We start from the raw sequence: 63064 nt of genomic DNA, 5'->3' as shown, positions 1-63064 counted from the left end.
ATTCCGCTGTGACTTTCATCTCCCTCCGGCTTAGCTCGTGGGGCAATTTTGCGGCCCTCCAAGACCAGGCTGTCTGCACTATCACTTCGCCCCCTCCATGGGTCAGTATAGGGAATTTTTAGACAGGAGGAGGGAGTTACCTCCCTTCCTCTACAAGTGGAGAGGCTTCTTCCTGTCTTCTCGTCCGACATTTGACCGGCCCAAGGGAGAATAAAGTGAAAACCTCCCTCCTGAGAGCCCTAGACGTCGAGTGAGACCCCACTGGTCGCTCCTGGAAGGACCATGCGGCGAATAGTGCGACCCGCGCCTTCGAACTCCGGGAATCGGTTCGGCGACGTGCTCGAGACGGACCTCGTCCAGATTATGCCCATCCCCCACCACCGTGGCGATCTCTCTGCGCCAACTTCCAACTTTTCCACTTCAATGGAAGGAAAGTTGACTACGACCCGGCACATTTGCGACCCATGGTCCTTGAGGCCATAAGGTCTATCACCCTCCCCCAACCCTCCATGAGCTTGTCCTATACGGACGACTCTATGCAACCCTTACGGGAAGAAGGTGAGGCGCGCCTTTCACAACCGCCGATGGGGTGACTGCGCTATGGAGAGTGAGTGACGGAAGCTCGACTCTTCAGACGGAGCTTGCTGCCATCTCCAAGGCCCTGGACCACGCTCTCTCTGCTGGGCAGTGGGGCAGTCGTGATCCACACAGACTCGAGAGGTGCTCTTGACATCACCCGGTCCGGGAAGACAACAGATGACGTCTACTTAACGACATCAATCCAGCAATAGTCCTACCTTTTGGACCAGAATAGGAGGTCTGCAAAACTTCACTGGATCCCCAGTCACATCGGGATTCCAGGGAACACCGTTGCGGATTATGTTGCCAAGGCAGCGACGAGGTTCAGCAGGATCACACTGCAGCTCCTGACACCCACGACCAGGGCCAACCACAGCATCGAACTTCATACTTCGGAATCAGCGCTGCAGTACTACCTAGTCACTAGGTACGAGGCAGTCCACCTGCCTCCGGCTAGAAGGGTGGAATCTACCGTCCACAGGATCCACCTTGGATATCGCTGTGGGTGGCAAGTGCTACGCGAGGGAAGAAACAATCACGTGCGTTGGAAACTCTGCGGGGTCGAGGTGCAACAGCCTCTCCGCCACTACCTGCTAGAGCAGCGTTTCTCAACCAGGGTTCCGGAACCCTAAGGTTCCGCAAAAGGTCCCTAAGGGTTCCACAAGAACAAGTGAGATAAGCTAATGCACTTTTGATTTTTATTCAATTTCATATACGTAATATAAACACGCACGACATATTCTTGGTTCTTGTAATAATGTAATATAAACATCATCCTATCCAACCTATTATTACGATTAAAATAAAATGAGAGAAATATATAAATATATACAGTATATATATATATATATATTTTTTTTTTTTTTTTTTTTTTTTGCGCAGGGGTTCCTTGACACATGCAATTTATTTCAAAGGTTTCGCAAGGGTAAAAAGGTTGAGAAACGCTGTGGTAGAGTGTAGAGCCACGGCCATCCTTCACCTGGGACTCAACCTGCCACTCACCGCGGCAGTGATGGCGCGGCACCTCACCCTCTCCTCTTCTGAGGCAAACCTCAGCTTCTTCGGGGGCACACTCTAGCCCTGGCGCCACCTACGGTTCAGAGGTACCTCCCCCCCCCCCTCCTCCCTGAGCTCAAGATCGACACAAATAGCAGTGGCATCGCGTGGACAACAGTGTATATGAACCGTTCCAGACCATCTGCAAGATTAAGGTCCGAGCGGGTATTAGCCCCGCATAATATATATATATATACAGTATATATACATATATATATATATATGTGTGTGTGTGTGTGTGTGTGTGTGTGTGTGTGTGTGTGTGTGTGTGTGTGTGTGTGTGTGTGTGTGTGTGTGTGTGTGCGTGTGTGTGTATTCACCTTGGTCTTTGGATCACGTGCTGGGCTCGTGATCGACAGCTATTTCCCTCCCGGAAGAGAGCTCAGAGCTCATATGACCGATCTATGGGTAATGCTGTGACCTTACACGCACACACTCACCCAACTCCCCGCCCACGAGAGTTGGAGTAACGACTCGAAGCGCAGCGATACTGAAATTATTTCAGCCCTGGGCAGGATTCGAACCCGGACCGCCGTAGTGACAGTCGAGGGACTCTACCAACCGTGCGTATTCACCTTGGTCTTTGGATCGCGTGTTGGACTCGTGATCGACAGCTATTTCCCTCCCGGAAGAGAGCTCAGAGCTCGTATAACCGATCTATGGGTAATGCTATGACCTTACACACACACACACACACACACACACACACACACGGTCACACACACACACACACCCAACTCCCCGCCCACGAGAGTCGGAGTAACGACCCGAAGCGCAGCGATACCGAAATAATTTCGACCCTGAGCAGGATTCGAACCAGGTACTGCCGCACCTCCGTACTGGCAGTCCAGTACTCTATCAACCGCACCAGTGTGAGCTATGCGTAATTGTGTGTGTGTGTGTGTGTGTGTGTGTGTGTGTGTGTGTGTGTGTGTGTGTGTGTATTTACCTAGTTGTATTTACCTAGTTGTATTTTACGGGAAGGGGAGCTATGCTCGTGAGGTCCCGTCTTCATATCTCATTTTATCTAAACTATTTTTAAATTCATGTATTGTTTTTGCACACACCACTTTCTCATCTAACTTGTTCCAACTGTCTATTGCTCTGTGAGGAAAGCTGTTCTTTTTCAAATCTCTTCTATAGTTGTCTTTTTTTATTTTCTTTCCGTGTCCTCTTGTATTTCTGTCATCCCATTTTATCAGATTCTCTCTATCAGTAATTTCTATGCCTTTCATGATTCTGTAAATAGCTATCAAATCTCCTCTCTCTCTTCTTTGCTCTAGTGTCTGTAGTTTAAGTTTTTGTAGTCTCTCTTCATATGATAGTTTTGAGAGTGTTGGTGCCAGTTTAGTAATTGCTCTTTGTATTCTTTCAAGTTTTTTTATACATTTTTTGTACTTGGTGACCCATATCGTTGCTGCATATTCCAATCTTGGTCTTATCAGGGTGACTAGGATTTTCCTCACCATTTCTTCATCCAGGTATGTAAATGCCACTTTGATTGTTCTTATTAAATTATAAGTTTCTCCAAAAATCTTATTTATATGTTTCTCAGGTGACATATTATTCATAACAATGACTCCCAGGTCCCTCTCATTTCTACTCTTTTTATTCCTTCTTCTCCCAAATTATATGATCCTGTTATTCTGTTTTTGCTTTTTCCAAATTCCATTATACTACACTTTTTTGTATTGAACTCCATCTCCCACTTCCTACTCCATTCTTGTACTTTATTTAGATCTCTCTGTAGTGATTCACAATCTTCTTCAGTTTTCACTCTTTTCAGTAATTTTGCATCATCTGCAAAGAAGCTCATATAGCTTTCAATTCCTTCATCCATATCATTAATATATATAGCAAACATTATTGGGGCCAGAACTGTTCCCTGCGGGACACCGCTTATTACTTCATTCCATTTTGAGTGCTGATCTCTTATCACTACTCGCATTTTTCTTTCTTGCAAAAAGTCTTCCATCCAATTTAGCAATTTACCTTGTATTCCTCCTTCATATTCTAATTTCTTAAGCAACTTCTTATGTGGTACTTTGTCAAAAGCTTTTTTTAGGTCTAGAAATGCACAATCAGCCCATCCATCTCTTTCTTGTATTATATCTATTAGCCTTGAATAGAAACATATTAAATTGGTGACGCATGATCGTCCTTGTCTGAATCCAAATTGCCTTGGATTTAGTACGTTGTTTTTTTCCAAGTATTTTACCCATCTACTTTTGATAATTCTTTCACATATTTTTGCTATTGTACTTGGTAGAGAGACTGGTCTATAGTTGGTAGGTTCTTCTTTATTTCCTCCTTTATATATAGGTACTATATTTGCTTTTTTCCAATCTTCTGGAACTTTTCCTTCTTTTAAGGAACTGCTTATTATGCTATGTATTTTGTCTGCCAGTTCATTCCTACATTCTTTCAGAATCCAGTTTGCTATTTCATCTGGCCCATGCGATTTTCTGACATCAAAATTACCCAAGTGTGTCAATATTTCATTCTTTGTTACTTCTATTTCTTCCATAGGGGGACTTTTTCCTTCCACTCAATCTCTTCAGGTTGTATATTTTCCCTTGTAAACACTGATTTAAAATGTTTGTTCATAATTTCTGCCATTTCCATTTCCTCAGTGTATTCAACTCCCCCTTGTCTTAATTTCTCCAAGTCTTGTTTGTTTTTCAGTTTATTGTTTACAAATCTGTAGAATAGTTTTGGTTGATCTTTACACTTTTCTATAACATCTTTTTCATATTTTCTTTTTTCCTCTCTGCACTTTTGTACATATTCATTTCTATAACCAGTATATATTTTCCATTTTTCAGGTCTTCTGTCTTTTTTCCATCCGGTCCAGGCTTTGTCTCTTTTTGTCTTTTAACTCCCTACAACTTTTGTTGTACCAGCATTTTACATATTCTTTTTTCTTGTTTTTGTCTTGGGACATACTTTTCCACTCCTTCTTTGTAAATTTTTGTCAAAATATTCCATTTCTCTTCCACTGATGTTTCTTCTTTGTATATTTCTTCCCAGTTTTCTTGTTGGAAGAATTCTCTTATTTTATCAAAGTTTGTTTTTTCATACATCATTCTTCCTTTTCTATATTGTTCATTTCTTTTCATATATTTTTCTTCATTAAGTTCCAGTTCAATCAATATGTGGTCACTTTTACCTATTGGTGTTTTATATTCAATCTTGTCCACTATTCTAGGTTCAGATGTAATTATTAAGTCTAGCCTCGATGGTTCTTCTTCATTTCTATACCTAGTGTTCTCTTGTATCCATTGTGTCATTGAATGGTCAGTAATCATCTCAAGTAGAGCATTTCCCCATGAGTCATCACCACTCTTTACTGTCATTTCTTCCCAGCAGATTTCTTTGCAATTAAAGTCGCCCATCATAACTATTCTTCCTCCGTCTTCCATTATTTTAGTTAATGCTATCTTTGTGTCCTCTAACATACTTTTATGTTCATTCTCCTCCCATGAGGCTGTTTTCGGAGGCACATAGTTGATCACAAATTTTCTGCTCTTCTTATCTCGGTCTTCCACTTCTATCATAATCATCTCTACTGTATTCTTTCCATATATGACACCTTTCACGTTTATATCCTTCTTTGTCAGGAACATAACTCCACCCCCTTGTTTTTTCTCTCTGTTTCTAATCCAATAATTGTATGTATCATATCCTACACTGTTGGGTGGTAGTGGGCCTTTTAATTTTGTTTCTACAATTCCCATTATGTCCGGTTCTTTTTCTTTCAAATAATCATTCTTTTCATTCAATCCTGTTATCAATCCATCTATATTTGTGTAAGACACTCTTAGTTTTCTGCCACTTCCATTGTGTTCTCTGTTTCCCTTATGTTTTTCTTTAGTATGTCGAACTGCTTTATTTTCATGTTCACTACTCTCCAATAGAATCTCTCTTTCTCTGACTCCGTTCTTTCCTCGTTTTTTTGCCTTAGCTTCAATTCTTTTCTGCTTTTCTGCCTCTCTTTCCTCCTTATTCATTTCTCTTTTTATCCATACCTTTTTATATTGATCATTTGTTGCTAGTTTCCCTGTCTTGGATAGAATTTTCTCTGCCGTTGTTTGTGACCTGAATTTAATCTTAATTGGTCTGGTCTTATCTGTACTATATTTTCCGAGTCTGAATTTTTCCTCAATTTCCTTTATAATTTCTGGTTCATCTTCCTGGACTAATTTTAATAAACTGCTTACCCTTTCATTTTCCTCCTTGATTCTTGCGGTTCTATCTGGGTTATGTTTCTCTTCCATTCCTAATATAATTATACATTTCTTTTTGTCAGCTAATTCTCTTACTATATTCTCCTTCTGTCTCATCACTTTAATAACTGAATCTTCATTATGTTCTTTCAATTGCTGTTTGACTATGTCAGTGAATGAAACCTTATTCCCTTCTTGAGTTATTCTCCAATTTTTAGCTTTTGTAGCTATTTTCTCACTGTTTTCATTACTATTCTTCTTCAATTTCTCATTCTCCTCCTTTACATTTCCTAACTGTCTTTTTAGGTCCTCTACTTCTTCAGTTAAGTTTCTGTTAGCCTTCTCTAGTTGTTCCAATCTTTCAATTCTTTGGAGAATGGAGCCTACATTACCTAACTTACGTTCCAAGTCCTCGATCACCTTATCAACTCTCTCCTCTAGTCTTATCAGTCTGGGGGGGGTTGTGTCCCCCCCACCCTCTTTAAATCCCTGGAACATATTCTCGTCACTTTCTACTGTATTTCTCCTCTCTATACTTCTAATCTTTACATTTTTATTTGCCATTTCGTCATCCGGTGGTCGTTTCATGTTGACCTTCCGCCCGTCTGCCTGGGCCAAGTCCTCCACATCCTCATTACCTTCCATTTCCCCAGTAATCCCTCCCCCTCTCCTCTTTTCTTACTTTCTCACTACCTCACGAGCAATTCCCCCCCCCCCTGCAAATACAAAAAGGCACTTCTCTTTGCGTTGGTATCCTCAATCTGCACTTTTCTTCAGAGCGTTCGTCAAGCCGTCCGTTCGTTGAAAGTGTGTGTGTGTGTGTGTGTGTGTGCGTGAGTGAGTGAGTGAAAGAAAACGTTACAGTTGCCGGGGAGACTTATCTATTTTCAAATTTTCTCATAGGGTAATTTACCATCCTCGTAACCTTACCTTCCGTTCTTTTGTTTTCAAAATATGGTTGAGTACTTTTATTTGTCCATAATGCTTAACATAATTAGTAAAAAAGATATTTACCTACTAAAATAAGGCAGCTTATCTCCCACAAACCTAAATCTAGAGAGGGCAAAGATACCTTAATCTGGTGTAAAGTTCCACCTTCAGCGAGTCCAGTAGAATCCTACAAAAGAAAAAAGAATGTGGGAGTTCTGTGCACATTCTTTGTTAAATCTTCAGGAGCCTTATCAAGAATCAGTCAAGTACTAACTTTAAATTGTAGTTACAGCCTGGGTTCTGCCCCTGGCTGAGGTCCTGAGGCAAGGGAGAAGGGTTCCTATAGGACCCTACTCCCCTCTGCTGAAAAGTGAGTTGATTTATGAGACACTATTGATTTATTTTTTATTGTTATATATTCATGTTCCTTAGCTTATTACGTTGCACCCCTTCTGTAGGAAAAAAACGAATATCCTTCCCCACTCTTGCGAAATCGATTTTTACAGATAATCACATATACTTGTTCATGTTTTTCAAAGCTATATTAGACATGCTGGTATAAAGTACATAACAGCAAATGCCTTTTTTTCAAATGCAAGTGTTTTTCGTTTATATTTCTTCCCGTCTTATCTTCTTGGGCTGGTTTGTTTACATTAGACATGTTAGGAAACTGCAAATACGAAAACAATATTTCATAAAAAAAATTAACTGGCTTGGGCACATACGTGGGATTACTATTTCATTAAACTATGGAGAAAATTAAATTTCAGGATGGTGATAAACGTTTTGTACGTTATTACTCATTTTAGATGAATTCCAAAATTTAGTATATGTTGGTAAGCCTGATGCCTACGCTGGAAGTTGTCATTAGTTTTACTAGAGGTAGAAGGTAAACAGTGTGAGCTATGCGTAATTGACTATAATTCTTGGATAAATTATTGAGAATGTAAATTTGTTAAGTCAGGTTTGTACCTAACTCACTGATAATAGAATAGGCTCCCCCATGTGATAAAATCGCCTGTCGGCACCAAAATAAGTACACGAGCCGTTTTATATATGTATTATTATAAGTCAAATATTTACAAGATTATAAGATAGTCACAGACACAGTGGTGTTTGATTTCAAGTACTCAGCCAAGATCTTATCTATGTATGATTAATAGTTTAAGTAAAACTCCAGAATCATGAAATTTACGTTCAATAGGTCCCAACCAAACCTAACTTTAATTTAACCTAACATAAACATTCCATAGGAAAAAATAGATCTATCGAATGTAAAAAAGAAAGAAGTGAAACTGAAAACTGTTTGTGTGGTACTTACTAGAATCTTAGCTTAAATAGCCTAGACGTGGCTGCACCTCAGTCTCAGAGCACCTCTGTGGACCCTAGCTTGGGTGCTTGACAAAAAAAAGTGCCCCCCCCCCCCACCCAGACAGAAAAAAAATTAAATAATCAAACAAAAGTAATTCATAACATTTTGTACATCTAATAGGTAGGGAGGCCTTCTTTTGGACCTCTTCTTCACCATCTGGAAATGTGTTAGTAAAATAGAAGGTATTATTTTAGTGGTGCACACCTGTGTGACATACTACATAGCAATAGAAAATTAAATATTAATTTTGTAAATTACAATATATGAATATAATATGCAATTTTCTTGGCAGATATAAAAAACATAAAACCTTGCTATAAGCAAATTTACTAACTAACAAAGCCAATAGGATACAGCCTGGACGCCAATAGCTTTCACATTATGGACTGGGTGTTCTCCAACTCCAGGTGATGTTAATAAGTTCTGTTACAAAGACAATAGGGCTTCCTTGGACTTTATGAGAGAACACGGGCTTCTACCGTCGTCTGTTAATTGCCTGAGGTAAAATAATAATCAGGTCATCAACATCCGTGACGACAATGACCAGGATGATCTTTAGAATTTGAGCTACCGAATTACTAAATATAGGTTAGGTTACGTCGGTTAGGTAGGCTTGGTTAGAATAGACTAATTTATCATCCTTTCATTTCTTTGACCTCGGCACCTATGAAAACAAACATGGCATATTCAGCCACTGCAACTTTGTTTGTTAGTAAATAGGTTTTAGCAACTTTTTTGTTATAGACTTCTGCCAAGAAAATTACTTATTACATTGATCTATTATAATTTACAAAATTAATATTTAATTTTCTATTGCTACATCATGTAGGTTTGCACAACTACTAAAATTTTACCAAATAGGGTAAGGTTTTCAAGGTGCTGGGAGTTCAGATTGTCCTGGATACTTGGACATTGGCCCTTGGATGGCTGCCTGTAGCTGACGTCCTTCTCCAGAGGATTGCTCTTGATGAGGTACCAAAAATTTTCTGTCAGATGTAAATTAGAACTGTTGCCTGGAAGGTCCATAATTAAAAGGTACCTGGCGGTTATTAAGCCACCGACATACAGATTTTGCAGTGTGAACCCTCCTCTTGGACCACCTTGGCCACTGTGTGATTGAAAAACCCGGGTCAGGGGTCACACAGTAGCTCCAGATAACTGTATTGATTAACTTTCTCGATGGGCACTTCTCTTGTCGAACACTATATAATACATTAGACTAGTGACATGTTTGCATTTTCATATTTTTTATCATTCTGTAATGCATACATGTAAGAATTTTGGTAAAATTCCAGAGTCACACAAACACAGATAAAATTTACATTGCTGAATAACTCCTAACCTATTACAACCTAACCTAACTTGATTTAAAAATTCCATAGAAAAAATATATCTTTCAAATGCAGAAAAGTAAAAAAATGAAAAATATGTTTGCATGGTAATGGAATAGAACCAGAATTATTGGGCTCTTTGGCTGGATACTTCCATACATACATATACCAAGGCTTTTTCCCCCTTACAAGGGAGGTAGCCAAAAAAATTCCACCTCATGCACAGTGAAAAAAATACACGGGAGCGACGAGCGATTTCACTCGGGAAAGTTCCAATGTCGCTCTCGCAAATCCAATAGCGGGAGCGATCCCCCACAAAAAAATCGCCCCCTGTGGCAAGATTCAACGTTTTTCATGCATTATCCATCATTTGGCAATCCCTGAATCCCATCACCATTGATGAAAGGATCAGAGCAAACACAACTTACCCATGATCAATCATTGCATTATCAATCGATATCATAAATGCAACGCATCAATCAACTTTAATGTGTTGATGTACATACATATATGTACGCGGTATAGCTGCTAGAGTTCAATGGCTTACCTAGCCTAGCTTTGTATCAGCTGCATGCATGCGTATACTAGTACATGTTGACTAGACTCTACACGACTATCGTGCTACATAATGTCACTAGTTGCGAATTGCATGGTACCTGTATGCAGGGAAGTTCATTGGTTGCATGCAGCTAGCTGCCCAATCAACGCGCTGACTACATGTACAATGCACCATACCCAATACCACATCACCGCATGCATACGTACACTGTACACATGCAAACTCGCTCCGACATGAGTAATGAGTTAGCCTTCCAATAGTTTGAAGGAAATCGAACCTGCAAAAAAAATGGCTCTGGAAGTATAAAAAAATGGCTCTGGTAGTTAAAAAAAATGGCTCTGGTGAAATTTAAAAAAAATATATGTTTACATGGTATTGGCTCTGGAAAAAAAAAAAATTCCCTGCTCATGCATCACAATATCATCCATATACAACCATTCTCCAATCACCCCTGTCTTCTGTCCTCTTCCGTCCTTCCTCAACAGACATTCCCCTCTTCCCCAAAGTCCCTTTTACCACATCCATCCATCTCATCTTAGATCGCCCCCTCATGTTCACACCCTCCACATCTGCCTTCCATACCTCTTTTACTAGTCTTTCTTCACTCATTCTTTCCATGTTTCCAAACCACCCCAATACTCTTTCATCTACCCTATCTTCCTCACCTCCTCATTTCTCACTCTATCCAGCCTAGTAACCCCTATCATACTTCTCAGACACCTCATCTCAAACACATTCAAACTCCTTCTCTCATCCTGTCTTGTTCCATGTTTCTGCCCCATACAGTGCTGTCGGCACAATCACTCCTTCATACAACCTCCTCTTAGCATCCATTCCCAAATGTCTATTTCTCATTACACTTTTTAATCCACCAAGGCATTGACTTGCTTCTCTAAATCTACATTCTACCTCCACCTCCACTCCTCCCTTTCCTGCCACATTTGCACCCAAGTAAACACACTCCACTTCCTCCAGTCTCTCTCCCTTAATGCTCACTTGCAGTCTGCTGCCGCTTTCACCTCTTGTACATCTCATCACCTTACTTTTACCCACATTTATCTTGAACTTCCTTCTTTCACACACCTTCCCAAACTCTGTCACTAACTTCCTCAATCCCTCCACTGAACTCCACATTTCCCAACCACTCCATCTATTGGTTTATTTCCTACCCTAGCATTAAGGTCTCCCAATACTACTACATTGACGTATCTCCCTAATCCCTCTATGCACTCACTAAGATCTATCCAAAAAGCCTCCCTTTCTTCTACACTCTTCTCACTACCAGGCCAATATGCACTTACAAAAACCTACATCTCCTTTACCAGTTTCACCTTCATCCACATTAACCTTGAAGAAACCTCCTTCCACTCCACTACACATTTACCTATCTCTTCACTTACTAGTATAACGAGTTAAACACCATATGAGGACGGAGCCTTTATTTGTAATCCCCCTGCTCCTCCTCCTCCTCCTCCTCTTCCTCCTCCTCTTCCTCCTCTTCCTTCCCCCCTACTTCTTTTCTCTCCCCGTTCCCTCCTTTCCCCTTATTTAATTTCAAGCATTTATATCTCAACTTGTACTTGAAAAAGCTGTAATAAGCGAAATGTCATACAAATAAAGGCTCCGTCCTCAAAAAAAAAAAGTACCAATAAAGGCTCCGTCCTCATCTGGTGTTTAACTCGTCAGTCTTGTCGGCAACTGCTACTTTCATGAAAACTTACTAGTATAGCCACCCCTTCTCTCCCTTGCCCTCTCTTCACTCCTGAGAACCTCCCAACTACACTCCCAAACTCACACTCGCCCTTCCCTCTCAACTTAGTTTCACTCAAAGCCAACACATCCATCTTTCTTCTCACAAACATACTACCTATCTCTTCCCTTTTACTCTCATCTGTACCACATCCACACACATTAAAAGACCCAAACCTTAGGGTACTGGTTGGAAAACTCCTAGACCCTCTTATGCCTTTACTTTTTTTAGGAATGTCCCCTGTGGGGCTACAGGGAGAAGGATGCCTAGTCCCAATCCCCGTCCCGTTTTTCTCGCCTCTTACGATCCAAGTGGGAATACTTGGTGGTAGCATTCTATCCCCCACCACAGGGTAGGCGAAACAAGGAAATGAATATTCAGAGAAATGGTACAGGACAGCAACAAGGGGTTGGGGGACAGCATAACGGAGGGACAGTAGCAGTATAATAAAAGTGTCATCATTTCTCTGTGAGCAGAGTCCTCCTCTATCACAGACAAAATGATGTGTGGCTCTGGTCCATAGGGGTGCCCCATATAGACCCTAAAGTATCAACTGCATGCTACTTTGCCACAACAACTGGCTGGATACTTACAAAAAAAATATGGTTGATATCAATGTGAACATGTAGTATAAGGTGAGGAGCTGCGACCTAAGTCATCATCATTGCCTTTGCGCTTAAACGGTTGAGGCAGTTAATAGTTACTGCTGGGAAACAGAGGGAAGTGTATAAGTTTGATGAAATACTTGTCCCAATAAGTTTTGAAAAAAGTGCCTAAATAAGGAATGTAATACCATTAATCTGCACCAGATTTATGAGATCAAGACTGTTGATTCAATGCCATAGGAAATTAGACTCTTTCAAGTGTATACTTTCTTCTACATTTCAATATATAATAGTAAATATGGTAACATACAATGTTTAATGTTTATTCAAGTCTTTGAGCTTCATCTTGCCAAGTATTGGTGTATCTATCACAAATGAATATTTCCTTTGCTTTCAGATCAACCATGGCTTCTCTAATGGAAAGCCTATGTCCAGGTTTTTATGAGATGCTTCTGGACAAGCCCATCACACAGGAAGATTTTATTTGCATTAAGAAATGTGAAAAGAGATGTAAGTTTTATAATGTTTCACAATTTTAATGTAAGGTGATGAGATTTACAAAGAGTGATGGGGATGGTAGTTTTGATGTAATTTTGAAGGGTGAGAGGCTGGAGGTATTTGGGGGTCACATGAGATACTGAATGGAGGAATGGAAGTGCATTGTAAAGAAATCAAGTAAATGTTTAGTGTTATCAGAAATAAGTATCTAGGGGTGAATCCAAAAAGAGACTTGGATAAAATGTGCCCATTGTACTACAGGAAGCAGACACTTGGAATTCAGAGAAGGCAGAAAAGAAGAGCCTGAGGATGTTTCAGAAGTATGGTAGGTGTTATGGGTTGTGAGAAAGATGGAGGTCAGGCAGAGAGCTGTTGGATAGGATAGGTCTGAGTACTCTGATGGTTTTGGCAAATGGGAAGAATGAGTGAGGAATGACGAGCAAAATGAGTGTGGAAAGTAGAAGTGGATGGAGTGAACTTGAGAGGTAGACCAAGAATGAGCTGGATAAATAGGGTGAAGGGCACATTGGGTGCAAGAGGAATGTCTGTCAAGTAAGGAAGAGTGCAAAATATAGGAATGAATGGAAATTGGTTGTAAATTAGGAAAGAAATTGTGTGACACAAAGGAATATTATTCTTCTCTGCTCTGTAATTTTTTTCAAGTGGATGAAAGGTCAGGGGAAGAATTTTCATATAATGAAGTAATGAGGGTAAGCTAGTTATAGCTGTCAGGCCCTGTTGTGGAAGCACTGTGTCTAGCTGCATTGTCTTTGATCTGAGCAGTGTAGCAAGGGACCGAGATGAACCTTCATTGATGAGGTGCTAAGATGGGAAAGGTGAATGTGGATGGGTATGTGGTAGGTGTATATTTTGACTCAGCTACCCCTTTATAAGGGGGAAAAAGCATTTTGGTATTTATATACGTATATGTTTAGAATATGGAAAGTGAATGTCAGTGGAGGAGACTTCAGAAGAAGAACAAGATTGAGGTAGATGGATAGGGTAAAGACAACCTTGGGTGTACAAGAAAAGTCTGAGCAGCAGAATAGAGAGTGGGAAAAATGAAGATTAATTGATGAAAGGGTGACACAGCCATGTAAATTTTTTTGATTGGATGAGGCAAGAGATTGCTACAAAATGAAGCTGCGTGAATAAACCAACTTCAGTTGTTTGGCCCAGATGTAGAAGCACTGTGAGTTGTTGTATATACATACACCAAAAGGCCTCTTCTCTCTTATAAGGCAAGTGGCTAACCAAGGTATGCACTCATCCTTCACCCATTTCTGCATTCATCCAGTACCCATTTGTTTCCTCTTTTCTCCTAGTTCCATGTGCACGAGGGGTCATCAGGGGCAGACTGGCCATTAGGGGATTTAGGCAATGCCCAGTGGGACGGTTCTTTTGTGCCTAAGTGGTCTAGTACAGGGGCCAGCTCCACTTAGGTAAAAGCTTTATATATCTATTTTTCAACAGTTTGATTACACTGGCCTGCTTTTAATTTTTTTTCAAAGGTTGAAGGTTTTTCAAGTGATTTATATGTTTTTTGGTGCGCTGAATCCAAAAATGCCATCCGTTTCCTTGGATCAGGTCTAGTTTTTGAGATATGAGAAGTGCGACTTTTGGGCCTTGTATAGTACTAAGTATAAGGAAAACGAGGCTGCAGGTATAGCCTATTCTTATTTTTTTTTTGCATAAAAATTATACTGTAGCACCCCGAAACTGATACTGAAACCTAATGATGTTTTTGTTTACTTTCAGGAAACTGAAACCGAAACTGAAACTGAAACTGCATTGACTACATTGACAAACTGCATTGACAACACTGAAACTGAAAATGGTTTAGAAAAGTGTGATCTCCAATCAATGTGACTGATTTTATAAGAATCTGTGCTTCTTGTGTTTCTATTTTGGACACGTATCTTAGATTGACAGAAAATGGAACGCAAATGCACAAATCATCCTGATAGGTTCTGCTACATATGTGGTAATGTGATTCTTCCTCGTCGACTAGCAAATATAACTGATTTTGTGAAGAAGGCATATCATGCTTACTTTGGAGTTAAGCTTGGGGACCAGGACAAACCATTTGCACCCCATGTTAGCTGCAAAACATGTGTCGAGAACTTGCGTGATTGGAGAAATAAAAAAAAGGAAGAGTATGCCATTCGCTGTTCCAATGGTTTGGAGAGAGGGTAAAGATCATGTGTCAGACTGCTATTTCTGCATGACTAATCTTAAAGGAGTCAACCGCAAGAACAAGCATTGTATTCAGTATCCTAATGTTCCGTCTGCCATACGACCAGTCCCTCATGGTCCAGGCCTGCCCATTCCCGAGCCAGATGTTGCAATGGAATCTAGCTCTGAATTGGAATCTCATAACGCACTAGACAGGGCAGAGGGTGGAGAATACATGCCAGGAGAGAATGACCGGCCAGTGCCTCTAACACAAGCAGATCTCAATGACCTGACACGGGATCTAAACCTATCAAAGGAATCAGCACAGCTTCTGGGTTCTCATCTTCATGAGAAAAATTTGCTAGCACCTGAGACAACATTCTTTTGGTACCAAGAGCGTGAAAGAGAATTTAGACAGTTCTTCACAACCCAGAAGGACTCGTCATTAGTTTACTGCAACAACATTGCTGGTTTGATTCAATCAATGGGGCTGGACTATGTTGCTACTGAATGGAGACTGTTCATCGACTCTTCCAGCAGAAGTCTCAAGGCAGTCCTCCTTCACAACGGTAACTCGAGCGCGCAATTTTTGGTAGTAGGGGACTGCGTTCGCGCTGTCCCCTTACACAGAATAATCGTATAAAATAATACCAAGCTTAGACGACTTCTGAGAGCATACATCGGAGTTCATCGATAACCTACTTCCTCGAGCGAGTCAAGCATACTAAGCACCATTCCAAAATAGTAAAAGTCTGCTGACCCTTGCTATTGCCCCAAATGTGGGTAACTCGAGCGCGCAATTTTTTGTAGAAGGGGACTGCGTTCGCGCTATCCCCTTAACTAATACATCGCCAAAGGAAGTGACAAAGCAAACTATCCGGTAATAGATTCAATTTGGAAGTAGGTAGAAACAACTTTGCCAACCGTGTAGTTAATGAATGGAATAAACTTCCTGCACAGGTAGTGCAATGTAGTTCAGTTCGAAGCTTTAAGACTCATTTAGATAAACACCTAAGCAAGATGCTGTAATGATTATAATCTATTTTATATTATTTGTTTTTGCTTTGTTATCATTTGTCGTTTGATTTTCATTTATTATTAGTTATGTGCCAATTTATTATTATTTACTGTTTACCTGTTTGTTTGCTTTTCAACTATACCTATGCATTTATTTATGTATTTTTGTTTGTTGCATACATTATAGTTTTTTTTATCATTATTCTATTATTATTGTGATTTTTTTTCGCATCTGACCTAGATATGGACCAAAAGGTCTCCTGTTGGCATGCTCCACCTTTGTAATCCTTTGTAATTCCAATCGGTCATTCGGTGCAAATGAAAGAAACTCATGACAACATGGATCAGCTACTGTCTGCTCTGAACTACAATGACCATGGTTGGTTGATCTGTGGAGATCTTAAGGTAGTTGGATTGGTTTTGGGACTACAGGGTGGGTACACAAAGTATCCATACTTTTTGTGTTTGTGGGATAGTCGGGCTGATGATCAACATTTTGTCAGACAAGAATGGCCACCACGACAACGTTTGGAACCTGGTTCACACAATGTTCAGGCTCGTTCTCTTGTTGAACCAAACAAGGTCTTACTCCCACCTTTACATATCAAACTGGGTCTGATGAAGAACTTTGTGAAGGCAATGGACAAGGACGGCATGGGATTTACTTTTCTTCAGCAGAAGTTTCCTCGGATCAGTCTGGAAAAGCTTAAGGCTGGCATCTTTGATGGGCCTCAGATAAGGGAACTTATGAAGGACTCAATGTTTGACGATGCACTGAATGCAGCTGAGCTGTCTGTTTGGTGGTCGCTTAAGTCAGTGATAAGAAACTTTCTAGGAAATAACCGAAGTGCAGAATATGAGAAAGAAGTCGATGAGCTCTTGAACAGCTATAAAAAATTAGGGGCTCGCATGTCAGTCAAAATGCACTTTCTACGGTCCCACTTAGACTATTTCCCTCAGAACTGTGGTGACTTCAGTGAGGAACAGGGAGAACGTTTCCACCAGGATATTCGTGTCATGGAAGAATGCTACCAAGGCCGGTGGGATGTGAACTTTCTTGCGGACTACTGTTGGTGTTTGAAACGAGACGTGGTGGCTGCCCAACACAGGAGAAAGTCACTGAAAAGGCCCTTCATCCATGATTAGATTTTCTGTAATATATCCTCTTTATCTTCTGAACTATGCAAGAAAAAATTATTTCTTTTGTCAAGAATTTTTTTCCAAAATTAAAGGGAATAAATAGCACTAAATGGCGTTTTTAATTATTTTTACCGCCTCGTATCTCAAAAATGTGACCTGATTGAACAAAATGAGTGTGATTTTTAGATTCTGCATAGCAAATTACCCTAGAATCAGTTATCAGATGCTTTACCTTTGAAACTTCGCAGGCCAGTGTTATTATAGATATTATCTAAGATAGTCAATTATGTCCCTACATAGGCCTCAAAATACCCCTAAAATTGCTTAACTCACTTTGCTTGCCACTCACCCCCTCTCACGGAACTACTCTGAGTGAAAAATGCCCGGGCCGCTTTAGTATCCCAGTCCACCCCTGGGGGTCATCCCTGCCTCCTGCCTGCTGCTTGGTCAGAAGCACTGCAACAAGACTGCATATTACAATAATGATAATTGTTGCCTCAAGTTTTCCTGACTAAACAACCAAAACATCTAACAATAGTCCTTGGGCCTTCACACAGATCTCTCTGGGAAGGAACTTGGGGTTGTTTTCTGTGTTGCACATTGGTGTAGGGCTGTTTCTATGCCACTAGCTGAAAGTAGTATGTATGTGTGAGGCATCCAGAACCAGAGGGGCATCCCCACCAATTTTACTGGTTTGGACTTAAGCAGGGATAGTATGATAGAATTAAAAAGTGATTTCTCTCCCTCTCTCTTTCTCTCTCTCTCTCTCTCTCTCTCTCTCTCTCTCTCTCTCTCTCTCTCTCTCTCTGTCTCTCTTTCTCTATCTCTCTCTCTCTCAATCTCTCTCTCTTTCTCTCTCTCTCCTTCTCCCTCCCTCCCCCCCTCCAAAATTATACTTTGGCTGGTTTGGTTTTCAAGAAAAATGCTCTTAAAGTTTTGTATTTTGCATTTTATCATATTACCTGTGCTTAACTCAAAACCAATAAAAGTGGCAGGGAAACCCCTCTAGTACTGGATGCTTCAAATGTATGTGGCTATGTTGGTGTTTGTTATATTTGTATTTACTTTCAACAAGGTGCCAAGATAAGAGGGTGGAGAGGAGTGGAGTGTGTTAGGGCTGGAATGGGTGGGAGTGGTGTTTATGCCTTTGTTTTTTGGTTACCTCCCTTGTAATGGGGAAAAAGCCGTTGGTATATGTATGTATGTATTTACTTTCAATGATCTCTTACAGGTGACCACGTGCACCAAGGCAAAGGTGATGTCACGGTTGCCTTGACTCCACTGGAAAGGAACTTGGTTGCTGAAGAAGGCACACTTCTCGCCAGGCTTATTCACAGCCCAGGAGAGACTAGTGTTGAGGTTTGTAATGTTGCTAATTCTTTATGATAATGATTGAACTCCACAGTCAATTTTGTCCTGGTTCATGGACACCTATGTGGGATCAACATTTGTTTTAGTGTTGGTTAATGAACAGCTTTGTTCATTGGTGCAGTCCTATGACATCAGAATTATACTTCAGGCTGGTATCAATAAGATTACACTCATGTATTCCCTGTATTTACCTCATTGTAGTATACAGGAAAGGAGCAATGCTCATTGGGTTTTGTCTCCTGGTCTCTGATTTTCTGTAGATTGTGAAAGGTGACTAAAGGGACAGAGATCAAGAGTCAGGCAACCTCAAAACCTTAACTCCCAAAAGGGACATTGCTAAAGAAATGGCATTGAAAAAAAAAGGATTGGAAGTGTAATGCCATGACAGCTTGGCCACCTTCCAAAGGTCCTGAGAATTTAAAGAAGAAAGAAAAAAGAAAGGTGGGGGATGGGGGAACACACACACACACACACACACTGGCACCAATAATGTTTGCTATCTATATGAATGACATGGACGAAGACGTGAACTGTTACATGAGCTTCTTTACTGACGACGCCAAACTGATAAGGAAAGTAGAAACTGATAAGGACTGTGAAGCACAAGAAGACCTGAATAGGGTATGGAACTGGAGTCAGAAATGGGAAGTGGACTTCAATACTAAGAAGTGTAGCATAATGGAGTTTGGAAAAAGCAAAAACAATATCAGGAAAATATACAATTGGAACCAAGGAAGTAAAGAAAGTAGGATCCGAAAAAGACTTGGGAGTAATTATCACAAACGACTTGTCCTATGATAAACAGATTAACAAAATTGTTGGGGAGACTTACAACTTGCTAAGATCAATAAAAGTGGCATTTGCATACTTGGACGAAGACATGATAAAAAAAATATTGGTTACATTGATAAGGCCTAGACTAGAGTATGCGGCGACATTGTGGTCCCCCAGTACCAAAAAGAATATAAAGAAAATAGAAAGAATCCAAAGAGCAGCTACAAAAATGGCACCTGCACTTGCAAACCTATCATATGAGGAGAGATTGGCTAAACTGGAGTTACCGACACTGGAGCAAAGAAGAGAGAGAGGTGACCTATTGACCATCTACAGAATCATGAAAGGCACAGAGATACTTGATAGAGAGGACTTACTTTACTGGGACAAGAGAAACACAAGAGGACATGGAAAGAAAATAAAAAAACATAGCTATAGAAGAGAACTGAAGAAAAACAGTTTTCCACATATAGTTTTGGACACTTGGAACAAACTGGATAATGAAATAATATGCACAAAAACCATTCATGAGTTTAAAAGCAAACTAGACACTGCGAGATACAATTGCGGGACACCATGAGCATAGCTCCCCTTCCCGCAAAATACAACTAGGTAAATACACACACACACACACACACACAAAAAAAAAACCCTCTCCCTCATATAATTAAACTTATTCAACCACATCTTCCATCTCAGTATCAAAGAGATGAAGACATCTCTTCCCCATCATACTGTTTGGGTCAAAAGCAGTGCAGTGAGGCACAGCTCCTCCACAGGCGGGCCCAAATAGCTGGAGCTGGTTTAATCCCACATATTTATTGACAAGGCAACCTTCTTCATCCATTCCCAATGATTTACAAAGTAGAGTGGAGACTTAGAATTTGAAGAATCAGAAGTGAAGAGCTGAAACATTTTTAAGGTGGAGTATTAAAGAAGTGTGGTAGGTGTTATGAGAATGGATAGGATGAGATATATGGAGGTGAGACAGAGAGCGGGGTTGGAAATAGCTGTTGGATTGGGTAGCTCAGTAGTGCTCAGAGAATTTGGGCATATAGATAGAATGAGCAAAGGAAGATCAGAAAAAATAATGTGTAAAGCCGAAGTGGATGGAGTGAAGTAGAGAGGTAGACCAAGAGTGATTGGGAATGGATAGGGTAAAGGGGCCATTATACGCAAAAAGAACTTCTGTCAAACAAGGAAGAGGTTGTCCAAAAGACAAGGGTGAATGGAGAGTGGTTGTAAATAGACAAATTGATGACAGCCCAAAAGGAATGTTCATCTTGTTTTTGTAAATTATTTTGAGTGAATGAGTAAGGATATCACCATATAAAGATCTGAGAGGGCTAAACCAACTCCTGCTGTAGAAGTGGTCTGCCTCGCTACATGGACTGAGATCCAAACAATGTGGCAAGGGACAGGGATGACCCTTCATTTACTAAGCAGTTAAGACTCGAGGGGTATTGAATGGTTGCAGGGTAGGTGTATGTTTTTTCTCTCCCACTTCCTTATATGATTTTATGTCTATTTCAGGATGCTAGGCAGAAGGCATGCACACCTCTAAGCCAGATACGTACTTTCGCTGTGGAAAGGAATCTTCTGAAGGTCTTCCTTGACCATAAAGCTGTGTCCTCCATGGTTTTGAAGTCCATAATTACAGCCGGGAACTGCTATGGAAAGTCTGATAGATATAAGAATAAGGTAGTTATTACAATTATGTATTCCAGCCTATCCATATTCTCATGTTTTGTGACACCAATTTCATCTCATAATGCCTGCTCAAAAAGAGGTTAAAAAAATTGACACAATTTTGAAACTGTTATACCTACAACCACAAATCATCCATGAAAGGAGAGGTCATAGAGTTTTAGAATAATTAATAAATCTTGATAACCCACTAGACCACTTGTAACCTTTTGCATAATTGTCCCATGTTGTTCTCAAGAAATATCTATATGCCAAGGGCTTTTTCCCCCTTACAAGGGAGGTAGCCAAGTCAAATGGTGTGCACCCACTCCCACCCATTCCACTCCCATCCACCACCCTTTCCTCCCTCTCATCTTAGTTAGTCATGGATGACAGATCATCCCTGTATCCTGCCCTCTGCCTTGGGTCAAAAGCAATGTAGCAAGACACAGTACATCCACAGCAAGGCAACTTCACTTAATCAGTGGCCCCCTCCCTCTTCAGCCCTTCATGCAGAAAAAGAAAAGACGGAGAAATGCCCTCAGGCTGCACCAAAATATCATCCACACATAACCATTCCCCACATCCCCTACCCCTCCCTTCCTTGCATCACAGTATTATCTATATACAGCCATTCTCCAGTCACCCCTATCCCCTGCCTTCTCCCTTCCCTGCTCAACACCCCTTTCACCCCATCCATCCACCTCATCCTCAGTCATCCCCTCAAGTTCACTCCATCCACCTCTGCTTTTAACACCTTTTTTACAAATCTTTCTTCAGTGATTCTTTCCATATGTCCAAACCATCCCAATACTTTTTCATCCACCCTATCTGCCATCTCCTTTTTTACCCCCACTCTCCTCCTCACCTCCTCACTTATCACTCTATCCAACCTTGTAACTCCACCATACCTCTCAAATATTTCTTCTCAAACACATCTAAACTTTTCCTCTGCCTCTATTAAATTCCAAGTCTCTACCCCATGCAGTGTTGTCAGCACAAGTGTTGGATTAAGAGGCGTAGGTCTATAATGCTCCCTTATCCCATGTTATCTTGGATGATCCCTATTTACATGTCGTAATCTAACAACTTGTACTTATCTGTATACTGAAACTGCAGTCCCCTTTATAAGGCGGATGGCAGAATATGCACCCACATCTCAAAAATCTGATTCACTAACCCTCCCATCTTGGCACCTTGGGGATGAATCCAAAACCCACCCCCACCTCCAATACTCGTCATATTGTGTGGGTCAAAAGCAATTCAGCAAGGCACAATTTATCTCGTGTAGGCTTTGTTAGCTAAAGCTGGATTACCCCAATGACTCTACCAAATGTCAGCTCTCCACATAGCTGCTCTTCCACAACAGCATGAAGGAGATGTGGGAACCTACTTTTTGGGCTATGTCATCTAGCTTTTCCTTCATAATCTCTCCTCATATTCCTACCCATTTTGTGCACACTCTGTTCTTTGCTCTATTCACATGCCATATGCATCCAAAGCCCTTTACACCCTTTTCATCCTTCTCATTTCAGGTTGTCCTCTCATGCCTATTCTATTTCCACACACTCTTCTAGTAATTATTCATTCATTCATTTCATAAGACCAGTGACAAGTACCTGCATGAAATGGTCCTATAAGATGGACGAAGAAGCTGTCTATTTTTAAAACCTGTCATAACCCTGTGTGAAGGCCCAAGGACCTCTGCCAGCCACTTTGGAGCTGTGGGTTTTCCACACAATGAAACTCAAGGCAATAGTTACTTGATTAATATTTCATATGCTATGGGGCCATAGGTGTCTGATCAGGTAAACTTGGTAATAGTTACTTGTTTTCTTTTCCTCCAGTGTTCAATATCTGTTGATATTTGTGTAAGAATTTGCTTCCACCTTCTCACAAATTTTCTTGTATTTCTTTAGGTTGTCATTATGACGTGTGAGAATTTGGAGAATACAAATGGAAATATCACCAGTTACCGTGCTCAGTGCCTGTTGCATCACCTAAGTAGACTGTTGGAATTATGTGGAGCTGAAGTACTTGTAAGGAGCTTATCAGAAAATAATGGTGACCGTAGGACAGAAATGTATCGCTCTAACCTAACAAGTAACGAAAGAAGTGAATCCAAAACTGAAGGGAGAAGTACTCCAGATGGTAATGAAAGACTGAGTGAACCAATCGGAATTGAGACTGATGCTGAAAGTCATCTTAAGTTTGAATGTAATTTGGAAAGTAGAATAGACTGCGGTGATGCAAATGTTCTGGCTATGGACGTTAGCTTGAGTTCAGTATACGACTCTGATAGCAAGAGCTTAAAAATTCTGTGTGGACCTGTAACCTGCCAGCAGACTGGAAGCAAATTAACCAATTATACGACTCAACAGTGTTGTCAGTAAGTTTAAAGAAATATTTTGCCAATGTTTTATCCCATATGTAGCTACATCTAATTTTGGGAAATGGTGTTTGGTTGTTAAAATTAGTATTATCACATAAACACTTTATTCATTTTATCCATTGCCATATATTAACACTCCATATTATTCATGTGTTGTTTGGATCAGCAAGTCAATCCATTTCCCCAGGTCTCTCCTGCAGGAGACTTACAGTTACCAAGTAGCTGGGATGTTAAGATGTTTACATAAAATGGAGGACTAGATTTCCAGTATTCTGATCTTTTCAAATTTCCATAGTTCATATGACACGCTGGCCAAGTGAATTAGGGCATTGTTACTAGCAGCAAAGGTCAAGGGGTTGGCAGTTTGAACCCTGCTACTGGCAAAATTGAACCAGAGACTTGGTTCATGAAATTCCATACTACAAAGTCCTCTGTAAGGGGCACCATCCAAACCTTCTAATAGGGAATGTGTGACATGAAACTGTATCATCATCATAAGCTCATCCTGTACTACCTTGCTTTGCTGGTAATGGTTAATTGGTATGTATATATCAAAGGCCCCATTCTCCTGATAACAAACAGGGTGGCTGAGTCAAAGCACAGACCCACATCATACACAAATAAAAGTTCATTAAACTACCCTTCCCATCTCTGCACCTTGGTGATGAAAAGTTGGCAGGGAACAAGACATACATTCCAAAGGATGTTCTCCCCCCATGTATGACTGGCAGGCAGCAGTCATAGCATACACGCACCCTACAACCATCCCATACAAAACCCATTCATTGCTACTTCCATACTATCACCTTATGGATGAAAGGTTATTCCTATTCTCCACCACACTGCTTGCATCACAGGCACTGCAGCAAGACACAGCACCTCCACCACAGGGTATGACAGCTGAAGCTAGTTTACCCCAACAATTTTACTATCTGGCAGGTTCCCTCCTCATCTACTCCAAAAAAATTATGGAGGAAGCAAGAAAAGTATCAGTTATGCAATTTTTTTTTTTTTTTTTTTTTTGTCTTCTTTCTTTCTTTCTTTCTTTTTTAAGTTATCAGTACAGAAGGTTCTCCAAGCTGCTTTAGTGTTTTACTCTTGCATATTTTCTTCCATATATTCCATTATTTTGTAATTCATATCCATGATTCAATTTGTTGGAAAAAATAGCATGTCTAGTTCAGTGGCCAATGTACAAAATCAGACAGCTATGGTAAGGATTGCCAGTGATCAACGTTTTGTCTATTATTTGACAGAAACATAGAAAGAGAATTGGAAAGAGCATCAGAGGACAAGATCAGCAATGAAAACGAAACTCACCAGACTGCATATATGCACACTCTTGCGAGATCATGTGTGTCCCTCATATTGCTAGGTGTCAATCACCTCTCCCCAGTCAAACTAAGCACAACCCAAGACTCCTATGACAGCAGAGGTATGTAGTTTGAATGTTTGAACTGTATTTACAGTGGTGGTGTGATACCAATTGTGATTCAGTTTGGTCAGAAAGATTGTAATTATGTTTATGTCAATATAGAAACTGCACTGTTTACGTCACTGTAACTTTGTTACGGGTTAGCTGGGTTCAAATCCTCAGCTCGTCCACGTTTCAATTTCCAATGGATGCCTCCATCGAGCGATTCTCAGTCTTGACTGCGATGGCATGGAAGTAAAAGTGATTTGTGGTTGAAAAAAGATATTAATTGATCACTGAGAACCATTCAGTGTATATGTATGTATATATATATATATATATATATATATATATATATATATATATATATATATATATATATATATATATATATATATATATATATATATATGCGCACACACACATATCCCAAGGGCTTCTTCCCCTTTACAAGGGAGGTAGCCAAAGTCAAAGGCATAAATCCACTCCCATCCATTTCATCCCCACATACTCCACTCCCATTCACTGCCCCTTCCTCCTGGATGATGGGTCATCCCTGCATCTCACCCACTGCCCTGGATCAGAAGCAATGCAGCAAGACACAGCACATCCACAGCAAGGCTACTTCATTTAATCAGCGACCTCCCCCTCTCTGCATCAAAATATCATTCACACATACTCCATCACCCCCATCCCCCACCCACCTCCTTCCATGCATCACAGCATCATCCATACACAACCTTTCTCCAGTCAGCCCTATCTTCTGTCTTCTTCCTTCCTTCCTCAAAAGACATTCCCCTCTTTCCCACTGCCCCTTTTTAATTTTCTTCCCAAACATCTTTTTACTTTCAATTTTTGTCATAATTTTACCCCATTTCACATCTGCTCTCCTCTTTGCCTCATTAATCTTATGCTTTACTTCTCTTCACTTTTCTTTGTACCTCTCATATGATTCCCTCATCCTGTTTTGTAACCAATCTGTGAATGCTCATTTCTTCTCTTCTACAACCTTCTTTACTTCATCATCCCACCACTCACTACCATTCCAACACTCATCCCACTTTTTTTAATGCTATTAGTAAATTGATGCAGTCCAAAGGGATTTTTCCCCGTCTTCTCCTTTTCTGCATGAGAGGATGGAGAGGGCAGGTCAACAATTTGATCAAGTGGCCTTGCTGTGAATGTGCTGTGTTTTGCGACACTGCCTCTGACCCAGGGTAGCGGACAAGATACAGGGATGACCCATCATCCAGGAGGTGCCAAGATAAGAGGGAGGGGATGGAATGAGTGGGAGTGGTTTCTGTGCCTTTGTTTTTTTTTTTTTTGTTACCTCCTGTGTAAGGGGGAAAAAGCCTTTGGTATATGTATGTAGTAATTGTAGTAATTCCTGAATTCAATTTTTAATTCCAGAGTCTTCCTTTGTCATGTACAACTATGCAAGAATTTGTGCAATACTTGAAAGATATACGGAGAGTACAAATCAGAAGCTCATACCCATCCTTCCACCCATTGATGAGGTCAATTTTATCAACTTGAAACACGAGGTAAGAATAGACTTTGTTTATCTCACTGATAACCTAATTCTGTCATTGGACTTTTATTAGATATGGTTCATTATAACAGGTAAGTCTTGTTGACAGTTGACTGGATTTCTCCCATTTGTTACCATGATTTTAGTTTTGTTTTTGTTTAAACTTTTGGACAGAGACTTTTAATCCAAGACATATATATTTTAGTAGGGTTTAATGGAAGTTTTTTTAGATTATTAACCTCTTGCAACTCTGTTTCTGACCCAGGGCAGTGGGTGATATGCAGGGATGACCTGTAATCCAGGAGGAGCCAAGATAAGAGGGAAGGAGGGGGATGGATGGGAATGGAGTATGAGGGGATGGGATGGGTGGGAGTGGTTTTTATTCCTTTGGTTTTTGGCTACTTTCCTTGTAAGGGGGAAAAAGCCTTTAGTATATGTATTAACCTCTTGAATAGGATGACGCCTGTGTATGCATCATGAGTCGTGAGTGGAGTATACAAGGATACTGGCGTTGACTTCCTGATTATATCTATTTTGCAGTTGTTGCTGACCTCAGTATTCTGTGAACAGGTTTGATCATGTTTTCGGTGACATTTTATTTATTCAGGCTGAAAGAGAACAAGTGTAACAGCAATAACTTTATATTTTGTAATGCATGTATTGTGATGCATCATCATACATCTGGCAACCTGATGTGTGTGCGAATATTTGACTCATACTGAAGGGCCTGGCACTGGGCCCTTAAGGCAGCACCCCTTAAATGTGGGTGGGTAGGTGGCATCCACCTGGGTGATGCTTTGAAAAGATGTAAACAAACATCAAAACACGTGATTTGATTTAATGGTTCAACATCGCAAACTCCCCCTATCAGGAGGCTAGGATGGTGTCCCTTATAGAGGACTTTGTACATATATACATACATATACCAAAGGCTTTTTCCCCCTACACAGGGGGTAGCCAAAAAGAAAGAGGACTTTTTACATGTAATATATATAGGATTCATTAACAAGTGAGATGATGAGAGGGCGAGACTAAGATGGTTTGGGTGTAGAGAAAATGGGGAGGAAAACCAGGTGTGTAAGGAAGGATTTCTTTCTCCATTAACTAACTAGTATCCTTCTGCAAAGGTAGATTAATAGAGATGGTAATGTAAAGATTTTAGGATGGTAGTTGAAAGGAGAGATAAAAGTGGAAAATTATCAGTGTTTCATTGCATTTTTGAATGGAGATAAGTCTCCAGTCTTAAAAGAATACTACATGACTAGTCCATAGGGATGTCACATATTCCCTAGAATATATATTGCATAAAGATTTGGTAATCAGTACTGTAGTTGAGGAGAAAATGAGGAAGCTAACTTAATGAATAAAGAGGGTAGAGTTGCAGGAGGCAAACCAAAAGAGACATGGGATGAGGTTATAGGATGATCTTTCGGCCTGGGGACTGAATTAAAGAAGTCACTCGGGATAGCAGTATGTAAAGGTACTACCTGGTACACAAGGTTACTACATGCAAATGTGCATGGATTCTTCAAAAATAAAAGAAGACTGTCTTTCAGTTGATCACATCAATTGTGTTTCATAATTGTTGGGTATTGTAAATAATCTATTTTTTAGGGTACATAATGGAAACCACATAAGAGAACATGTTATGAAAGTTGCATTTTAAATGCAGATTTCCTCCAAAGTGTGTTACATAGATATACCTATTTTGCAAGCCAATTGGAAAAGTTGACTTATCATAAGCTTGATTATCTTGAGATCAATCAATGAATCACTCCATTGCCCCCATTCTCTCTTGCCAAAGACATGCAGCTTTCAGGTAATCAGCCATGGCCTCTGAGCATGTCCACTGGTCACTCAGGGAAGATATGTTGAATTGTCAAGGGATTGTTAGTGCAGAAAATTGTAGTATGAGGTAATCTGTGTCCTCTGTATGGTTGCTGCATCTGGTACATAATAATTATATGGTAATGTGTATAGTAAGCTGATGAAGAGTATACAAAACAGGAAATTCACCATATTTAACCACTTCAGTACAATGAAGTCTACATAGGCATCATGAGGCATGAGTGGGTACATAAGGATGCCAGCATCATCATCTTGATTATATATATTTATTTGTAGTTGTACATGAGTTACCCCAGGATTCTGTGAACTGGTTTGATCATGTTTTCTGTGTTTATTATTACTCAGAGTAAAAGAGAACAAGTAATACAGCACTGACTTTATATTTCTACCCCCGTTCTTCTCCTCACCTCCTCATTTCTCACTCTATCTAGCCTAGTAACCCCTATCATACTTCTCAGACACCTCATCTCAAACACATTCAAATTCCTTCTCTCTTCCTCTCTTATGTTCCATGTTTCTGCCCCATACAGTGCTGTTGGCACAATCACTCCTTCATACAGTCTCCTCTTAGCATCCATTCCCAAATGTCTATTCCTCATTACACTCTTCAGTCCACCAAATCATTTACTCGCTTCTCTCAATCTACATTCTACCTCCACCTTCACTCCACCTTTTCCTGCCACATTTGCACCCAAGTATCTGAAACTATCCACTTCCCCATCTGGGGTATTGGCTGCATGTTATTGTGGCAAAGTAGCATGCAGTTGATACTTTAGGGTCTATATGGGGAGGCCCTATGGACCAGAGCCACATATCATTTTGTCTGTAATAGAGGAAAACTCTGTACATAGAGAAATGATGACACTTTTATACTACGACTGTCCCTCCGTTATGCTGTCCCCCAACCCCTTGTTACTGTCCTGTAGCATTTCTCTGAATATTCATTTCCTTTTTTCGCCTACCTACCTACCCTGTGGTGTCGGAAAAAGAATACTGCCACCAAGTATTTCCACTTGAGTCGTAAAAGGCGACAAAAAAGGGATGGGGGATGGGATTAGGAGTCCTACTACCTGTAGCCCCAAAAGGGGACATTCTTAAAAAAGAAAGAAAAGTTCATAAGAGGGTCTGGGAGTTTTCCAACCAGTACCCTAAGGTTTGGGTCTCTTAATGTACACTGATGTTGAATCAACAAAATACTGACAAACTAGAATTTAGGTTTTCTAATAAGGGTGCCGGGGACTTCTGAAAGGCTTGGCAAGGGTGCCTCAAGCCAGAAAAGGTTGGGAACCACTGATTTAAAGGCAAGATTCCTTTTCGGAAATTGACAGACGCACTATCCGTACTCAAGCAGAGAACAAACAAGAATCTACTGCATTGTCCCAGAGGAGAAGAGTAGAAAAGATATTAAGGAAGATGATTAAGGATAGTTGAATAAACTAGCAGTAAGAAGTAACACAATATCAGATAGGAAATTAAGATTTAAAATAGACAAGCTGCATATCTCCCTGTTCCTTAGCTTCTACAACAGTCACAAATGTGGAACGAGTGAAAACATTAAGAAGACAAGGTGAACCTGAATTTTGAAAAGGTATCATCTTAAGATATTTTGTAATGTGTAGCGTAGAAGTTCACTTCACTTGTAGATTAACATTATTAGGCTAATTTAGGCCTGTGCTGCTCATTTCATAGGTAATTTAGTATTAGAGAGTTCCTTTGTACATTCCAAAGGGCTTTTTCTCCAATATAAAGTGAGTGGCCAAGTCAAAGTACACGTACACACTAATCCCATGCCTGTCCAAGATCTATTCATTGCCCCTTTCCCATCTTAGCACCTCATAGGTGAAGGATCATCCCTGGCCCCTGCTACACTGCTCAGGTCAAAAACAATGCAGTCAGGCACAGTTCCTCCACAACAGAGTCCAGAGCCCGAGATGGTTAACCCCCTCTGCTTCATTATGTAGTGACCTCCCCCTCCTCTCCATCATCCTCATGAAAAATGTATAAACCAGAGAAGAACATATTTTTGAACCACATCAATTCTTCATTCATTTGCAACCGCTCTCCATTCATTCCTGCCTGTTCCAATCTTCAAATCTTGACAAACATTCCTCTTGCATGAAATGCCCTCTTTACCTCCTCTGTCCACCATCATTTTGGTCTTCCTTTGAAGTTCACATCATTCACTTCTGCTCTCCACACTCTTCTCTGCCAAGTCTTTCTTCATTCATACTTTTCATATGCATAACCAGCTTTGCATTCTTTTTCATTTATCCTGACACTCGCTGGCCGAGGTGGTTAGAGCACCACTACTTGCGGCGGAGGTCAGGATGACAGCAATTTGAACCCTGCCACCAGTGAAATTGACCTAGGGCATGGTTCATTAAATTCCAGGCTACAAAGTCCTCTGTAAGGATCACTGTCTTAGCTTCACAACATTAAACCAAATCATCTTCATCATCATCCTGTGTAACAACTCTTTCCACCCCATATTTCTCACCTTATCCACCCTCATAATGCCCACCATACTTCTCAAACACATTTAAACTCTTCCTCTCTGACTCACTCAAAGTCCAAGTGTCTGCACCGTACAGTACCATGGGCACAATCACTCCCTCATACAACCTTCTCTTTGTATTCTTCCCTAGATGCCTATTTTTCTAACACTTGTCATTACTATCCAAAGAAATACTATGAGAGGACAGAGAATTTACTAGTACAATGTCTTGCTTGTTACAGCTTTATCAAGTATGTACTCTGTATTTACATATGTACAGTACTACCTCTCATTAACGGACATTAATTAGCCGTGTTTGCGGTGTTTTCGCTGTGTTTTGGGTGTTTATGGTGCTGTTGTTTAGTGCTGTGCAATCACTATGCCACCCAAAAACCACTCCAAATCAACAGATTATTCACATCAACGGACACCGTTACCCCCCTTTTAGTCCGTTAATGAGAGGTAGTACTGTACATGATAAAGCCTGTAACAGTGAAATGTCGTCCTGGTAAAGGCTCCATCCCCTTGTGGTCTTTCTTTTGACAGACTTGTCAGCAACTGCTATTTACATACAACTTGCCACTCCCTCACTGTCGCTTACTTATCTCTACCTATTTTTCTAACACTTGTCATTCACTCTCAGATTCTTACGTATCTCCTGTACTCTATATCTCACCTCTACCTCCTCTGTTCAGTTGCACACAACCCTAAATACTTGAAAAGATCTCCACATCCTCCAGTGTCTTACCCTTCAAATTCACCTTCAGCCCACCACCACCATCATCATTGCCTCACTTTTGCCCATATTTACTCGTAGTTTTCTCCTCTAGTAGATCCTTTCAAACTGCTACTGACTGCCTGAGTCTCTTCTCAGACTCAGCCAGTAGTACAATGTGGCTTCTTCACATCTTTGTATTTTATCTATCTTTATACCAAGAGCTTTTTCCCCCTTACAAGGGAGGTAGCTAAAGTCAAAGGCACGTACTTACTCCCACCCATTCCACTATTGACCACCACCCTTTCCTCCCTCTCATCTTAGCTCCTCGTGGATGACGGGTCATCCCTGCCTTGGGTCAGAAGCGATGTAGTAAGACACATTACATCCTTAGCAAGGCCACTTCACTTAATCGGTGACCCCCCTCTCCATCCCCTCATGTATAAAAAGAGAAGCTGGAGAGAAATCCCTTTGGGCTGCGTCAAAATGTCATTCACACAAAAGCACCACCTAACCCCCTCATCCCCCACCCCTCCCTTCCTTGCATAACAGTATCATCTATACACAGACACTCTCCACTCATCCCTGTCTCCTATCTTCTCCCTTCCATGCTCAACAGACATTCCCCTGTTGCTCAATGCCCCCTTCACCCCATCCATCCATTTCATCCTTGGTCGTCCCCTCAAGTTCACTCCATTCACCTCTGCCTTCCACACCTGTTTTACTAATCTTTCTTCAGTGATTCTTTCCATGTGTCCAAACCATCCCAATACTCTTTCATCAGCCCTGTCTGTCATCTCCTTTTCCACTCCCATTTTCTTCCTCACCTCCTCGTTTCTCACTCTATCCAACTAGTAACCCCTGCTCTCTGCCTCTCTTGAATTCCAAGTCTCTGCCCCATACAAAGCTGTTGGCACAATCACCCATTCATACAATCTCCTCTGAATGTTATAGTTCTTGTTTATTCCAATAAATCAATTTTTTTTTTTATCTTCTAAACATTAATCTTTCCAATTCAGAACTAATGTGTAGCCCACCAGTCTCTAGTCTATTGTAACATTGCACACAACAAACAGGAAGAAACATGAGCATAGTAATAATATGAAAAAAATAAGTTTTGTAGAATTTTCATGTATTTTTTCATTATTCTATTTTATTATTTTCAGGAGGAATGGAAATTGGTTTGGGTGTACCTGCATCAGTGGCCAGAAATAGTGGCAACCATAGTTGACGGCATCTTCAGATGTCCTGTTGGGGACAGAAAAGCCATGCACCGGGTTGGCAGTGCTCGTGTCGTAAAATTTCTACATGGGTTGGCTCACTGCTTCAGTGTGTACTACAACCGCATACATATCCTTCCCTCCAACGTTGATCAGTGCAAGCATCTTCTACCTCAGTTGTGGGCCCGGCTGTATCTGTTAAAAGGAATTAAGATCATCATGGAAAGTGCATTTAGAACTCTTGATATTGTTCCACCATGTTATATGTAATAAACAAAATTTGTGTTGTCATGTATTCTTATCCTTGAGCAAAATTCAGTTTTATTTTTGTAAGACTTTTTTTTTTTTCATGGTATGTCAACACTTGCTGTCTGAAAGGGTTAGAGAACTACTATTTGTGATGAAGTTCAGAGATGAAGCTAATTCTTGTCCTGCTTGGCAGAAAGTTGAGTTTGTAGTAAAGGTACTCTGCATTACTTCAAATTCCCTTCTTCAGAAAAGTCTACACATACAGACGCTCCTCTACTTACGTTCATTCGTTTTACGTTTTTTCGATTTTACGTTTGAACTAATTGTAAAAAAATATTGTAAAAAAAAAAAATAAAAAAAATAAGAGTGAATTTTTTAGTTTAGCGCGCTCTCCGTAGTTCAAACGATACTTGCGCATGACGCTGCATCCATTGTTTACATTTCACAAACGATAAACTGATAATGCCTAGCCTCATCCTCCTCATCCTCCTCCCTCTCCTCCTTCACCATCTCAATTTATGTTGCTTGAATTTAATTTAATTGAAATTAATGTTATTATTTTACAATGTTATGTGTATAATTAATGATTTAGGGGTGTTTTATAAGATACGGTAATAGAATTTACGGATGTATAGTACAGTAACAACTTACGTTCATTTTCAACTTACGTTCGGCCTTTCGGTACGTAACTAAAACGTAAGTTGAGGAGCGTCTGTATACTCTCTCACTATGGCACACTTTCTCTCTTTCCCTCACTTTATTCTCTCTCTTCTGTCTCTCTCTTCTTTCTCTATCTCACTATTTATATTAATTTCTCTTTTTCTCCTCTCCCTCTCTCACTCTCTTCCCTCTCTCTTTTCTCTTTGCTCTTCCTCTCTTTCTCTCCTCTCCCTCTTTCTCTTTCCTTTTCATCTCTCTCATAAGACCAATGACAGGTATTTGCTTGTGGAGCTTCTGCATGAGGGACAGCAGAGAGAATCATCTCCCAATTGCCCTTAGGTTCAAAACCCATCAGTTCCCTCTCCTCCAGCTGGAGGGGAGACCTGAAGGGTCTGACACACAATCTCTGCGCTAGACCCAAGATATCTCTCTCTATATTTTTTTTCTACCCTCTTTTTATTCATCATCATTGTCATTCTCATCATTGTCATCATGATCATCATCATCACCATCCTCATCTTCATCATCATCATCATAACCATCATCACACATCATTATTGTACTTTGAACCATGGAACTTCAAATCTCGTTATTGAACGTAAGCTGAATATTCAGTGAATGAATCAGCTCCTGATTAGAGATAAGGATAATCTTATCTGTTACTTGATTTCCTGGTGATTATCAGAATGAGACTTGCCTGTAGCAGCAGCAACAGTACAAAGGTTTTAAATTCCTCAACCTGAGGCACAGGTATAGCCGCGTCAGGAATCAATCATTCGTAATTTGTTATTCCAACATATACCAAAGGAAATGCCCTGTGAGGATGGAACCTTCATTAATACATGTTGCTTGTTGCATTCATGTATATATACCAAGGGTTACAAGGAGGGTAGCCAAAGTCAAAGGCATAAATCCACTCCCACCCATTTCATCCCTACATACTCCACTCACATTCTCCACCCCTCCCTCCCTGCTATAAAAAGAGAAATGTCGTACTAAAAAAGGCTCTGTTCTCACATGGCATTTCTTTTGATAGATTTGCCAACAACTGCCAGTCACATGAATATACCAAAGCCCCTTTTCCACATGTAATGGGTGGCAATAGAGTCTAAACTCACACCCATAACATACAATTTAATTAAAACCCATCAAATGACCCCTCCCATCTCATCACCTCAGAAGTGAAAGGTCATCCCTGTTCCCTGTTCCACTGTGTGGTTATAGAAATGAAGAAAGAGGAATAAACAAGTCATAGATTTAGATATAGGAGTTGGTGATGGTGTATTTGATTTTTTTTTTTTTTTGTGCTGCTGCTACTCTCCCTTTTTTATACTCTTTCTTCTGCATGAAAATTATCACAGGAATTTCATGGGAGTGAGCCTTGTTATATGATCCCACCTTATCAGCCTTGTTGAGCTGATAAGAGAGGAACAAGAAGGAAATACCTCAGTGAATTGGAGGGGGAGGGACAACTTTGTAGTTATAATCCCACAATAGGGTACTGATGGTATAATTTTTTATGTACTTGTTATCTTAGGTTCTTTAGTGACATTCCTACAGGTCTGAGCCACATGGCATTTTTTTATGATGGGTCACTTGTCTTCACTGAAAAAAAATCAAATCAAATGTCTCACCTCTCTGTTGCCCTCTCTAAATCTCTCATTTATCACTTCTGTAAGCCTGTTTGGGGTATTGGCTGTATGTTACTGTGGCAAAGTAGCATGCAGTTGATACCTTAGGGTCTATATGGGGCGCCTCTACGGACCAAAGCCACACATCATTTTGTCTGTGATAGAGGAAAACTCTGTACATAGAGAAATGATGATACTTTTATACTACGACTGTCCCTCCGTTATGCTGTCCCCCAACCCCTTGTTACTGTCCTGTACCATTTCTCTGAATATTCATTTCCTTTTTTCGCCTACCTACCCTGTGGTGGGGGCGAAAGAATACTGCCACCAAGTATTTCCACTTGAGTCGTAAAAGGCGACAAAAAAGGGATGGGGGATGGGATTAGGAGCCCTACTACCTGTAGCCCCAAAAGGGGACATTCCTAAAAAAGAAAGTAAAGGCATAAGAGGGTCTGGGAGCTTTCTAACCAGTACCCTAAGGTTTGGGTCTTTTAATGTGCGTGGATGTGGTACAGATGAGAGTAAAAGGGAAGAGATAGGCAGTATGCTTGTGAGAAGAAAGATGGATGTACTGGCTTTGAGTGAAACAAAAATTAAAGGAAAGGGCAAATGTGAGTTTGGGAGTGTAGCTGGGAGGTACTCAGGAGTGAAGAGGGGATGAGGGAGAGAAGGGGTGGCTATACTAGTAAGTGAAGAGATAAGTAAGCAGGTAGTGGAGTGGAAGGAGGTGTCATCAAGGTTGATGTGGATGAAGGTGAAGCTAGGAAAGGAGATGTGGGTTTTTGTAAGTGCATATGGGCCTGGTAGTGAGAAGAACGTAGAGGAAAGGGAGGCTTTTTGAGTAGATATAAATGAGTGCATAGAGGGATTAGGGAGAAATGTTAATGTAGTTGTATTGGGAGACCTAAATGCTAGGGTAGGACATGAACCAATTGATGGAGTGATTGGGAAGTATGGAGTTCCAGGTAAAAATCGTAGTGGAGAATTGATGGTGATGTGTCTTGAGAGTTGATGATAGCAAATACAGTGTTTAAGAAGAAAGTCAAGCATAAATACACATGGGAGAGGGTGGTGGATGGAAGGGTGGGAGATAGAGCATTAATGGACTATATAGTGGTGACCAGGAGTATGGTAGGAAGAGTTAAGGATGTACATGTTCTAAGGGGAGAAAGTGGGGGAATATCAGATCATTTCCTGGTGGAAGGTAAATTAAGAGTGGAGAAAGAGGAAAAGGGCAGAAGGTAGTGAGGTGCTTAGAGTGAACTGCTTAAATGAGGAAAAAAAAGGAGAATGAGTATAAGAAGAAGTTGAGAGAGGAGTGGGAGAGAGTAAAGGATAGAGTAGAACTAGGAGTGGAGGAGGAATGGGAATGGTTCAAGGAGGGAGTCATAAGGTGTGGAAAGATGGTGTGTGGAACAAGGAGGGCGGAAGGAAATAAAAGGAAGGGTAGTGAGTGGTGGGATGAGGAAGCAAAGAAGGGTGTAGAAGAGAAGAAGCAAGCATTCATAGATTGGCTGCAAATTAGGACGAGGGACTTGTATGAGAGGTACAAAGTAAAGAGAAAGGAAGTTAAGCATAAGATAAAGGAAGCAAAGAGGAGAGCAGATGTGAAATGGGGAAAGAGTATGACAGAAAATTTTGAAAGTAATAAAAAGATGTTTTGGAAGGAAATTAAGAGAGGAAGAGGAGGCAAATCAAGTAGAGAAGAAAAGGTAAAAGGTGCAGATGGAGAGATGATAATGGAAGAGAAGGCAGTGAGAGGAAGGTGGGCAGAGTATTTTAGGGAGTTGCTAAATGTGAAGGAGGATAGGGAGGAAAAGGTAGTTGCAGTGGGAAGCGCTAAGAAAATGAGAGTGATGAGTAAGGAAAATGGAGGAGAAATAAGGAAGGATGAAGTGAAAGCAGCTGTTAAGATGATGAGAGCAGGTAAGGCACCTGGGTTGGATGGATGTCATGCAGAATGTCTGAAGAAAGGAGGTACAGTTATGGTGGACTGGCTGGTGAGGTTATTTAATGTTTGTTAGGGTAGAGTGCCGGAGGACTGGAGGAGTGCCTGTATAGTTCCGCTTTACAAAGGAAAGGGGGACAAGTGTGAGTGTAGTAGTTACAGAGGGATCAGCTTGTTGAGTGTAGTTGGAAAGGCGTATGGGTGGGTCTTGATTGAGAGGATTAGGAGAGGAACAGAGGGAGTAATTGGTGAGGAACAGTGTGGTTTTAGGACAGGTAGGGGATGTGTAGATCAGATTTTTGTGGTAAGACTAATATATGAGAAAGCTATAGGAAAAGGTAAGGATGTTTTTTGGGCTTTTATGGATCTGGAAAAGGCTTACGACAGGGTAGACAGGAAGGTACTGCAGATATACGGGATAGGAGGAAAGCTGTTAAGAGCAGTCAAGAGTTTTTATGAGAGTAGTAGAGCTTGCATTAGGATTAGAAATGGAGAGAGTGAATGGTTTGAGGTAAAGGTGGGACTTCGTCAGGGATGTGTTATGTTGCCCTGGCTGTTCAGTCTTTACATGGATTGGGTGGTGCGAGAGGTGAATGCAAGGGTAGTGGGTCAGGGGTTGGAGATGATTAAAGAAAATGGAGAAAAGTGGGAGGTGAGCCAGCTGTTGTTTGCTGATGACACTGTGCTTGTAGCAGGATCAGAGGAGGGATTGAGGAAGTTAGTGACAGAGTTTGAGAAGGTGTGTGAAAGAAGGAAGCTGAAGATAAATGTGGGCAAAAGTAAGGTAATGAGATGTACAAGGGGAGAGAGTGACAGTAGACTGGAAGTGAGCATTAAGGGTGAGAAACTGGAGGAGGTGGATAGTTTCAGATACTTGGGTGCGAATGTGACAGGAAAGGGAGGAGTGGGGGTGGAGGTAGAATGTAGATTGAGAGAAGCGAGTAAATGCCTTGGTGGATTAAAAAGTGTAATGAGAAATAGACATCTGGGAATGGATGCTAAGAGGAGGTTATATGAAGGAGTGATTGTGCCAACAGCAGTGTACGGGGCAGAAACGTGGAACATGAGAGAGGAAGAGAGGAGGAGTTTGAATGTGTTTGAGATCAAGTGTCTGAGAAGTATGATGGGGGTTACTAGGCTAGATAGAGTGAGAACTGAGGAGGTGAGGAGGAGAACAAGGGTGGAAAGGGAGCTGGGAGATAGGGTTGATGAAAGAGTATTAGGATGGTTTGGACACATGGAAAGAATGAGTGAAGAAAGATTAGTAAAAGAAGTGTGGAAGGAGTGAATATGAGGGGGCATCCCAGGATGAGACGGATGGATGGGATGAAAGGGGCATTACAAAAGAGAGGAATGTCTGTAGAGGAAGGACGGGAGAGGACAGAAGATAGGGGTGAATGGAGAAGGGTTGTGTATAGATGAGGCTGTGATGCATGAGGGGGGGATGGGGGGTGAGGAAGTATGTATGAGAAAAAATTTGACGCAGCCCGAAGGGATTTCTCCCTGTCTTCTCCTTTCCTGCATGAGGGGACGGAGAGGGGGGGGTCGCCGAATTTATGAAGCGGCCTTGCTGTGGATGTGCTGTGTCTTGCAACACTGCTTCTAACCCAGGGCAGTGGACAGGATGCAGGGATAACCCCTCATGCAGGAGGTGCCAAGATAGGAGGGAGGGAGGGGAGTGGAATATATGGGAAATGAAATGGGTGGGAGTGATTTCTATGCCTTTTTCTTTTTGGCTACCCTCCCATGTAAGGGGTAAAAAGCCTTTGGTATATGTATGTATAAACCCACCTCTTTGGTGTTATACTGCCCCCTAAGGACAGGAGCACCAGTATTGCCAACAAAATAGCAAATTGGTTTTTCAGGATTTCGTTACTTGTGGTGAAGGTCAAGGGGATGGCAGTTCAAATCCTGCCACTGATGAAGTTGAACCAAGGGCATACTTCATTAAATTCCACGCTACAAAGTCCTCTTTTAGGGGCCTAGCCTTTCGATAGGGGGGAGTTTGTGACATTAAACCATATCATTATCATCATTTATGACAGATGTTCCCAACCTGGGGTACGTGTATCCCCAGTGGTTCATTTGCACATTTCAGGGAATACAATAGGTGTGGGAAAATAATCACTACTGTACAATAATTATGAAAAAAAAATATGTGATGGATCAAAATATTCAATAAACCACCTGAGTTTAATCTGCTGATGTTATCACCATTGAGATTCATAGTAGTCTGCACATACATATTTCATAATTAAATAATATTGAAATATATATATATATTTCCCCTCCCCCTTAATTTTTAGTGGTACACAGGCATCTATAAAAATACCCAAAGGGTACAGAGGAACAAAAAAGTTGGGAATGACAAGAGGGGACATGTCTTGAAATGCTCTCAGTACCATAGTTCCTTGTTTGTACGTCAAGTTTTTCACATTGTGATGCATAAATTTATATTGTGTCTAGGCATTAATCAGGTTTCAAACAAAATATGCATTATGTAGGAAAAGATGCCACAAACTAATGACAAATCTTATTATTGTGTATCAATCAATCACTTGTTACCTAAAGTTTAACTTAGTTTCAGTGGAAAACTCACAGCCCTACATAGGCTGGTGATAAGTCCTCAGAAACTCCCACAGAATTCTCTGGAAAGAAACGTTGTATAGTTGTCCAGTTTGCACTAATGTGGGACTGTTTCTATGTTACTGATTTAAATTGCCAGGGAGAGGAGAGCAGTTGCTGGCTGTCAGTTCTGCATGTTTGAAAAGGTGCCCAAAATATATTTGAGATTGATCATTGATTGAGAAAGATCTTGGTCCCAGTGCAGAGACCAGGTGCCAGGTGTCAGACCCTCATGAGATGTCGTGTCAGTTCTGTAGCTACAGCAGGGATGGGGGCGTTGCTATGCAGGGGTTTACCTTCCCCCAAAGGAGGAAAAATAGTAATAATAAAGATGAAAATAAAATTCATGAACTCCCCAGAAGTGCTAAGAAAAATTTGTGAAAATTATAATAATAATCTGTCTCTATACCAGGGGCTTCTTCCCCCTTATAAGAGAGGTAGCCAAGTCGAAGGCATGCAACCTCTCCCATCCCAGGTCCTTGGTTCCCTCTTAGCTCCTCGTGGATGAAGGGTCATCCCTGTCTCCTGCGTACTGCCAGGGTCAGAAACAATGCAGCAAGACACAGTACATCCACAGGAGGGCCACTTCAATTACAAGGCAGCTCTTCCCCACCTCTCCATTCCCTTATGCAGAAATTAGAGAAGACAGGGACAAATCCCCTCAAGTTGCATCAAAATATCATCCATACACAAATATTCTCCAATCAAGCCCTATCCCCTGCCTTCTCTCTTCCTTGCTCAACAGATATTCCCCTCCTGCTCAAACCCCCTTTCACCCCATCCATTTGGGGGTCACATGTAGCAGGAAATGGAGGAGTGGGGATGGAGGTAAATTGTAGATTGAGAGAAGCAAGGAAATGTGGATTGAAAAATGTTATGAGAAATAGGTATCTGAGAGTGGACGCAAAGAGAGGATTATATATATATTTTTTCTTCTTTTTCGTGATTTGTGGGGCATGGTACCCGTTCGGACCCCATCCTTTCAGATGGTCCAGAACAGTATCGCTGCGCTACGGGTCGTTACTCCAACTCTCGTGGGCGGGGAGTTGTGTGTGTGTGCATGTAAGGTCACAGCATTACCCATTGATCGGTCATATATGAGCTCTAAGCTCTCTTCTGGAAGGGAAATAGCTGTCGATCACGAGTCCAACACGTGATCCAAGACCATGGTGAGTTCATAAGTGAATGCAGGAGAGCATTCACAGTGTGTCACTACAATGACGATACCCAAAGGATGCTGATGTATTACACAGTGATAACCACGCAGGGCCGTAGCCACGAGGGGGCTGAAGGCGGGGGGGGCTAAGTCCCCCCAAATTTATTTATACTCAAAGTATTATAAATACACTACACCGGAAAACTCACAAAAATAAGCTAAGTTTATGGCGACTTTGTGATACATAATGTATATACAAAAAATATAAAATTGTAGCTGTCATTACAGGTATATCCAATATATATATATATATATATATATATATATATATACACTGTATGTGTATATATATATATAGTATATATATATATAATACTGTATATATATTATATATATACACTGTATGTATATATAATATATATATATATATATATATATATATATATATATATATATATATATATATATATATATATATATATATATATACACACACACACACAGCCATTACTCAGAGTGGATGCCATTCCTAACCTCTGCGCCGCGACCAGGATTCGAACAGACGCCAAAATCACCACGCAGACTCGTGCATTAGCGATCGAGCCACGGCATCCATGAAGGGGTTATCGTGTCTGTGACAGTGTACGGGGCGGAAACTTGGGATTTAAGAGAGGCAGAAAGGAGGAGTTTAAATGTGTCCGAGTTGAAGTGTCTGAAAAAGGTTACAAGGTTCGATAGAGTGAGAAACGAGGTGAGGAGGAGGAGGAGGAGGGTGGGAGTGGAAAAGGAAATGGCAGATGGGGCTGATGAAAGATTATATTATTGGGAAGGTTCGCACACTGGAAATAAGCGTACATGCTTTTTTGTGTTATCCTCGGCAATTTGCAATAATTATTTCGAACCATGTGTTCTTGTCATTATCTGCTCTTCATGTATATTGATTCTTTGTCAAATAGATTTATTATTATTATAATTTATTAATGTGATGAAAGATTAGTAAAAGAGGTGTGGAAAGCAGAGGTGGATGGTATGAACTTGAGATGACCGAGGATGTGATGGATGGATGGGAATAATAATGATAATTATAGTAAATAATAGCAATTATAAAAATAATAATAATGATAATAACTGCCTTAATAAACAATTAAATAGATATTGATAATAAAACTTTATTGATAAATGTTATACATTATACTATATTTTGTATAAAAAAAGTAAAGCCTCTTGTAATAGAAACAGTTCCCCTTCCCACCTCAGTTCAAAATCCTGGCCATCAGAAATTAATAAAATCACCGGACGGCAGCCACTCAGTATATCTTTTCGATTTTTATTTTTGTCGACTTTAAGGAAATCATTAATGAGGAGGTCACGGGAAAGGATTCTATGAACATTATCGAAATGATAAAGATGATTTGTTGGCCGATGACTTCTGTTAATGTCTATTTGATGTTTTGGGATCTGCTCGAAAAGGTGACCCGTCTCCTTCGGTGGTCTTTGCATTGTCGTCTCAGAACTAAATATTAACTGAAGAACAAAATATTCGTGTTCTCATGAACAGAAAATACCCAAAATTGACTGATAATTAATTTCGTGGAAAAAAATCCTATATCGTCGGATTTCTAACACCAACAATTAAACTAATAAATAAAGATCGTTGCAAAGATCAACAACCACAGAGTATTAGCCCCATGGATTAGCTTGGTAAGAGTAGTAACTCCAGAAATGAGCTTGCAAATATAAATCGCCCCAACAGTGACCAGCATTTAACAAAAAAAAAAAAAAAAAAAAAAGTATTCTGGGGTTGCAGAACTTTACTACGTCGTAAATACATAAATGGATGAATTACAATTCAGAAACACGATGAAGAAGAGGAATCCTGTTTTGAAAGAATTTATTATTTCGCCTTAAAGTTGTTGAGAATCATGAGGGGAAACGGGATTTTTTTTTTTTTTTTTTTTTTTTTTTTGTGAAATAAAAGTTTAGTGTCTGTTGCTTTAGAATCAGAAAAGAAAAAAAATAGAATTGTTTCTGCGTGTAATTTCAAGAATCTTGTGGAAACATGATTATTCTTTTAATTAAGGAATGGAAAGCTATTTCCCACAATGCTCAGCAATTGCGATAAACAGAAATTAAATAAGAATTATATTTATTCTGCCCCGAATATGTAAAAACCTCAGAAAGTGCTCAGATTCTAAGAAATTATGAAATGCGCAATCATCCAGAAAACTTCCGTTCCAATAACGAAATTTTCCCCATAAGCTGATTAAAAAAATATAACGAATTCCGCCACGCGAACCGATAGGATCTCTGAGTTTGGCCGTTTTAACACAAATATGATTAGCAGTAGTCAGAGAAATATATATATATATATATATATATATATATATATATATATATATATATATATATATATTATATACACATGCGGGAAACCACTAGTAAAAATAAATAACGAGGCAGAGCGCTTTCGTATAAGTACACCTTTAGTGCTCATGTAAAGAAGGGGTTATAAAAGGAAGAACATACAGAATATATGACTGAATTAGACATGATGAAGAAGGAATTTAGAGAGGTAAGCGGAAGGAATACACATGGCTTTGCTGCATATATATATATATATATATATATATATATATACACTTACATATGTGTATATATATATATATATATATATATATATATATACACAGCAACAGATAAATACAAGATGATTATCTAGGACTCTAGGTGGACACAAAATACAAGGATGCAACTCGATGAATACTACATATATGTGAATTCAAGATGAATACGATATAGGAATAAATGCAGTATCTAGGTCACTGCTACTCAGGTGAATACAACACACAAGGGAATACAAGATGAATCCAAAATAAAAACGAATACAACAGTATGAATACATTGCCTAAGTTCGTGTATAGTGTTACATACAAAAATCTCTAATTTCACTTACATACATTACATACAAACTCTCAGCGATAAATCTGCTGTGCAGAGCTGCGCGATTGCGACAAGTATGTGCTTAGTTTGCAACATATCTGCTAACTTAGCGCTGTTTGTCCCGCCCTCTTCCCCACCCCCTCCCCCTCTCTCCTAGTTTAGTGAATGGGAGGCGAGGAGTGGCGGGGTGGAGGGAGGTGGCAGCGAAAACCGTATATAGGAGTGTATGTGTGTATGCAGTGGCATAGCAACGGTTTTTACCGCCCAGGGAGGGTGTAAGATTTAAAAATTATTCTTTGATATGAAGCAGGAATACTTAACTTAAAATATTTATCTTCATTGGATATAAAACTGGGGCGTGTATAAAGCAAAAGTTCCTACTAAGTATTTCAGCGGCTTTGACCCATCGTTTTTCGCTCATATTTCCGAAATAATCATTCACATCAGCATGGTATATTAGCACAGCCTAATTCACACCCGGCCATAATTTTTGACGTTATAGTGTATTCACAAGTGTATTTAATTGCGGTGTTTACTCTTGATATTGTGTGTGTCGTAGCCGACACCCGTGAAGTTGGGATACACGAGGTAGTTTGTGATGACGTCACGACTTCACCTGTTCGATTTACTTCACGGGTGTCGGCTACGACACACTTAATATCAAGAGTAAACGCCGTAATTAAATACACTTGTAAATGCACTCTAACGTCAAAAATTATGGCCGGGTGTGAATTAGGCTGTGCTAATATATCATACTGATGTGAATGGTTATTTCGGAAATATGAGCGAAAAACGATGGGTCAAAGCCACTGAAATACTTAGTAGCCTAGGATTTTTTCCAAACCTAGGAATTTTGTTTAAAACCTAGGAATATAAAAATCGCCTAACCATCGATCCTACAACATGGGTGCCGCCATAGACCAACGCAAATATTAATTTGCTAGATATTTTTAGTTAATTTTGTGCCATTTTATATCAGTAGATAAAATAAAGTTATATCTTACTGGTTTCGGGTTTTACCGCCGCTCGTATTTACGTAAATTCACATCATCGTTATGTCATATTTTAATTTAAGATAGCTGACAAAATCGCTGAAAGCTAGAATGGCGTCTTAAGCGAATGTAGGTTAAGAAAACATTCATAGGCTAAGAAAATTTGCTTTAGACACGGTCCTGATGCTACAGTTGAAAAATCTGTTTAAAACAGTGCCATATTACAATCTTAAAAACTCATTTTGGTATAAATTTTAAGATTTTTGTTAGATTCTTCTTCTTCTTCTTATTATTATTATTATTATTATTTATTACTATTTATTTTATTTTTATTTTATTTTTATTTTTTTTTTACCCCATCAACACTCCGCCCCCTGGCACGTGCCGCCCGGGGCGGATATCTCCTACCGCCCCCCCCCTTTGCTACGCCACTGTGTGTATGAATATATATATATATATATATTATATATATATATATATAGTGTGTGTGTGTGTGTGTGTGTGTGTGTGCGCGCGTGTGTGTATGTGTGTGTCTTGCTGCAATGCTCCTGACCCAGGGCAGTGGGCGAGATGCAGGGATGATCCGTCATCCAGGAGGAGCCAAGAAAAGAGGGAGGAGGGAGGGGGTAGGTGAATGGGAGTGAAGTGGGTGGGGATGAAATGGGTGGGAGTCGATTTATGCCTTTAACTTTGGCTATCTTTCTTATAAGAGGGAAAAAACCCTCGGTATGGTATGTAATATGCGTGTGTATATGTAGAATATATATATATATATATATGTGTGTGTGTGTGTGTGTGTGTTGACTATATTATGACAAATAAGACTGAAGGTGAAAGAAGTAGACGAGGAGTAATGGGAAAATTTCACGCTTTAACGTTTGTGATCAAGACCCTGCGGGTCGAAACGTTAAAGCGTGAAATTTTCCCATTTCTCCTCGTCTACTTCTTCCACCTTCAGTCTTATATATACATATATATATATATATATATATATATATATATATATATATATATATATATATACATATATATATACTCGTATATGTGTGTGTGTATGTGTGTGTGTACACATATGAAATATGCTGCTGGGTCTTTCGTCATTGAATGTTTGATATATTTTGATATAAATTATAGAAAACATAGTTCCCAAAATTATTATTTTCCCTCTTCAGTCAAATTCCCTCCGTTGTGGCGGCGTAGTTTATGTATTTGTTTATGGCTATGACCAAGCGATTTCGTGGGGCCGAAAGCGCGGTCACCGGCTTGAAGGTGGTTTCCATCGGGCGAGACCCCAGAATCCGTTGAAAACCACTGGTCGAGACGCACGATTTTATACAACTGGCGAACGGAAATCCTCCTTCGTCAGTTTTCAACATTAGTGTGGATCCCTTCATTTTTCTCCCAGACGCCACCCCGCCAAAAATGAATAAATGAAAAGAATAAATAAATGAGTAATGATAATTATAAAATAAAGTAAGAATAATGATAATTATAATAATAAACAAAAGTATAATAATGATAAAATGTTAATGAAGAGAAATAATTTGCTTTTTCACAATGTCGACAATTCTAATTATCTCGCGTCTCTTCTGCCAGGAAAGAGTAATGGAAGTTTTTTTTATTTTTTATTTTATAGCAAGATTCCTTACATTATATAAAAAAAAAATGCATAATTTGTAAAAGGAGGCCGTGAGCCATCCACCCAAGAAAAAAAAAAAAAAAAAAAAAAAGAGCGGAATAAAGACTATCAAATGCGACACAAGATACAGAATTTGTTCTGGGAGGCAATTTGAATCAGCTGAGGGGAGACCCCAGCCATTGAACAGCGTTACAGTTCATCTTGATAAGAGGTTGAATTAATGAACAAACCAAAGTGTCATCGCCATTTTGGAACTGAAGCGATGCGAAGCGAAATTCCCGAACGAAAAGTTCGCCTAGTTTGATGTCGACGGTGTAAATCCGCACGTAAAGACACCAATTACTACCGACGCAGTACTAATGATAATGCACGCCAAATGATAAAATAAGATTCTTATTCAATACGCTGATAATGTAACAGAAACGTAATACTAACAATATCATGAATCATACTTAGTAACATTGTATTTTTTTTTTTTTTTTTTTTTTTTTAGCAATAGTAGTAGTAGTAGTGCAACCAACATCTGTCCCCGGCCCGATATACTATCCCCCGTCCCCGCCCCACTAAGAAGGACATGCCCTACTTAGCTATGTACGAGTGATATTAAGGCCTCTAACTCGAGTGAGCAAGCGACTGCCGTGGAATGAGTCATACACCTAAGCCAAATCCAAATACCTCGCCGGGTCTGCACGTCAGTCGCCTTCTCACGAGCCCTGCGCGGCACACACACACACACACACACACACACACACACACACACACACACACACACACACACACACACACACACACACACACACACACACATGGAAAGAAAATAAAAAAAGACAGCTATAGAAGAGATGTGAAAAAGAACAGCTTTCCTCACAGAGTAATAGACAGTTGGAACAAATTAGATGAGAAAGTGGTGTGTGCAAAAACAATACATGAATTTAAAAATAATTTAGATAAAATGAGATACGAAAACGGGACATCACGAGCATAGCTCCCCTTCCCGTAAAATACCACTAGGTAAATACAACTAGGTAAATACATATATATATATATATATATATATATATATATATATATATATATATATATATATATATATATGTATATATATATGTATATATATATATATACATATACATATATATACATATATATATGTATATATACATATATATGTATATACATATGTATATATATACATATATATGTATATATATACATATATGTGTATATATATATACATATATATGTATATACATGTGTATATATATATATGTATATATATATATAATGTATATATATATATATATATGTGTGTGTGTGTGTGTGTGTGTGTGTGTGTGTGTGTGTGTGTGTGTCCCACAAAATATACTCAGTGTTTGAAATATTTCGTAACGGCAAATCCATTGGTCATTTTTTTTTTTATCAGCTTTAGAAAATGATGGCCATCAATCCGAAATTAAAGAAAATTTTAGTTTTTCCCCTTAATCTAGTTCACTTGCGTGTTTGCAAACTTTCAAAGGGAGGCAAAAACGAACGAGTTTAGTACACTACGATTAATGATGACAGATGGAATAAGGAAAGACACTAAAGAATAGATAGGAGAATATGATTAATGATGACAGATCGAGTAAGGAAAGACACTGAAGAAAAAATAGGAGAAATGCAAAGGGACTGTAGACAAGGTAATGTCTATAGTCAGTCTGAAAGTCTGAAGCTAATAAGAGAGGAAGAGACGAAGGATATTTGTGGACTTCAAGAAGGTGTATGGCATAGTAGATAAGCTGCCGATGTAAAGATTATGAGGTGAGAGGGAAAATGTTGATTGCATTGGAGTGTGTATGTGTTTCTGTGTGTGTGTGTGTGTGTGTGTGTGTGTGTGTGTGTGTGTGTGTGTGTGTGTGCGTGTGTGTGTAATGGGGATGGAAAGACGTGTATATATATAATGGGTCAGGGACGCAGGTCGAAAGAAGGATGTGCTTCCACTGCAGATGTTTAACGTAAAGGTCACGATCAAGCAAATAGGTGCAGTGCTCAGGGAACAGAAGGATGTGAATCATATGCCCTTTGGAAGAGATGTGTCCACGAGAGACAGTTGAGAGAAACTTGAGAAATTATCTTGAAGTGTTGATGCGAAGCGAGGGAAGGTATATGAGGGTCCATAAGAAAGAATTGATGAGAATGGGAAAGAAGAAAACGGGAAGATATGGAGGTCAGTACGAAGGTACCAGAATTAGAGAGGGTTTGGAGCTTGCTATTTGTAAATAGAAATATAACAGTCAATGGCGATGATGAGAAGAAGAAGAAAAAAAAACGGAATACTTAAAGAAGGAGGAAAAGTATTGTTGGGAAGTGAGGAAAATGTCAGTTAAGTTTCGGTCTGGTGGAGAGTGTAGTGGAGTCAATTCTACTTTATAGGAGCGAGCGACACTTGAAGCTTCCTATTTAAGAAGTTCATATCAGATGCGATTGACGTTGCGAGCTGTATATGGAGCCAGGAGAATGGACAAAGTGTGAGACATGCAAATAAGGGCAAATGCTACGAAAAGATGCGACGGGGGTTTGGTGGCGCGGTGTGCTGGCTGTGGACAGGATGGAGTGAACAGACAGATGTGAAGTGTAAAAGAAGACATGGTGTGGAAGGAAAGAAAAAAGGAGAAGAAGACAGATAACAGGAAGGAAGAAGATGTTTTAAGAGAAGGTTACGTAGCTTTATGGATGAGGATGATGGGAGTTAATGACCATGGAACTCCCCAGTGGTAGGACCTACTGTCTCTTGTGTGTTGCGTAGGTGGAAGGGAGAAGAGGGAGAGAAAGACCGATAACAGGATGGAAGAAGAACGAAAGAGTGTGAGGGTGTTTAGAAAGAAGATATCAGTCAAGGAAACAGATATCGGTACATAACTGGAATGAATGGAGGAGAGGAAGAAACTAGAGGCGTGGGAGGAGGGAGAAGGGGGGAACTGAAGTTGACAAAGAAGAGATGTACGAAAGGAAGATAAGAGAATTGTTATCCTTTTTAGTTGGTCCATTTTTAACGGGGGCCAGGGAGTGGGGCCCATCTTCCCAGTTCTTTATATCCTTCGATACTGTACATGGGTGGGCGACCCAAATGGGGGCAGAAATCCACTGTTGAGGAAAAATGTTCATATGTAAGTACACACGCGCGCGCGCACACACACACACACACACACACACACACACACAACCTCGTGGCGCAGTGGTTAGAGTTCTCGCCTGCCACTACGGCGGTCCTGATTCGAATCCCACCCAGGGCTGAAATAATTTCAGTATCGCAGCGCTGCGGGTTGTTACTCCAACTCTCATGGGCGGGGAGTTGGGTGTGTGTGTGCGTGTAAGTTCACAGTATTACCCATAGATCGGTCATATACGAGCTCTGAGCTCTCATCCGGGAGGTTAATAACTGTCGATCACGAGTCCAACACGCGATCCAAGACCATGGTGAATCACACATACGCACAAATATATATACAGTATATATATATATATATATATATATATATATATATATATATATATATATATATATATATATATATATTAGTGAACTTAGGGAGCAGGTTTTCATTAATACATTTTCTATTAAAAATCACTGCATACTCTGCGTTGGTGATCTTCTTCTTAAGACTTTCTATTTTCCTCAGTATTTTCTTCTCTGAAGCAGGGAGAGAAAATATCACATTTCCTGACGAGTCCATTACACGGGACCAGCTAAATAAAAGCACCTCAATTTTGGTTAAGGATACTAACAGAAAGAAACTAAAATGTTTAGAGGCTGTTTTTATTAGAGACCATATGCCTTTAATAAATATACAACAAAATATGTGCGGTACTTTAGAACTCTTCGGAGCATCCCGCGTCACCAACAGAACATGACGCGTGTTACCAATTGACCTCTCCTTTATGTCTCTTTTTCTGTATTTTTCTGTATTTATATTCTTGTAAAAAAAATTCTTCAATAAATTTACCAGAAGATGCCTAAGGTATAGGCGAAACGTCGTTAAATGTTGTTTTTTATTTCCAAACATGGACTCGTTCGGAAATGTGATATTTTCTCTCCCTGCTTCAGAGAAGAAAATACTGAGGAAAATAGAAAGTCTTAAGAAGAAGATCACCAACGCAGAGTATGCAGTGATTTTTAATAGAAAATGTATATATATATATATATATATATATATATATATGTGTGTGTGTGTGTGTGTGTGTGTGTGTGTGTGTGTGTGTGTGTGTGTGTGTCCTGAGGATTGGCATTGCCTTATACGTTACTTCGATGTTTCGCTTGGGCAGGGCCGAGAGAGAGAGAGGTGAAGAGTATAGAAAGAACTGTGTCGTGTTATGTCTGCAAGAAAACACAGGAAAAAAAAACGAGAAAAATGTAAGAAAAAACAAGAGAGGAAGGAAAGAAGATTGTATGCGCGCACGCTTGTGTGTGTGTATGTGTGTGTGTATGTGTGTCTGTCTGTGGGTGTGTGATTCACCATGGTTCACCATGGTCTTGGATCACGTGTTAGACACGTGATCGACAGCTATTTCCATCCCGGCAGAGAGCCCAGAGCTCATATAAGACCGATTTATGGGTAATATTGTCACCTTACACGCACACACACACACCCAACTCCCCGCCCACGAGAGTTGGAGTAACGACTCGCAGCGCAGTGATACTGAAATTATTTCAGCCTTGGGCGGGATTCGAACCTGGACCGCCGTAGTGGCGGCCGGGAACTCTACCACTGCGCCATCGTGTGTGTGTGTGTGTGTGTGTGTTATGTCTGTACCGTTGTACGGACAGTGAACAGTACATGTGTGATTTTACGTATATCATTCTCTCTCTCTCTCTCTCTCTCTCTCTCTCTCTCTCTCAACCTTCATCGCCTTCCCCACCGCTACAGATGCCAACTCCTCCTCCTCCTCCTCCTCTTCCTTCTCCTCCTACTTCTCCTCCTCTCCATCCTCCCTCCCCTTCCTCCTGCTCGTCCTCTTCCAACTCCTCTTCCTCCTCTTCTTCTTCCTCCTACTCCTCCTACTCCTCCTTGCCCTCCTGCTCGTCCTCTTCCTGCTCCTCTTCTTCCTCTTCCTCTTACCCCTCCTCTTTCTTCTCCTCCTATTCCTCCTCGTCCTCCTCCTACTCCTCTTGCTCCTCTTCTTCCTACCCCTCCTCTTCCTCCTATTCCTCCTTGCCCTCCTTCTCCTCCTGCTCCTCTTCTTCTTCTTCTTCCTCCCACCCTTTCTCCTTCTCCTCTAATTCCTCTTTGTCCTCCTCCTCCTCCTCATCTTCATACTCCTCTTCTTCCTGCCCCTCCTCCTCCTATTCCTCCTCGCCCTCCTCCCACCTCCTCTTCCTCCTCTTTTGTGTTCCTCTTCCTCCTCTTCCTCTTATCCCTCCTTCTTTTCCTCCTCCTCTTCCTCCTCTTACCTCTCCGTCTCCTCCTCCTCCTCCTCGCCTTCCTTCTCCTCTTTCTCTTCTTCCTCTCCCTCCTCTTCCTCCTACCTCTCCTCCTTCTCTTCCTCATACCCCTCCTCCTCCTCCTCCTTTTCTTCCTCATACCCCTCCTCCTCCTATCCTCCTTGTCCTCCTCCTCCTATCCTCCTTGTCCTCCTCCTCCTATCCTCCTTGTCCTCCTCCTCCTATTCCTCCTTGTCCTCCTCCTCCTCTTCCTCTTCATACTCCTCTTCTTCCTACCCCTCCTCCTCCTATTCCTCCTCGCCCTCCTCCTCTTCCTCCTCCTCCTCCTCTTCCTCTTCATACTCCTCTTCTTCCTACCCCTCCTCCTCCTATTCCTCCTCGCCCTCCTCCTCTTCCTCCTCTTCCTCCTCTTCCTCTTACCCCTCCTTCTTCTCCTCCTCCTCCTCGTCTTCCTCCTCTTCTTCATCTTCTTACCCCTCCTTCTCTTCCTCCTCCTCTTCCTCCTCTTCCTCACCCTCCTCTTCCTCCTACCCCTCCTCCTCCTTCTCTTCCTCATACCCCTCCTTTTCCTCCTTGTCCTCTTCCTCCTCCTCCTCTTCATACTCCTCTTCTTCCTACCCCTCCTCCTTATCCTCCTATTCCTCCTCGCCCTTCTACTCCTTCTCTTCCTGTTGTGGGGTACACGCATACAAATGGCATTGTGCAATTGTCATACATGCTTTTCCCTCTTTGTATATAAATGATATGTAATTTATTTATATTAATTCATTGAAACTGTTGTATTGATTAGGTTACACGTGCCAATTTGTGAAAGAACCATCATGCGGGCGTGTGCGTTTTCCCGCGCGAAATAAGCTTGGCGTCAAAGGCAGTCTTCGCCTTGCCTCCGAAGTGGCCACACAATAGTCTTTGTTGTGCTCATTAATTTAGATATTCCATTCAAATTCGTCTCATTGGCCACCCTATAACATTCCTCCTCCTCTTCCTCCTCCTCCTCTTCCTCCTCCTCCTCTTCCTCCTCCTCCTCTTCCTCCTCCTCCTCTTCCTCCTCCTCCTCTTCCTCCTCCTCCTCTTTCTCCTTCTCTTCCTCCTCCTCTTCCTCCTCCTCTTCTTCGTCTTCCTCTTACCCCTCCTTCTTCTCCTCCTCCTCTTCCTCCTCTTCCTCTTACCCCTCCTTCTCCTCTTCCTCCTCCTCCTTGCCCTCCTCTTCTTCCTCCTCTTCCTCTTACCCTTCCTTCTACTCATCATCATCATCATCATCATCATCATCATCATCCTCTTCGTACTCCTCTTCCTCCTACCCCTCCTCCTCCTTATACTCCTATTCCTCCTCGCCCTCCTCCTCCCCTTACTTCTCTTCCTCTTACCCTTCCTTCTCTTCCTCCTCCTCGCTCTCCTCTTTGCCCTCCTCCTCTTCCCCCTCTTTCTCTTACTCTTCCTTCTCCTCCTCCTCCTCCTCCTCCTCCTCCTCCTTCTCCTCCTTGCTCTCCTCCTCTTCCCCCTCTTCCTCTTACCTTTCCTTCTCCTCATCGCCGCCCTCCTCCTCCTCCTCCTCCTCCTCCTCCTCCTCCTACCCCTCCTCCTCCTTCTCTTCCTCATACCCCTCCTCCTTCTACTCCTCCGATTCCTCCTTGCCCTTCTCCTCCTCCTCCTCCTCCTCTTCCTCCTCGAAAGAGAATGCACGGAACTCGGAGCACTTTCGCCCTCGGTCTTCTTCACAGGCAGAAGCTAGACTCTCTCTCTCTCTCTCTCTCTCTCTCTCTCTCTCTCTCTCTCTCTCTCTTTCATTCTCTCTCTCTCTCTCTCTCTCTCTCTCTCTCTCTCTCTCTCTCTCTCTCCCGATCGGGACGAGATATCGGAATGTGGCAGATACAAAGGTCATTCCCTTTGTGTGTGTGTGTGTGTGTGTGTGTGTGTGTGTGTGTGTGTGTGTGTGTGTGTGTGTGGTATTGAATTTATGTAACTGTGTGTACGTATGTATGCAATTACCTATGTAATTGTGTGCACGCCCATTTGTGTGTATGTGTTTACACGCATTTGGTTTGTGGAACTATATGTGTACGTGGACATGTATGTGTTATTGTGTGTAATGTGTATGTGTGTGTGCGCGCGCGCTCGCGCGGTTGCATTTGAGTATATATGTCTTCACGTATTTCTCTGTGCAACTCCGCTAGAGACCATTTTCCATCATTATCGTTATCATTATCATCACCATCATCATTATCATCACTATTACTTTTTTGTCTTCATTATCATCATCATCATCTTCATCATCACCATTATTTTTCTTTCTTCATCATCAGTGTCATCAACAAGATGATGATGATGATGATGATGATGATGATGATGATGACCATCATCTTCATCATCGTCATGAACATAATCACCATCATCGTCATCACCACCACCATCATCTTCATCATCGTCATGAACATAATCATCATCATCATCGTCATCACCACCACCATCATCATCATCATCATCATCTTGTTAATGACACTGATGATGATGATGATGATGAAGAAAGAAAAATAATAGTGATGATGATGATGATGACCATCATTTTCATCATCATCATAAACATAATCATCATCGTCATCACCACCACCATCATCATCATCATCATAATCATCATCATCATCGTCTTCCTTATCATGATCATCATCATCATCTGTTACATCATCAGTGCCGCTCTGCCACGGCGACGGGTCCCCCTGTCAGTAACCATCCCTTCGTTCCAGGGATATTTGTTGTTACAGAGATGTTCCCTATCACCAGCCGAGATCTTGCCAAAACGTACAGTTGGCACCATCTCCACACAAGGAACGAATGTTTGTATGTAAAGTATTATGCCAGGACGTGACGTAAATCACTCAAGCTGTGTTTAGTCAATTTGGTCTACGCTTAAGAGACCTACTGGTAAAATAGTGTGTTGGCGATGGTGTGTTAGTACTTTTGTTATTGGCAACGATTGACCCTCCTGTTCTTTCAGTAACACCCACATACACACACACACATATGCACACACAAACACACACTTATGGGTATGTGCACACACAAACACACACTTATGTGTATGTGTACACACACACACACACACACACACACACGCACACACACACACATCGTATAAGGATCCTTAAACAATTCCGGTGTTGCTTTTGTCACACCAGCGACGCAAAGAATTCGCGTGGAATTGGAGCAGACTGTACCAGATTGCTGGCGTGTCTCTCCTTCAGGCAGAGTGAGAGAGATGGGTGGATTGGAGAAGTGGCTTTATGTGGAGTTGGTGGGGCAGGCGAAGGTGGACTAAGGAAAAGTGGAGCTTGACAGCGTGGAGTAGTGGATGTTATGCGCCGCTGGTACATGTAGTTTACCCTGTTGCGTCACATAAATGACGCAACAGGGAATTAAAGATAACCCTTGCGTTTGGAAGGCCTTAGCAACTCTCTTTACATATTTCATTGTGGCTAGCAACAGATATTTTATTCAATTGAGCCGGTGCTTTGTCTTCAGGCGATTTAATTCAGTTGGATGGAGCCTCCCACGACCAAAGGGTTTCAAATCATTTCGCTCAACTTTTTTCACCATTGAAGCGATTTGTGTCACAGTGAATTGCCTTGGAAGTTCGTTCCATTCATTGACGACGTGGTTGGCGAAGTTGTTTCTACCTACTTGTTCATTATATGTGGTATGAGTTTTGTAGCTCACCGCTGTACCCTTTCCAATCTGTCAATGTCTTTAATGAGATATGTGGACCAGATGGAATTGGTATTTTCCAAATCTGGGGGACAAGCGATCTACATAACTGGCTGATGGCTACTCGATGTTTGAAGTCTAAACATCGCACTACCAGTATCCCATTTGCTTTCTCTGAGGCAGAAGTATAATGTTTAGATGCTTTTAGGTCGTCACTGATCATTACACCAAGATCCTTTTCAATTTTCTTTCTTGTTAACGTTAATTTACACCATTGCTCTAGTTTATTCAAATCTTCTTGAATAGCCAATTGATGCGAGGGATCATTTACTATTCCGCACAGCTGATTGATTATGTTATCATTAGTTAATTTGGAGATAGTAGATTTGAATTGATAGTATATACATATACACACACTATAGGCACAAGTGGCCCTAGAACAGAACCCTAAGGAACTCCACTCGTAACATCTTTCCTGCTAGAAGTTATTTAGAATAACTTCCTGTTTACGATTGCTCACTAAGTTCCTAACCGAGCTTAGCAGGTTACCTCTAACCCCCTACGAAACGAGTTTATTTTATAGTTTTGTTGTGCGGGGTAATATTAATAACTTTTTCATAGCCCATCTACATGATATCTGTAATATTCCTTTTGTCGTACTTTGAGATAACTATGTTGTAAAGTTCTATTATGTTAGTCACACAAGAGCGTTTATTTCTGGGGCCATGCTGGGTGTCATCTGTTAGATACTTATTTCCTAAGTCATATTTTCTAGCATGTCTTATAATTGTGCCCATCGTTTTTTCTATGACTGAGCTTAGGGTTATTGTCTGCGTTTCACTTTGATTTTTCGGTTTAGGAATAACGTTCAATAAGTATATCATAATTCTTCATACATTCTCAAGGTACATTCAATTCCCAGTACATTTCGGTCGCTTGTGTTGCCTCTACCATATACGTCCATTAATGTTTAAGATGAAGTTAAGATACTCCTCATGAGCACAAGTAATCGCTGGCATCTGTCCCCATGGTTGTTATGGGCCATAAAAGCAAATGCACACATGAATTCACACGATGGTTCTGAAGCACCCAACGACTAGTCCGCCCTAGATAGGGTGCTGGTGCAACCCCAGGTGTACATAAGTGGAATAAAGTGTGTGTGTGTGTGTGTGTGTGTGTGTGTGTGTGTGTGTGTGTGTGTGTGTGTGTGTGTGTGTGTGTGTGTGTGTGCGCGCGTGTGTTCAGCCTCTTAGTCCTCTACAGGACTGTCGGTCTGTCACCAAGGGTACTATACAGCCTTTCTCTCACTATAGATAGAGATGACAGGTGGTAAGGGACATGGAACTGCCTAGTGTAGTCCTTATGGTTTCTTGCAGTCTCCTCCACTCTTATATTCTCATGTTCTTATAAATGCCTGGATTTGTGGAACATGTTGGATGAAAATACTGTATGATCCAGGCTTACAGCATAAAAGGCTTAAAGGCAAAGATTGAAAAGTGAAGGGAAGGAGGCTGAATTTTATGAACACAGTTTCAAACCCGTAAGTACAAATAGGTAAACACGCACACACACACACACACACACACACACACACACACACACACACACACAAACACACACACAGTGGCACATACCAACACCCTTGCTCGTGCATACCAGAAGGGCAAGCAGGCACATCCGAGTTTTTTTTTTTTTTTTTTTTTTTTTTTTTTAACTCGCGGCGGCTTTGACCTGTCCATCGGTACTTTCACGCAGACGTGGTGTGATCTCGTGTGACATCATGTGCTCAGGAAACAAAGTACTGAGCTCTTGTTGTGTGTCTGTGATTAACATGTCACACTACACATACACACACACACACACACACACACACACACACACATATATATATATATATATATATATATGTGTGTGTGTGTGCGTGTGTGGGTGGGTGTGTGTGTGTGTGTGTGTGTGTGTGTAATAAAACCACTTGGAAAATAAAATGAAAGGTGACCGAACGTTTTCGTCTATTTAAGACATTTTCAAAGGTACAGAGTACGGTAGCACCGACATTATATATACATAAGGGGGGAGTCAGTGCTACCTTACTCTTTACCTTTGAAAATGTCTTAAATAGACGAAAACGTTCGGTCACCTTTCATTTTATTTTCCAAGTGGTTTTATTACACATTTTGTGAATCACGTGTTTTTGTGATTTATTCGCATATATATATATATATATATATATATATATATATATATATATATATAAATATATATTTATATATATATATATATATATATATATATATATATATATATATATATTCCGATTTGTATAAAGAGGAATATAAATGGAAAGACTCGCGAAAGAAATGAGGAGGAAGAAAATGCCGGGACTACTTGTTCACAGTAAAAACAAATCAAGGAATTATGTCTGGAACACGTGTATGAATGCAGATAAACGAAATTTCAGGATATTTTGTCAAGATTAACCAGCGCTTCTATCCTTGGGGACAACATCGTTGTCGTAGAAGTGACAAAGGAGAGAGATTTAAGGAGAGATAGTTGCTGACCGGAGGGCGGGTAGAAGCTCATAGTGATTAGCACTTATCAAATAATGCTGCGTGACTCTGGCCCGTAAGGGTGTCACTAAAGTCCCTAGGATATCGACTGTAAATATGATAAGACAGGGAAGGGTGGGAGGGGAATGGAGTGCGGGCGATCAAGGGAACAAATCATGAAGTGGTACACAAATTGACGATTGCAAGAGGAGTGACGAGTACCCACCCCCACCCAAAAAAAAAAAAAGGAGAGAGAGAGAGAGGAAAGTGCCAAGCTTGAGGTCCTCGAAAAGAGAGTCGGTGCTCTTGTATGGAAATGAGTTGTTGACTCCAGGAAAGACACGGAGGAAAAATGTCGTGGAGCGTCCAAGGAATGCACGTTGCTCGAGGAAACTTGAGGATAAATCAAGCGAGCAAACGCCATCTTAGTCATGTCTTAAGAATGTGGGAATGGCAGAATGTGAATTTAATTCGAGGGGAGATAAGGACGGGGTTGGGGAAACGTAAAATAGAATGTTGTCTGCATCGTGCAGGTAAATGTTTCCCATGAAAACGGAAATACTTGTACAGGACAAGGAATTTGGTGTAAGAGATACGCAATATGGGGTAGGTAAGGGTGTGGGAGACTAACAGCAGAAGAGGTCAGGTCATGGACTCAATACAAGTATAATGTAGTGCTTATAGCTCTGATTTGGCTACCTCCCTTGTAAGGTGGAAAAAACTCTTCTTATGCGAGTATACATAGGTCTCTTTACCCAGAACAAGAACTGGAACAGCTACAGACTATAAACGAATAAATCATCAAAGAGATCAAGGAACAGTTGTCGAAGAAAATTCATAAAAAAACATAAGAATGAAGGAGACTGGAAGAGACCATAAGGCCTACACTCGGCAGTCCACCCATATCGATGAGTAGCAGATTTATCTTCTATGTAGGAAAGAATGTAAATTGTATTTCGTAACAATTTTATATACACATGTTCACAAACCTTTCATCAGGAAAATCAATGACAAATCCAAGCTGATTTTGACTGAATTTCAGCTTGAGAACACGCGATTCCAGCAAAATGGAAAAGGAATCACGTGACTGGTAAGTATTTCGTAATACTTCGTCCAATCTCAAGGTACATTCAACTCCCGTGACCAATACATTTTGGCTGCTATTGCATCACTTGTGTTGGCTATACCACATACGCCCATTATTATTGAAATAAACGAGAGAATAAGGAGCATTAGGTAACAAGACCCAACTCACTTTTGTCGACCATCTCCAAATTAGTGGAAAATTGTATCTAAATCCTTGTTGACACGGGGATAGTTTAATAGCCATTATTGCTACGAGTATCTCCAAGTTAACTTACCCGGCAAGCAAGTGTTTCCACTAAGATAGTTTTGAGGCAAGTTTGCCAACTCTCCGTTGACATTAGGAAAGTAGAGGGTTAGTTTACAAGTCGCTAGCGCTAACGTCCACTAAATTAGCCTCTTGTCTACGAGGCTTTCTTAGAGTCAAACCACACTTTTCCACTTACCAACTCGTGTCTGTCCACAAGGATAGAAACGCAGGTAAACTACAATTCGTAACAACAACAACACGATTTCAGAAAGGTTCGCTACAATACCTCTTCGTTCACAAATCTAACCCAAGTTCTAAATAGAATCAACAAAGAAGTAACACTTGATAAAGTGACGTTTGAAATGAGACATCTGGCACATCTTCAAGACTTATTCCATCCCAAATCTTAGAATCAGATCAACATGACGCTCATAGCTGGTTGACACATTTCTTGGCTGGCAGTCAAATCTGAACACAAACAAACAACACCGCAAAGACTTCAGTCCTTGCGCTCCAAAGGGTCCGTTCAGGGTGGGGCAGAAACGGGAATCCCCCCCCCCCCCAAAAAAAGCGACGTTGCCAATTTTACACCCAATATTACCGGATCGTCGCTGTCACCTGTCACTTAGTGACACCTCGACGTGGCAACATGGCGGAGGAAAAAGCGCTGTTGTCACGTGTAATAGAATTTATTCAAATCGTTGTTATAATCCCAAATGAAATTATACTCATTGTACTATACAACTTCCCTTACTATATATAGAATAGAAATAAAATGAAATAGTACATATATGGGAAACAAGAGAGATAGAGAGGCAGGCACTAAGGTTGATGTGGCAGCGTGCAGGGACTATAACTGTACAACGATGTCTTACAGGATACAGTATCCTCTCTAACACTACTTAACCATTTTAAGTACAACCTTCTCACATCAAACCTTTAGAAAAAACGCGACCTTCCCCTGCGTTGAACGAAATCGCATAGCCAGAATAAAAACTCTGAAGTGTGTCAATGTAGGAAAGAGATGTCCTTACACCTTTGCTGTGTGACTGTGATCTCATCCTGAATGGAATCGTCTTCCTCTATCAACAAGAAATCATTTGAAGATAGTCACCGTATTGAAGGGGTCAGCTTAGAGTTGAGGGGCCATGTAGATGTGTTGTATCAATTAGGACACCAGAAAGTGACCCATGATGTTATATAGAACAGTGTAAATTTATTGTTGTTGTTGTATTTTATGTAATTATAAATCTGCCAGTTCTTGTAATATATATATATATATACATATATATATATATATATATGTGTGTATATATATATATATATATATATATATATATATATATATGCAAAGTAGACCACTTGTAAAAAGAAACCAACGAAGCAGAGAGCATTCGTATATAACATAATCAGTGCAACAAGGAGCATTAGGTAATAAGATGTAATATACGAAAGCGCTCTGCTTCGTTAGTTTCTTTTTCCAAGTGGTCTACTCTGCATAAGTGAACACACGTACCCGTGTTCTTATTAGCATATACATACATACATATATATATATATATATATATATATACATATATTGTACTGATACGTCATAGGTCAGGTTCAGGCGTGCGCAGTAGCACGTTAGATTTGAGCAGTTTTGCACAGCTGGTGTTTGTCATGTAGTTTGTGACGTCATAACACATAATTAGTAGTGAATACGGTATCACCATCTGTTTTTTTTTTTTTTTTTTTTTTTTTTTTTTTTTTTACTGCAGTAAATTGAACCTTGTGACATTTTCAGGTTTCTTCTTCGATGGTGACTGATAAAAATCATTCTTTATCCCACCATTTTTTCCCATCCTGGTGTCTTTACACCCCCCACATGTATCTGACACACGTGTCAGGTGTCACCCAGGTGTCGTATGCATGACATGGGTCAACCCACACATGCACACGTCTCCTAAGATAGCTCGGGTACGTGGCCATCAACGTGACCTGAAGGATAGTACTGTATATCATCAGTTCTCTAAGCACAGCTTGGGTGTCCACCCCTTTCCCTTCCTCACTCCCTCACTCCCTCACTCCCTCACTCCCTTCCACTCTCCCTTCCTAACTCCCGTTTTCCTTCTCAAGCCGAGACATGTTAGATTGGTGGTTCCTAACTGGGGGCGCGAGATCGGTTCTTAGGTGTTGCGAGATCGGTTCCTAGGTGGTGCGAGATCGGTTCTTAGGTGGTGCGAGATCGGTTCCTAGGTGGCGTGAGATTGGTTCCTAGGTGGTGCGAGATCGGTTCTTAGGTGGTGCGAGATCGGTTCCTAGGTGGTGCGAGATCGGTTCCTAGGTGGCGATAGATCGGTTCCTAGGTGGTGCGAGATCGGTTCCTAGATGGTGCGAGATCGGTTCCTAGGTGGTGCGAGATCGGTTCTTAGGTGGTGCGAGATCGGTTCCTAGGTGGTGCGAGATCGGTTGCTAGGTGGTGCGCGATCGGTTCCTAGGTGGTGCGAGATCGGTTCCTAGGTGGTGCGAGATCGGTTCCTAGGTGGTGCGAGATCGGTTCCTAGATGGTACGAGATCGGTTCCTAGGTGGTGCGAGATCGGTTCCTAGGTGGTGCGAGATCGGTTGCTAGGTGGTGCGAGATCGGTTCCTAGGTGGCGATAGATCGGTTCCTAGGTGGTGCGAGATCGGTTCCTAGGTGGTACGAGATCGGTTCCTAGATGGTACGAGATCAGTTCCCATGTGGTGCGAGATCGGTTGCTAGGTGGTGCGAGATCGGTTGCTAGGTGGTGCGAGATCGGTTCCTAGGTGGTGCGAGATCGGTTGCTAGGTGGTGCGAGATCGGTTCCTAGGTGGCGTGAGATCGGTTCCCAGGTGGTGCGAGATCGGTTGCTAGGTGGTACGAGATCGGTTCCTAGGTGGTGCGAGATCGGTTCCTAGGTGGTGCGAGATCGGTTCCTAGGTGGTGCGAGATCGGTTCCTAGGTGGTGCGAGATCGGTTCCTAGGTGGTGCGAGATCGGTTCCTAGGTGGCGATAGATCGGTTCCTAGGTGGTGCGAGATCGGTTCCTAGGTGGTACGAGATCGGTTCCTAGATGGTACGAGATCAGTTCCCATGTGGTGCGAGATCGGTTCCTAGGTGGTGCGAGATCGGTTCCTAGGTGGTGCGATATCGGTTGCTAGGTGGTGCGAGATCGGTTGCTAGGTGGTGCGAGATCGGTTCCTAGGTGGCGTGAGATCGGTTCCTAGGTGGTGCGAGATCGGTTCCTAGGTGGTACGAGATCGGTTCCTAGATGGTACGAGATCAGTTCCCAGGTGGTGCGAGATCGGTTCCTAGGTGGTGCGAGATCGGTTCCTAGATGGTACGAGATCAGTTCCCAGGTGGTGCGAGATCGGTTCCTAGGTGGTGCGAGATCGGTTCCTAGGTGGTGCGAGATCGGTTCCTAGGTGGTGCGAGATCGGTTCCTAGGTGGTGCGAGATTGGTTCCTAGGTGGTACGAGATCGGTTCCTAGGTGGTGCGAGATCGGTTCCTAGGTGGTGAGAGATCGGTTGCGAAGATGCTGT

General features: G+C 41.0%; 1 protein-coding gene across 1 annotated transcript; it reads left to right on the top strand.

Annotated features, from left to right (window-relative positions):
* The first annotated feature begins 7621 nt into the window (after positions 1-7621).
* Positions 7622-32969, top strand: LOC143026504 (uncharacterized). The gene is made up of 8 exons (XM_076187023.1): positions 7622-7680; positions 12806-12918; positions 18470-18597; positions 20917-21084; positions 22989-23458; positions 24718-24896; positions 26286-26419; positions 32630-32969. Exons 1-8 carry the CDS (start codon positions 7622-7624, stop codon positions 32951-32953), a joined length of 1575 nt encoding a protein of 524 aa, XP_076043138.1. The 3' UTR covers positions 32954-32969.
* The last annotated feature ends 30095 nt before the right edge of the window (positions 32970-63064 follow it).

Source organism: Oratosquilla oratoria, chromosome 6, assembly GCF_046742065.1.
Source record: "Oratosquilla oratoria isolate Oo_2021 chromosome 6, ASM4674206v1, whole genome shotgun sequence".
Lineage (NCBI taxonomy): Eukaryota > Metazoa > Arthropoda > Malacostraca > Stomatopoda > Squillidae > Oratosquilla > Oratosquilla oratoria.
Note: the sequence above shows the minus strand (reverse complement) of the source record. Positions and strands in the feature narration are given on the sequence as shown.

Bases quoted from the DNA above. Each gene is read 5' to 3' on its own strand.
- LOC143026504 (XM_076187023.1), top strand. From the start codon at position 7,622: ATGTTGGTAAGCCTGATGCCTACGCTGGAAGTTGTCATTAGTTTTACT. The intron at 23,459-24,717 runs GTAAGTTTAAAG...ATTATTTGACAG, and splicing joins ACGACTCAACAGTGTTGTCA to AAACATAGAAAGAGAATTGG. The intron at 26,420-32,629 runs GTAAGAATAGAC...TATTATTTTCAG, and splicing joins TTATCAACTTGAAACACGAG to GAGGAATGGAAATTGGTTTG.